Below are 64,519 nucleotides of genomic sequence, written 5' to 3'. Positions count from 1 at the left end.
CGGGAAATTCTTCGCGTCAGGGGTATTCTGGTCAGTTTGGGATATTTTTTTCAGGGTTGGGTTAGTAGTTCGCAACGCAGCTGCCCTTTTGATTTGTAGAATTGCTGGAAGAGTTTATGTTAGTGACGCGCACACTATATAGTTCGTATCATTAAAATGACAGAGCTACCCCTAATTAGTTAAACTTTGACAAATAAACCGCTCAAAAATGGCTTTGAAAGCTTGAGTTGCTTTCCTGAGAAACTTCTTCTTTTCTTTTTAAAATAGAAAACCAAGAAAGAAGTTTTCTAGTCTTAGAAAATAGAAAATGGAAATAAACAAATGTTTTCCCACCAATCAACAGAGACACGGGCGCATGCATTTCCAAACCAAGAATCACTCGAGAGTTGGAGAGGATGATTTACTCGATCACGTGGTTTGGATCCCAATGGATGAAAGAAACAAATGACCATATAATGGAATCCAGTCCAAAGTTTCTATTGATGGGTTTCCTCTTCAATCAAAGCTCTCCAATCTATCAAATTGGTTATCCCAAAAATCACGTGTATGGGATGATTTAAAACTAATTTAAGCTGATAACACAGTTTAATTTGTCTATATTGGTTTCATCAAGGATTCTATGACTTCTGGACTATGTTTCAGATCCATTCCGACCCTGTTAATTAGAGCTTGAATCCTCTTGTGCTCATCCTATGAATACCTGAGATTGAAAGTTAATCTAGTATGTTATTTTAAAATGCGTACTTATGTGAACAAATAGTTGTATAAGTGCCTGTTCTTCATTTCTTGGTGCTCCAAAATAACTAGTTTTGATCTTATGCGACACAAATACCCTATTTTTCAGAAGATTAAAGCTCGTGTATGAGACACTTGAAGAAAAGGTTATAATAGAAGAAGTACAATATCTATCTAAGATGTTTTTCGGTCTGCTGCCCTTATCTTTTTAACTGTCCAAACATCAAACAAAGGATCTTGAACATACGGTCAGAGCATGCAAATGTTGTGAGTTTCCGCCCCCGGCCCAAGTCATGGCACAACATTTAGATTGTCTGAGTTGATGACAAGTGACCATGGATGTGGCATCTACATCCCCCTTTCTTGCTATTTCTCCCAAAGTCATGCCATACCTACTCCTTATACCTCTTTGTATGATTAAGTTATATACCTTCAAAATGATACATTGCACACATAGCTAATTAGATTCTACATGCAGGGGTGTTGACTCACATGATCTCTTCTTCTTTGAACAAAGAAATTATTAACTACTCAATTTATTAAAAATGCTCGAACAAATTTGATGACCACATTCATGTTGCTAACATACTCCACCTTTGAGTGAATGAATTGGTTCTGTTACTTCTGTTAACCAATGGTATCTTCTTTCCTTTCCCTGCTGTGCCGTTTATGTTTGTGTTCTGTGTTGCTATTGTTATGTTTGTGTTAAGAGTGATGAAGGTGGTGTTCCTAACTTCAAAGCTAATATCAACATGAGTTGACTGATTTGATCAACTTGGTTTTTTTTTCCCTTCTACAGAACAACCTAGTTCCGACCTATTCAGTATTGGAATATGACCTGGGAGAAGGAGATCTGTTCAAAGCTCCAGAACCCATCATTGAAGAACCAACGATAGGCCTTGATCCAATGTCAGCTGCCTTTTCGATGATTTCTTGTGGAAAAGATGTTGTCTCCCCTCAAACATCAATTCAAAATGAGCACCTGTTGAGTGAGTTCCTTTACGAATGTGAGAAAGACCTCATCGCAGAATCTACCATAGGAGAACAATTTTCTGAGGTCTCGGCTGTTCACACTCCAGCCATGCTAATGGAGGATCCAATTACAGAAAATGATAGGTTGCTTTCACAAGGGGCAATCCAGAAAAGTATTAGTTCTGGGGGTCTAAGCTCGATGGATTGGATAAATGGGGGACCAATGAGACCAAACTTTCTTGATTTTCAAGGAGTGGACTTTGGTGCTGCTTATGGGATGCGGAGAGCATTCAGTGAAGGAGACATACAGGTCTGAATTAATTAATTGCTCACATTTTTACCACTAAGCATTCACGCAACAGAGAAGCATTTGGAGATAGGTCTTTGATCTTGAGTTTGTCTGGCAGGCTCTGAACAATTGCAATACAAGCCTCAATCATTGTCGCTCTGAGAAGACATTAACCATCGGCAACTACTCCATTGAAGAACGAAGGCAAAGGATTTCTAGATACAGGACGAAGAAGACAAAGAGGAACTTTGGCAGGTCAATCAAGGTATAAATATTTACTTGTTTTGATACCGTGGTGGCCAAAACGCCAAAAAAAAAAAAAAAAAAAAATTTTCCATTTCTAACTGGCCATCAAAAGAAGTTGATTCTTTTAGGATTAGAGTGAAAAAAATCTTTGCAAATTAGACGCTAATAATTGTTTCTTCATGTCTTGATAATTTGGTTATAAAAAAATCAAACGAACTAAAATGGTGGTTTTCTTTCAGTATGCCTGCAGGAAGGCATTGGCAGATAGCCAGCCCAGGGTTCGAGGAAGGTTTGCTAAGACAGAAGAATCTGATATTCCAAACAAGTAATACAAGAATATTAGGGAGTCAGAATCAGAAGGGTATGACCTTGGCGTGGACCGAGCAGAAGTTTAATCAGGTTTATTACTTGATCATTCTACCCCCCAAATTGGCCAAATTAAATGATCTATTCTTGGCTGTTAAAAGAATCAACTAATCTTGTGAAAAGGATTGTTAAATAAGGAGGAACTTAGAAAATCTTAGCTGTTCCTGTATTTATAATGTAATAACTTTCTTTTATTAGAACCACTTGATACTCGTATTGGGCTAAATATATTCAATTTAGATGGTTATGGATTGGGAATGTGTTTGACAATGATGAATCCCATCTAAGCAGTGATGATGATGGAAGTTTGAGTTAATGTGTCTTGCATCCACTAAATATAGAAAATAACTTGTTTAAAGAAATGAGAATTGAAATGTCCATATGGTTTTAAATCTTGTTTTGACATTTCGCCTCATAGAGATTGAGTCGTCCTAGACGAGTTTTTTGATATGTTTATGAGTCCTCTCGTCCAACAATGAGATGAATGAACCATGATCTTAAATCTCTTCCGATACGTTTGACTTAATCTCTAGGGTATCGTCCAATGAGATGTATGGGACAAGATTTAAAACCATGAATGTTCATCTCAAACACTCAAAAGTTACTATTAAGCTTCTGTCTTTCAGCATTGCAGCGGTTTGAGGCACTGCCCCATTTTTCTTATTTTATTTAGATATTTTCCTTCGTAAAAATTTTAAGCCTTACTAAGGATGCTCAAATGGATTGATTATCTCATTAGCAATCCAATGCTAGAGCCCTCAAAATTTCATTGAAAAATTCAAATCTAGAAAAAAAAAAAAAAAAAAAAATCATTAAACCATTTCTTAGAAATGAAATCAAGGTTTCAGAAATTGACGGCTACCAAACTTCCACATCACTCCAAAATTAAAATTAAAATTTGTACTTTTTTTTTTTGTTCTTTCAAAGATCATAGAATTTTGTACTTTACTACGAGCATTAGATCATGTTTTGTAATGTCACAAGGTGAGCCCAAGGGCCCTTAGTAAGGCTAAATTGGACTCTTTTATTTAATGTCTTTAGGGGATGTTGAACATCGTGGTTGGTATGTTTTAAATATCATTTTTGTCCTCACCCATTTATATTACCTAGTGATTTATAATTTAGAGACTGAGAAGAAGATATCAATTTGAAGCCCCTGGATGCATTTGCTCTAAAATTTATTCGATGTCATCTACTATTATAGGGCACAACATACACGTCTATGTACCAACCACCTAGCCAGATGAATACTTTTTGACAGAATTGACAATGCACACCACTTTTAAAACCAAATAACACATGTACATCTTTAGTTGAAGAAATAAAATTAAACGAATTAAGCGATTTTGTGAATGATGCTTCATGTTATATCATATAAAATATATTTTTCATCAAAAAATGATTGCAAGAAAAAAAAAAAAAAAAACTCAATCCAAACAAAACAATCATTTTTCTAGAACCTTGCATGACCATGAACCATGAATTTCATTTCATCTTCTCTATTTACACGTCAACCATACAGTACTTCCGTGCACCAGTGTCAGGACTTCCATTCCCCAACCAACTTCATCACATTAAGATCCAATTAAAGGAGAAACCCAAACATGGTATATACAAATTACACCTAAAACGTAAAAGAATTCCAAATTGAACAGACTTGCAATGTCTTTTGAATCCAGAAGAAACAAAAGAAACAAACGAGGGGGTTATAAAAAGAAAAAAAGACCACAGAATATTAACTCGAGTCCTGAAAGTCCATCAACAAGTACCATACAGCTCTGTAGACGAGGAAAGAATTTCCATCCATCTAGGGAGCAGACCATGCTGAGCTACTACCAGTTGAGATTAGTTTGCAAAGTTGCCAAATCGACCTCCTCTTCCCCACTGACGCTGCTGAGCACCAATTCCTCGGGCATTGTTCTGCTGCTGCTGAGACTGCACTCTCATCCTTTGCTCCTTCATATTTGCAAACATGGAATCTAAAGTCTGAGGCCTTTGTTTAGGCACCACAACCTTCACATGCTGCTGCTGCCGCTGCAACATAATTCTCATTTCAGAAATTGGAATTAATAGTTTCATCTCTCTCTGGTGTCGCCAGAAAAAAAGTCTATAAACAACAGATCAAGAAGACAAACATCCGCAATGAGACACACTCCCTGGCATTATGACAATACATGTTGCAAATAGCCAGGTTTCAGGAAAATGAGCTCAAAACTCTGTGGTGCCCTACAACCATTCAACTCATCAGCATACACAGATTGGTTGATTATAATCATTGGAAGGGCTGCAGATCGGTCAACTGTATTCATTGGCAAGGACTGCCTGCCTCTTTCTCCTGTTGCTTCTTCCTCAAGATCTCAATGCTCATGCTTGCTCTGTTTAAAAGTATCCAAGAGGCACTATCTGGCTTCACACCCGGGGTGGGAGAGGGGACTACACCGAGAGCTCAGTGTTTGGGTTGTCCAGAGTTGACCACGTAGAGTTTGATTTCTGTAGTTCAACACAGGTTTGTCCTATCACACTTGAGGGTAACCATTCCCTTGTGTTCATATGCAGATCACCGGTCAAGAGACTCAAAGACAAGCACCGGAGTCTTCACAACTCAGTGAACGTCAGCAGCACAGAGCAAAAGTGTGACAAGTTTCAGATAAATATAACCATGGACACCATATTGTTATAATAGATAGGCTTAGCATCCATGCCAGACAAGGATTACTAAAAGAATGGATGGCAACATGATCACCCAAGACATCTACTGACTTTCTAATTCAACAAAAGGGTGCAAGTCATACCTTCCCGGCAAAGCCTCCTTCAGACCTCCTCTGAACTGGTGGAGCTCCCACCCTGCAACCAGCAAACAAATTAAAACTAGAATATCCCATAAGTCATTACAAAAGGTATAGTGTGACCATTTCACACCAGAAGGTAAGATACCACATTCCAAAGCTCCAGCACAACTAGTGGAAATTTTTCTCACAAACTATTACCAGACCTAACTTCAACTGGGTTGAGGATAAACTTACTGTGAAGGCTCCGTAGCATTTTTAAACAAAATTGACAGACTACAAACCAATATAACTCCACAAAATGCATCGTCTGTGAAGCAGAACTCAAACGTGCAATTTTATGCATAGTGCCGTAAAAGAAAGAGATCATGCCACAGCTGCATCCAAGCAACGTTCATATTCACTTTCAGGATAGAAGTTCAAAAAAAGGCTTCATCAGGGATTGACATTTGGAAAATGATCACCAATTTGACCCAACCAACTCAAGAACTATGAAAGATTCACTCCAATTCAGAACAAGTTGCCACCTCAAATGCCTTGAGATAAGAGAGAATCAAATGCTCTGCAAGCTGCATTCTTCATCAGAACATCCAGTACTCATCCAAGGCATCCATTTCAAGGGTAAAATAATTTATGCAAGTATAGTATCAGCATGCAGGACTCAGTCAGACTCGAGTCTCTCATGTTTGTTTATCTTAGCAAGTCAATGCCCAATCAACATGTCAACTACTAACTCCCAATGGCAGCTTCAGTGAAGAATAGGATATTAATCTAAGTGCAGTAAATCAAACTGAAATAAAGCCATAAAAGGCCACTCCTTAAAAAATGTCATGAATTTGTCATCAAGAGACGGTAGAATGCATGGATCAAGTTCTCAAAGTTATCAGCTTCTGAAGAATTGACACGCTTATGCACACATCAAGGAAATCAGGGCTGGTATCTTGCTGCACTTTCCCAGACAACAAAAAAGTCAGGAACCTGACAACAGCGATATAAAACATGAAGTGCTGCAAGTGAAAGGGTTTAGAGACTGAATGGCCAAAAAGGAAAGAACCATTTTTAGGAGAAGTATAGATGGGCATCTAAAAAAGTAAGAAACAGCGATTCCACCGACTCAGGAGTTTAGTGTACGAGGAAATGTGTCACACATTAGAGTTGCATAAGCCTCCAAAAACAAATAACACAGCAGGGCTCTAGAGTGAAGCTACTTTGTCAGTTTATCCATAATGAACCAGCAGAGCATCTTTACCCCTTTGACATCGATAGAACATTTAAGTGATTCTAGCTACCGTAACAGGTAGTAGTGACCCTAGAGGCATAACGTTGATTTCCCCCATAGAGGTCACCTCACAATTGAATCAACCAACCCAAACTCATAATTGTGATGCAAAACCGGCCAAATCGACAACATTCTCCAGGTCACTGCACCTAATTCATTATCTCAACTGCCAGCACCGGCAATATCCCCCAGTTCTCAGGGAAATGAGATAAATCATAACAAGGTAAACATCGCACCACTCAATCTACCAGAGCTCACCTTCCATCCCACATAAATCAAATCAAAGCAATGCAAACAAGAATTCTATCTTAGTAGCAAGAAAAGAACGGAATCACAAATCCCAACACTTGGAACCAGGATTCCCCAGCTAACATTCTTAACTTGGCAGCTTGTGCAAAAATTAAACCACAGTAGCTCAGTAGCTCCTTAAGATGACTCCATATGTTAACTGGAAGCATGTGTGATATATTTCAAGATTCGTGGGAAGGGAACCACAAATTACCTGGCAAAAAAAAAAAGATGATAGTTTTTAGTAAGGTACATAATAATAGATATCCCTAAAATAGAGTAACATTGATCATGGGTTACCTTGGCTTATTCCAATTAACCACCCTGTTATGTTGATTAAGAGGCCTGTTGCGGATAGGAACTGATGCAGCCTTCCTTGCAACCTCAGTTGCCAATGGAAACTGATTCCCTTGAAAATTCGACCTTCTCTGAGCAAGTGCCCCCTACAGATACAATATAAATTGCACCACATAAACAAAAATTTCAAATGACAAACAATTAAAATCAGAAGCCATAGCATTGAAAATTAATGCACAAAGCCACAAACAATACCTGTCTAAGAGAGGACCTAGTATCGATTAACCGGCGCATCTTTAAAGAATTCCCCTGGGCAGCATTACCATTCAAGAATTTTTGGCTTTTATTCTGTCAATCAAAATTCCACAACATAAAATAGACATAATTTACCTATTTTCAAATAAAAAAATAAAAAAAACCCTACATTCAGTAAATGAAAAAAATGCATCCTTTGAAGGAAAAGATCACTTACTGAAGCCCTCGGTTTTTTAACTTTTGATGCAGATTTCTTAGACAGCTTGATGATATCATCTGCACCATCGAAAAATAGAAAAGAATTCAGACAATAACAAAAATAACACCAATACGAATAGTATTAAGAACCTCAGTTGCTAACTAAAATACCTAAGGTCATGTCCATTTTCTTCTCTGTAATAGCAATTGCTTCACTTGTAAGAGGTTTGGCCGCCATCTAGAAAACATATACAGTATGTTAGTCATGAAAGATTAATAACCAAAATAATCATGGAAAAATCCCTAATTATTCTAATTATTTATTAAGTGGTTTGGTGGCCATCTAGGAAACATATAAGAGTATATTGATCATGAAAGATTAATAACCAAAATAATCATGAAAAAACCCTAATTATTATAATTATTTATTAAGCGGTTTGGTTGCCATCTAGGAAACATATAGACTATATTAGTCAATCCACCAATTATTCTAATTAATAAATAACTAAACCTATCTTCAGAGATCACAAAAGCAATCAAAACAGCTACAATGCTAAAAAGAATCTACAAGCCTTCCGAAAACCCTTTGAGATTCCAAATAGTTGCTGTGTGGATCCAATAATCAGAATCCAAGATAGACACTCACCGATGCCCTATGTATCTAGGTAAACGATACTACACAGATATCTAATAGTCCCAAAAAAAAAAAAAAAAAAAAAAAAAAAACTACTTTGAGATGGAACCCTAAAAACTTGCAGTGTCTAGGGTTTCACCTAGAGAATTCAGTAAATACATGAAACGCTAAATAATAATAATAAATAAAAAAAGTGAATGCAACATATAAACAGATCTCACCACAAAAACCCCAAAGATACCAAACAAATCAAAGACAGATCTCAAATCATCAGTCAAAGCATGCCAAAGAATATGAAAGAAAAACCTATAATCAGAAATTCAAGAAAAAAGGGGAAAGAAAACTAGTAACCTTCAAATTCTTCAACGATGCACTATTTCCAAAACCAATTTCTTATGATATGGACAAACAGTACCAAAAATAAGAAATCAAAGAGGATAAAAGACCAGAAATCATTCTACATATATGAAATTAATTGAAAATTTCATATATAACCTAAAAGTGCAAAATATAAGATCGAAAAAGAGAACTTACAGAGATGCCGAACAGAATCTTCAAATTTCGAAAACTGAGACTAAAAAACCAAACAAATTCTTCTCTCAAATTAGGCCTTCAATCAGGGGCCAAAAGAGAAAAGAGAAAAGAGAAATTAGGGCAACAAACGATTGTTTCAGCTTTCGAACGCAATGATCTCCTCTCCTCTCTCTCTCTCTCTCTCTCTCTCGATCTTGACCGAATAACCGTACGCTAATCTAAAAACGCGACATTTATTTATAGATAGTCGGCGGATTTCAACTTCAAACTAACACAGATTTATTAATTGTTTTCAAGTCCGACCCTTAAAACTGGAGACGATAACTTTGGCGATTTCCATAGATAATAAGTTACAAAAAATTGGAGGGAGGCAACATTAATTTAAACCTGAGATAGGGACTTTTTTCTAAATACCCTGACTTTTGAGAGTAACTTTACGAACTTTTTGTTAAAGTTTTTCTTTCAAAAAACCCTTTGTCGTACGAAAAGAGAAGATGTTGGCTTCTTCACCGAGTTTCTATTTTTTTTTTAAAATTTTTTTTATCAAATTTTTATTTTTTTTAATAATAAAAAATAACGTAACTGCTGACTCATTGAGTGGATGACATGAATACTGAACCACGCAGAATTGTGAAAATCACTGTCACTCCAGCGTTACGCTTTGAGGAAAATGCTGAAGTACCATTAAACTTGACATCTTTTCACACGTTAAAGTGCAAAAAATACACTTTAGAAATTGGACTTTGTACCAAATATGCCTTTACAAAAATTATTTTTTAGCAAAATACCTTCTGATTCTAATTAACAAAACCCTATTATAATTATAAAGAGTCAAATAAACAACACAATATATCTTCTAAAGAATTTGACATATTAACTAACTAAATCTATTAAGAAACAAAAGTATTGGTTCAATATATGTATGTAACCCATGTTGAAATGGCTGTCCTGTATTCACATATTCAAAAAAAAAAAAAACATCACTTAAGATTATTAAATGGCTGATATTCTGCAAAATGTGGACATCTACATTAAAATAAATAAAATTACTCATTAAATACCGAAACCAAAACACGTTGGTACATATATCACCCATTTTCTATACAAATCCATGAGAATTGAACTGCAATGGAAGTTCAATGTACAAAACAGCAGTTGGGAGGTCAACATTTGGACATAGAGGTAACCTTGGAGATCTCCATTCCAAACACTTCTACTTCTTGCTCTTCTTCATTGGAACCAATGCGACCTGGCGTCTTCCTTCACTTTGGCGCTGGTTAAATCCAGTCCGCTGATGGAACGTTTCCTTTCGAGCATTCCATTCATCTGCTATTCTCTCCATTACATCTCCCATCAGTTTCTTATTTTCTGCTATGTGCTTTATGTTTTGAATATCCACCACTTTACCAGCATCTTTAAAGATTAACCCAATAAGAAGGAAAAGAAAAAAAAAAATGTATCAGAAACAAGAAAATTATGGGGCATATAACTTGTATAGGATACATGGTGAAAAATAACCAGTGCTAACTAATTTAGCCCCACCTCAGAGATCTCCCACAAAATGCCAGCTAATCAGATGGCCTAGCAATCTCAAAATTGTTTTTTTTTTTTTTTTTCATTTTCATTTTTGTGTGTGGCAGTGTTACAAAGAAAGTGATTTACACCAATCACTCTGGAAAAAAAATTGAAAACCTCAGTTCTCAAATCAATCCACGGCCCATGTACAATGAAAACATCCATTTTTCAGTTCTCATGAGTCATGACCACATTGATGTCCACAAAATCTCTCCCCAACATTATGGATGTATCATCGAACAAGAAGAAGAAAGAGAGTCGTCTTCCATTCCAATAAAAAAGGTTTAAAAAAAAAAGAAAGAGAGAGAGAGAGATGGAGAAAAGAATAATATTTGAAATAAATGCACTAAAACCAATATAGTTCTTCGTGAAGAACAATCCCAGTCCATGCTTGTTTCAAATAACTACTATTATTGAAGGAGATCTTCAAGGTGGGAACCAACCCAAAAAATCAAGCAATGTTTCAGATCATGAGGCAGCATGCAAGTTGAATTAGCAAGCATTGAATCAAGTAATTAGGTAAATTCCATGTGTACTGTTATATAGGCAATAAACCAAGTTAAAAATAAAAAGAGACAATAGAAGGTACCAATGATGGCAAGTTCCTTAGCAGTTGCATATTCTGTTGACATAGAAGATTAGTACCTTAGAGAACTCATTTATAGGCTCATCAATGTCCACCTTGAATGGAATGAGATCCATTGAATCAACACTTCTATTCAAGCCAACCAAAGAAAAGCATTGGTTTCATGAACACCTACATCATATATAAAAAACATGAAGGCTTGCTTATCAAAAAAAAAGAACATGAAGGCTTGACAATGGGTAACGAACATGAAGACCTGCAACATCATATATAAGAAAATAAATTTCATAAATTGCATAAACCATTGAATTCATCTAAACCATCCGTGAAGTATCATGTTTAGACTTGGCTAAACTATCATGTTCATACCAATAACAAGGCCTTATCAAACAATTTGGGCTTAGTTAAACGAATCATATTCCTCCATTCCACTTTGTCCAAACCCAAGTCTCAAAACTGTCATGTTCACACCATAATTAGCCGAACGAATAAGTTTTTGGAATAAGAATTTGCATTTTAAAGTCACCATAGCAGGGCAAAGCTTTTTCAAATCAACTATAAAATACCACAGAAGTGCTCTGAACCAGAACCATGACTTGGACTTGGATGCGATAAGTTTGACCCTACCTTAACTACAAAAAATAAGTTTGTGGACCCACATGTTTGTGAGTGAGAGAGAAAAAGAGAGCAACTTTAAGGAAGGATCAGTTCAAAGTTTTGATCAATGTAGGAAGCATGATGGCAGCAGACAGATGTTTCGGGATCTAAGGTAACTATCGGGAAAATAATAGGTCAGCATTCAAATCTAGAATGTGACCTTTGCATAATGCATTTTCTTCAACCACAATGCTATAACTTGAGCAAGGTAGGGTCCTCTCCCTTAGCCCACGACTTCATCTGTTGCTACCAACATTGTTTTCTTACTCAGACCTTTTACTTTTAATTCATCATGTCCTTCCATTACAAGACGAAAGCAAACTTCTAAAGTTCCAATTTGAGACTTGTCTTTTATGTGCATATTGCACTCAGAACAACACCTAGACACATAAATCAAAATCATGAAATGAAATGTTAAAAGGAATATGTATCATCGTTAAAAAGAGACGATTCCATCGGACAAGGTCTGCAGACAAGTGAGCAAAAAAAAAAAAAATTGTATAAAATTTTATCGGAAACTTGATTCCAACTTGACTAAAACAAAATGTCGGGAGAAATCATAGATCAGCATTCGAGTCTAGAATGCGATCTTTGCCGTTTCTTTCAACCCGTTGTATGTGTTATATAATTGTTGTGGGAGAGGTTGCGAAAGCCACAATGCTACAACTTGGACAAGGGCAGGGGCCCTCTCCCTTTCTCCCTAATCACTACTAGCATTATTTTTTCTAGTAAGCCATTAAGAAGATTCTGAGTATTGAAGAACTTACTTATTCAACAAAAAATAATTGGTTTTTGGTAGAATCCATTAAAGAGAACATTGAAAAGTGGCTAGTTATTAGATCCAAATCAAGAAAAAATGGGTTTTTTTACACAAAAATTAGTAAAGAGAGTAGTTCCGATCAACCAAACAAATTTTAGATAAATTTTTCGCAGATGGGACAATTTTTATCAAGAGTTTGGAGGAAAGAGTCAAATTTTCAGTAAAACAGGGAGAAAGACTTGGATCAAATGAGAGGGGGAAAAAAAAACTTTTTATTTACATCAAAATCAAGTGAAAAAAAAAAAAGGTGTTCAAAACAAACTCACCTGAAAAAACAGAAGAGAGATAGAAGAACAGAAATGAGTCCCCCACACTGTAGTTGAAGCAGATCTGGAGTTCATTTCTTTCGGAGCTCTACGTTTATAGTGTGTTCTTGAGAGTTGAGTAGAGACTAGAGACCACTATTCTACTTTATGAGTGAAATTTTAGGGTTTCTTCCTTCATCGCATCATGGTTTTGGATGTGGATTATGCTCATGGACGCCACGTGGCTTTCTTATAGAGTCTTATAAATCAACTCTCCATCCCAGAAAAAAGCAAATTATGTTTGTGGCAGGTAGGGTAGCTTAGAGTGAAAAATATTTTTTGTGCAAGTAAGAGTAAAGTAAATTTTTTGTCGAGTCAATGATAACGGATTTTTTTATCGATCACAAATTCACAATAGCTTATTAATGTATAGACTTTTAAAATTCTTGTGGGTGATTAGGTCCTCGTTGCCCCTAACATAAATCCGCCCCAGCAATGTCAACGAAAATTGATCGAATCAAATATTGTAATATCCAAATCCAAAAATTAATTACACTATTTGAAATCGAAATCCAACTGATGTTATTCATCAATATCTGGATTCAAATTTGATTGATTTTTTGCATATCGGATAATATCTGATTTTTTTAAGAAAAAAAAAAACCACCTTCACATCTTCAACTTATTTTAAAAACCAGTGAATTTTTTTTAAATGAATCTTTTTTTTAATCGTAGAAAATTAAGAATTTTTTGAATTGAAAAAAAAATCAAGGATTTCTCTAGGTTGAGTTTGAAGCAAGGGTTTCTTAATTATTGTTGAAGATGAGTGATTTGGGAAGAAACATCAAAAGTTTTTTTTTTTTATTCAGATTGAAAAAGAAGATTTGAGAAGAAAAATCAAGGGGTTTGGGTTGATGTTGAAGATGTAAGAGAGAGAGAGAGGGGACTCATAGTAATCGAAGAAGAGGATGTCTCGTTGAAGAATCGAGAATGTCGTTCATGACTCCAAATCCCACCCTTGCTAGTCGGTAGAGAGTGGAGAAGGCAGAATCGATTTTTATTGGATTGGATGAATCAATATTTGAATCCAAAACACATTCGAATGGCCGATCTCCAAAATTTCAAATATGAATTTGAATTTTCGACTATCCATTGATTGGCCTACATGTCTTCATGGCACTACATAAAATTTGGATGTTTTTTGTGAGCATCACAAAATTCGTCATACCTTTCTCACTTTGCTTGGTCCCGTCGAACAATGATCGCCACCATAAGAAAAGTAGACCATCTTTTAAATTATGAAAAATATAATATTTCAGTAATAATACATTTTCTACCCAACTAACCCGAGTGAAAAGAATGAAGTTAAAAAAAATATTGACACATCACCAAATTCTAAGGAGAGTTAAATTTTAGAAAGAAAAATATTAAAACTTCGTCTGTAAGGGCACTTCTTCACGTATGATGCCAATCATTCTTCAATCTCTCTTCTTCTTCTCTCTTTCACTGTATTTTTTTTTTCCTCCTCGGACGATCTCTTTTATCTTTTTTATTCCTCCCCTCGACTTCTTTTTCTTTTTCTATCCAAAAAATTAAATCACTTCATACTTTCTCAAAAAATTGTATCCCTCTTGAGATTTGAAGGTTGAAGACTTGAAATCATGATGAGAATTAAGATTTTATCCAAAAAGATTGAATACCACTGATTTTTAGAAGAAAAATCTGGGTTTTTTTTTTTTATATACTAGAGGTTGAGGATGAATTTGAATCAATTCCCCTTAGCCTATGAAGAAGACTAAGGTTAAGGCTAAGATTCTGCAAAACTTAGGAAGGCATGTCAAAAAATCAAACCCCAAAAAAAACACAGATTCGCTGATAGAACCCAGCCTACTGGTCAATTACCATGAAGTATGAACAGAAGTTGCTGGAGAAAACAGAAAATAAAATGCATCATTAGGACCTAAGGTCCCTTCTCCTGGACAGAAAGATCATCTTATTGCTCCTTTCCTCCATTTAAACAAAAGTAAAGTACATGATAAATTAAGACAGACGATGAGCAACAAAGACAGACAAGACAAGACGGATAGTCTCTCTCAGAGAATACATGATTTTAAAATGAGAATGGCAATTAAAAAAACAAATGAAATTAAAATTTGTCTCAATGTGTACTTTCAGGAGAAATATGTATCCGACTTAAATTTACCGAACTAAATTCAATTGACTCGGGCATCAAAGCCTCATATGCCTTGGAAGAACTGTCGGCAACATCTAGTACTGGACCACACAAGGTTTCATCATTAAATCCCTTTTGTTCCTCGGAACTACTGGCACTGGCAGAATAAATGCCTTTGGAATCTCTAGCCATGTTTATGTTCTCATCATTACTGGGTGAATTGCTAATAGATTGTGAGGCATGAAGAAGAAGAGGTGCTCGATCCCCGACTGCCTCCTCTAGTTTCTCCAGATTGGAAGTAGTCATGACGACTGCTTCCACTTCCTCTAGATGATTTGAAGATGAAACCAACTCCTCTCGTTTTACCTCACCAAGAGTTGGAACTGATTCATCAACCTTCTCCACCTCACAGAATATGGGAACTCCACACTCCCCAATCTCCTCATCACAAGTTGGGACTTCCTCATGGCAGGACGCTGGAACTGGTTCTTCTTCAGGTTTCCACTCAACTGAAGTTGGAACTGCCTTCAATTTTTTCTCCTCTCCTTCAGAAGTTTCAACTGGCTCTGGTTCCTCCCCATCGGTAGTTGCAACTCTCACGGGGTGGTCAGACCCAGGAAAAGATTTGGTGGGATGTTTGGCCTTCATCTCTTCACCCTGCTTCTTGTAAAGGGTCATGGCTCTCTGCAAAATTAGAATAACATCAGCAAACTAAAATGCAGTTTATGATCAACCAAGGGGATTTCAGAAACAGTACTTCAAATAATGTGTTCTTTGGCATTATTAATTTAGGGGGGAAAAAAGAAGAATATCCACTTTAGTCTCTTTAGAGGGAAAGAAAATCTGATGTCCATAATGAATCACAGTACCCAAAAGTCTATATCAACAATATTAAAATGATTTTTTGAGAGGTCACACTTCTAATTATCCAAATATAAAACATTTAGGAACCTAATACACCATTGAAACGATGATATGTATGGACTATGGCACATTGGAGAGGAGGATCATTGATTAGACAATTTGGAACAGTACAAGTGTGTATGGTAGGATAATTCCAGATCAGAATATATTAATTTTGTATGATTCGATGACAGAAGGACCATATACAGAATATACATGCACTCGAACAAGTATATCCTACTTCACAACTTTACAGAGTTAGTGACATACATGGAAAAATTAATCCTATAACATGTTTCTAAAGGGGGTGTGTACCTGCAAAGCAGAATCCATTATCGAGGGGAAAAGTGGAGCACTCAAAGTGGTCTTGGAGATGCTCTTTTTTGCTTCTTTACTTTCCTGTCACACAAAAATGGGGGGAAAGGATTAAGAAACAAACACATTAATCCAAATGAACTAATAGAATAAGAAAATCAACAAAATAAGAGAAATCACGCATTCCAGTCCATCATTTTTCTACCTCGAGATATACAAGCTTGTTAACATTGTCACCATCAGTTGAATTTCCTTCTGTATCCAATAAGTTCATGAACTGTTTATATAACTCCGGATGGGTAAGATCTACTGAGATATCAAGCATTGACAGATAAGCACGACAAAAACGAGCAGTGCTGTCATTTGATGCTTTAGAAGGCTCGGGTGTCTTCTCACGAATAATTTGCACAGGAGCTTCAGAAGGATCCTTTGCTGGAGGAATGATAGTGGATCGCTTTATCTCAATGCTTTCTGCCCGAGAACCAGGTCTGCTACGTTCATTCCGAGGCTGCTGACTTGGCTGCCTAGCCCAAACTTCATCTGCTGGGGCTAGCTGATCATCCTCTCTATGGGATGTGGCTGGGAACTCCGAATTTACACCACTATTTCGTCCCTTTGACATCTCTGTACCTCTCTCCCACCCTTGACCACCCATCAGATGCCCATTACGATCCCAATCTGGTCTCTTGTGCATATGAGATTCATCCTTGAATATGCCATTACTTCCATCCCATCCATGCAATTGGGGAGGGCATATCTCATCTCCAGGATTCCGCCACCCAAATGGACCCCCATGACCAGAATACCCATCACCATCAGAAATATGGTAGGGAACCCCACTGGGGTGTAATTCCATGGATGGTCTTACACCAAACAGAGGTGAAGCAGGAAAATGCTGCATCATTGCATGAAATCCTCCAGGAGGAGGTCCATGCTGGAAAGGAATGAAGCCATTTGTTATGGGTGAAAACCAGTTTGGTACACCCCTCCAAGCAGTTCCGTGTGTTCTCCCACCATTGGAATCACCAATCCTCTTGTAACGGTCACTGGATTTACCTTTACTGTCTTCTTCTGATGAGGCCAAAATTGAAGGGCTGTCAACTCCAGTCCTGGAAGGATGTGGGGTTCGAAGAAGATAAGTAGAGCTGCTTGGCAACTGACTGGGCCTATTGAAAGATGATGAAACAGATAGTGTATCTCCATCTGCTTGGGATAACTCATCCACATTTCTCTTCTCCATAGGGAACTCTCCACTTCCTCTGTCTTCATTAGTGGAATAGTCCATAGCATCCTTGGAACCACTGCTTCTGCGTCCCGTTTCTTCAACATCAAGACTCCGCCTCACAGTGGTGTTCAGATACCTATGGTCAATATTTGCGGATGAATGGGATCTCTCCATCAAATACATGGGTGAGGCCTGTGCATCTGATATCGGGGGCCTTTCAGCTGACAGCTCGGCTAAATTGTTTCCATCCTTTCGGGTAGGCTTTGCCATGAGCCTGACCTTCTCCATGGACTGAGGCTCAGCAGCTCTTTCGGGAATTCCAGGGACACCAGCGAGCTCTCTTGAAGAAGTAGGCTGCCCTCTTTCTTCAGACACATGGTCCTTGTACTTCAATTCGACCTGCTTTGAGTTATGCCTGGAAACAGGAAGTCAGAGGCACATTACAACAATTAGAGGGTTGAGGATTTTCTGGTTAACCAAGGTCGGAGAAAAAGTAAGTTGGATTCATTCAAATGTGATCCTTGCAATAAAATCTTGTCCAAGAAAGTTGATCTTGAGAGAACTTAGTATGTTTCAAGTATCGCAAGATCACAAAACTTTTTGGCCCATAATCATCCATCTCTAAAGGTTTTAAGAGAGGAAGTGGAAGACCAAAAAGGATATCTATTGAGATAGTGAAATTAGAAATAAAAAAACTAAACAAAAAAAAGAAGAAAAAAGAAATTAGAAATAAAGAAGCAGATAACAGAAGACATGGCCTTATACAGAATTGAATGGAGGAACAGGATCCATTAGGCCAACCCCAGATATGTGGGACAGGGCTTTGATAATAATGATGCATCCTAATGTGCCTCAACTTGGCCAAATCACAACAAAAAGAACATCATTGCCTTACCCAACTATTTGGGAAGGAACATGAATTCTACTTTGTCATTCAAATCCCAATACAAATAGAGACGGAAAACAGAAGAATCTTTAAAACCAGTAAAATTGAGTTTGGCATTAAAAAGGATCATTCCTCATATATGTGTAGTAGTAAGTTGTAATCATATACAATGGCATCACTACTCCTTTAAAAAAGACCAAGCATAGGCTGGAGGTAGAAAGGACTACACCACCCAGTATTTCCATCCATAATCAGGGTAGTTAGTGATTGATTGAAACCATGATATCCATAGAACATCTTTAAAATGATCATAGTGCACAATCACAGAAGTTCAGGTGAACCATCCAATATATATCACCTTCACTAGCACAGCCCATAAAATTATGTACAGCAGGACCAGGTCATCGAGATCACATATTACACGTACACAATTCTAAGGTTATGAGCCATTAAAGAGATTATCAATTCAGCAATCATGATCAAAGAGAATATAGATGGGGGCAACGCAACCACTTGTGTTGTGCCGCAACATACTTTATTCCCTAAACATCAAACTGCATGGAAAGAAACAACTCCAACAATGCTTTATGGATAAATAGAAGGCTAATAAAGCAGCAGAATAGAACTATAAGGGCTACCTGTATTGATCCTTCGTAAAACGGGCACGGGGGCTAGGAGAACTCTTCTGTGTACTACTGCTCACAATCGAATCCACATCGGCATGCCGTGAATGGGACCTCCCTCTATCAGCAAGCAACTCCAATTTCCCACTGTTCAATGACTTTTTCTCAACCTTGGAACTTTGCTCTATTGTGGATTGGGACTTAAGATCACTATGATCCTCATTATTGTTAGAGGATCTCTTCTTCCCCCTGTTTTCTTTGTAACTGGTATCTTGGTTTTCAAGATGTGGACTACCATCATGATCACTGGTTCGAGGCTTAGACTTCTTATGCTGGTTTTCTACATTATTACTTTCATCCCTGGAACGCTTAGTGTCAGACCTGTCACCAGTGTAATATTTTGACGAGCGGTCATCTCTGCGCCTATCATCTCCGTTCCTGTGGTCCCTGTCGAGATCTTCTCGGTATGAACCTTTATACTTATCATCCTTGTATCTACCATTCTTGGTCAGATCATCTCTGCTAGGTAATATTCTATCACTAGCATCTCTGACACCATCTCGATGCTTATCCTCATTAGTAGAGCTATCACCTCTCCTCCTGGTTCGTTTCTCAAGCTCTTTCTCTAACTCAGGATTTCGCAACTCATCTTGCATTTTCCGTTCTGTGAATAATGCAATAAATATATAAATATGTGAACTGGAACTCAAATAAGAAAAGCAAGCTGTAAAAGGCATCCTCTAGCATTACCATTAAAAAAGACTTTTTCTCTATATATGGAAAGTCATTCTTAAAATCCTATCGAAATTTCACAGTAGGGTGGAGAAGGGGAGTAGAATTAGATTCTGGGAGGACCGCTAGATTCTATATGGATTTAAGCTTCTTTTTTTTTTTTTTTTTTGTAAGGAACCCAATACAATAGTGCTTTGAGCTTCATTTGGGAGGGGAGGTCTTCTTGGTTTTTTATTTTTATTTTTTTCCTTTTCTTTCCCTAAGCAGGTCTTCTCTGCTGCTTGCTTTTTTGGTTCTAAAAATTTCATTTCTATCCGGAAAAAAAATGGTTATCATCTTACCAACCAAATAATAACTCTAAAAAATGGCCATCATTAATTATACTTGCAATGTGCAGATGAAATATCTTTTAAACTTTCCTATAGGTCCAACTAAAGCTCACAAGAACACATGACAAATGTAGTGTTCTTTTTAATTTGGAAGCAAAGAAAAGTAATTAATCATCATCATAGGTTGTACCCCAACTAAGGCAAGGAATGATATGTACACATGAGTTACAACCTTGAAGAAACTGAACGATGAATAACAAAAAAGGGACAAAGTTGAACTGGAGCAGCTGGTTCACTCTAAGATAGGTACAAAACCAAAAGACCTTCCTTTATTAGATTTTCATTTTTTTGCTTAGAGCGAGCACACACAAGGGGCAAGAGACTATCGTTGGCATAAGGGTTGAATGGCAAAACTGGATGTAACGACCATAAATAGCTAGGATAAGGATTAGATGAGGACAATGACAGCCCGTGTAAGGACGTGTCACCTTGCCAAACTGAAATTAAAAATCAATCAAGACTACTTCCTTGGGAAAGTTGTGCCGCAGTAATCAGATCCCAAAGGAGCTACATAAAACTAACAACTTCCCACAAAGATAAAATTATCTCTATACAAGTGAAAAATGTCAACAACAAACCCTATACCTATTCATTCTGAAAACTCCCTCAGTTTCATTGTTTCACTAAAAAATATCCTCAGGGAGAATCCTTCATCAAATTGGCATTGTCCATTCCTTCAAACAAGGGACTCATGACTACATCAAATCCCCCCCCCCCCCCGGCCACCCACCCACCCAAAAAAGAGAACGAAAGAAAAGAAAACCTGTCCTCTAGGGCAAAGCTTGTTACTCTGTGCGCACTCTACTTAAATGTCATCTCATGTGCAAAAGTTGTTTCTCATATCACTTAATTTTGTGAAGGGGAACGAGAATGTACCATTTTAATTCAATAAGTTGGGCCTATAATGCTTGCCATATGGCTACTTAGTGTTTGAGAATTACATTTGTCAGTATTATAGGACCTTTAGAAATTCTTTGTGTTTGCGATCTTGACGTGAGGTCTATTAACAGCACTTCCTCAGTTCCACATTGCAGTTCCCTCAAAATGACTTTTGCTTCATGCAAGTAAGCTAGTAAGCTAGTAAGCTAGCAAATCAACTAAAAACACTGAACCTTTTACCTCCCAATGCGACTTTGAGATACAACCAAGGTTTAAAATTTTATTTACCCAATTTTTTTCTAGAACAAAACATTCCACATCTCTCTGATAATTTATACCAGTTTTTACCTAAAGAATACAGAACAGTAAGCAAACATCTCATTCACTAATGTTTCGGATTGTTTCCATTTGTCTAAATTTTTCTTTTGATATAAACTGAAACAAATTCGAAACAATCAGAAAAACAAGAACAAAGATAACATTCCAAGATTTTTTTATCGGTTCAAGCCATGTGTGAAAAATTGTATGCCTCTTTTATGAAAGACAAACATTCTTTAATTTTTGTTACGCTTCGTAACTATCAATTACAATCATCGTATAAAAAAAATGGATAAATTATACACATTTTCCTTGGTAAGTAAATAAATAAATTATATTAAAAAAATTTAACACAATCAGTTACCTTACCAGTATTTTCTACTTCTCCCTTCATCGAAAGCTCATCATTTACATCGGCCCCCAATTTGGATCCTTGCTTTCTACTTTTTCCACTACTTGCAACCTCCATCACTGGCTTTACATTAATCGTTATCTCACGCCCGACATTGTGAACCTTTCTATCCCTCTCTGCTCCAAGTTCCTTGTCCTTCACATCCTCCTGTATTGGCTTTCGCTTCGACTCAACCTTCCTACTACTACTACTAATACTTCTCTTATTCTCGTCAATCTCCACTGCTAATCCTACATTCTCTTCTTTCCTCTCACTCAAACTCTCATTTCTTCTACTAGATTTACTCTTCAAATCAATCGAAACCTTAGACCTCGGCCTTTTCTCCGAATCAATCCGCGAACTCTCCCCCTTTTTAGTCTGCTTATCTCCAAACGAACTCCCACCATGCCGCCCATCGTCGGTAGCCCTCTCTTTACGCCTCTTCGAAACAGAATACTCTTCCAACAATTCGTTACCATCCGAAGAATGCGAAGCCAACTTCCGCTTATCCGAAGACGCCAGATCCCTAGAAACCCTAACTATGGCTTCTTCTTCCCTACTTTTCCTATCTTTCAACTTCCCATCTTCTTCAGAATCCGAATGTTGTCTCGTGCCCTTAGAATTGTCCTTCTTTTGTTTGTGAGATTTGTGTCGAGAACTCCTTGGCATGATGAGATGAAGCTTGAAACCCTAGGGTTCGAAACAGAGGGAAAATCCTAGCTTGATCAATTTAGATTCTATCTTTCGCTGATGAACCGTACATCAACACTCGAGAAACGATTTCCAGAATCTGAAGCCACCGGAACACTAAAGAAGACAGTCGCTAGAGAAAGGAAATCGAATATTCTCTGCGGATCTCTGATAGATTAGACCATTGGATTCCAATGAGATCGAGATCAGAAACAAAAGAGAGTTGACCGAAGAAGAAAGATAGAACGACAGAGAGAAAAAAAATTATAAAGAAGAGAGAGAGAGAGATTAATTTGGGCGTTGAAGGAGAAGAAACAAATTGGAATCGAGTCTATAAAAGATGCACTTTTCGAAGGAAGTGGCACACTGTGGCAGTGTCACCCTCAAACTCGGTGAACTGTCGTCCCAAATGTTAGATCGTAGAGATTTTCCATTAGATTAAGATCTGAGAACTATCCAATGGTCTAGACCAGGGGAGATGATATGACAGGGCTGACAGTATTCGCTTTTTTTCGAAAGCTAATTATGGCCCTGCCTTTTTTTTTTTTTAATAAACAAAATCCCATTAATCTTTTCAAATGAACAAAGTATCATGATTGGCAGAAAACTTCAAATAAAATAGTTTTAATAGTTATAAATTTAGAAAAAGGTCATAGATGTTAGCATTATCTAATTTATTTTTTTTTTTACATCTTTCCATTTTGTCTTTTAGTATTTATCTTTTACATAATAAATATATTTATTATATCATTAATAATATATATTTATTAAATTGATATTAATTAATAAATATATTTATTTATTAAAAAAATAAGATATTTAATTCAAAATATTGAAATATTCATAATATTTATTATGTAAATAAATATTTATTGTATAAATAATCAATACACCTAGGGGTGTCAATGGATAGTCGAAATCCGAATTCGAATTCGAAAAATCGGATATTATCCGAAATTTTCGGATATCGAATTCGGATTCGGATGTCATTTAAACATTCGAATGAGTTTCGGATACGAATTCAGATATTGCGATATCCGAATTCGATAATATCCGCTCCGATAACAATACACATATTATGTATTTATGTTTTACAACAAAACTTTATATATGTAAATATATGGTGTTACGTATTGCTGTCATACAACAAAACTTAATTTCATCACTTTATCTTCTCAAACCCGCCAGCACTAAAACACCAGACGGTAATGGAGGTTTCTGTTTCGATCGAAAATGAGGGCATTACTCCGGCCGGAAATGAGGGCATTACTCCGCCCGAAAACTCTCTCTCTCTCTCCGACCTGAACTCGTCGGAGTAATTTTTCAGATGTAATCTGATGGTTTCGACTGTGCGAACTCCGATCAGATCGGATATCCAATCTATTTTTCGGATTCGAATTCGAATGTTTATTAGGGATATCCGATCGGATTCGAATTCGAATTCGGATAGTAGTATTTTTTTTCGGATATAACAGTATCTGATCGGATACCTATCCGTTGACAGCCCTAAATACACCCTTATCTTTTCCACTAAAAAATAAAATAAAAAAGAATATTATTGGACAATACTAACGTTTACATGAATTATTAGATGTTAACATTCCCCATTAGACAATTTAAAAAAAGAGCCGTGCTCGAGTAATATTAAAATGTATAAACCTAACCATATATGCTCTTCACTTGTATCTCAATGAAATCATCTATGGTTATGCGTGCACCACCACATCAGAATGTATGGTCGATGAACATTTTAACGTTACTTCAGCATTATCGTTAAAAGAATTGATATAAAAGCATCATCACAATTTTTTTTGGTAAAATACAAATGTCATGAGGTGAGCCGTGAGAGGCTATTGGATATTATTAAGAATAATGCTAAAGTGACCTCTAGTTGGAATTTCATATCGCATTTCTTGACATGAAAATGTGTGGAAATCATAAATGCTTTTCATCGAAATATGAGTGAAAAAGCATTTATGTTCCTATTTACTATCATGTCAAAGAAGTGCGATACGAGGTTCCAACTTGAGGTCACTCAAGCACGACTCTATTTTAAAAAAGAAACAATTTCCTAACTCAAGGTTTTGAAAATAGACGGCTACTGAACTTCCACCTAACTCCAATGTTTCAAAATTAACAGTGAAAATTAACCTTTTTTTGTTGAAAGTTTATAAAATTTTGTCCTCCGCAACCCTAAAGCACCGAATTATCTTTTTAGATGTCAAAAGGCGGGCCTAAGGACCCTTAGTAAGGATAGTTAGACTCTTTAAAAAAAAAAAAAAAAAAAAAAAGGAAAAGTGACCCAAAAAGTAATTAGAAACCGTATGTTTGCATTATATGCAAGTAGGGAGGAAATCTATGGCCTTCGTGGAATTCTTAGCTGTATATCGAGGTTGAGAATTCTCATCATGCATATATCGTATTCATAAGTTACAACAAGTGGCCTCTTCGAAACTTTGTGGGGGTGATATTTTGCTCATGGTAGGAACATATTGGTACTCAACGATGGGGTCAACAATCTTATGTAATTGTCGGACCATTAATTGTCAAGAAATTGAAGTCATAACCTTTCGACAAACATTGGGATGCAAAGTTCAAAACAATAGAGACACACACTTCATGTACTAACCAAGGATGACATAATCAATTAACACATGGTTGGACAATTAGATAAAATGCTGACACCATGGCCAAGTACCATGAGCAAAAGATCCCCCCTCCCAAAAGTTTCGAAGAGGCCACCTTTTCTAACATGTGAATTCGATATATGCAGGATGTGAAGCAACTTGGGGATTTTCAAATGCTATTTGAACATACCTTTTTTTAAATAACGGTCTTTTTTTTTTTTTTAATAACGGGGGTATTCAGACTTACGTCCGCTAGGGGGACTGGATGAACCGGGACCGGAACCAAGGTATATGGAACCCTCCCCCAGGCATGTGCAATGCCCGCACATCACACGCACCAGGTAAATTAGGGAATGCCCTCGCGGGTGGCCCCAAGGAAATATTACTCGTATTGGGTATCGAACACACAACCTACAGATTTTCCCCACTTATTGGATTTGAAATTGCCATTGAGCCACCCCCCTCAAGTTTAGAAAGACAAAGGTACACAATTTCATTCTTAGCAAACATGAATGCATTTATGCTTGCTCATGCTAAGAAACTCATACACATTCCAGGCAACTTGGTAACTGATAATTTCATGCTTGTGCTTGTCCCGTATCTTTACTAATTCGATCAAAATGAGGATGCCAAGTCTTTTTCCCATGTCTAGGAGGGATTATCAAATACTCAGGCCAAACATACTAGTCATGAAAAGCGGATCAGACTCATCATAAAGCTTTATAACAAGGACATGTGTTCAAACTAGATACACATACATGATTGCTCCAGACGTGCACAGCATATACGAATTCCCTAAGATCTATACCAATACATGACACTAAACATGTCCATTGTAGTCCATTATCATAGATCAACTGGCACCATCCGATCTTTACTGGAGCAGAGCCTTAAGATCAATATATAATTATGACTAGACAATGATATCCCCCGAACCAAGTACCAAGAACAGTATGCATTGAGAATCCATTAATATCTAAATAGCTGCAACAGTGAAAGCATTGGGAGGCCACGGCCTGGGCAGTGCTACTCTGGAATTATATAGATGCCTTCACATGGCTATGCCCCCCTCTCTCTCTCTCTCTCTCTAAAGATGAAACAATTTTTAAAAGAACCATGGCAAGTTGGGGGTGGAGGTGGGGTGTCGTGGGGAAGAAAGAAAGAAAAGAAAGATCATCAGGATAGATATCATAAATCATCAATGATTAAACTCTCTTGATATAGGCATATGGAATCTCTCTAGTTGGGAGTCCTTTGGATTGTGGGTTTCGCCCTTTAACTTCTCTTCCCAATAATCTCATAAAGCATAATGCATCCTGAACAACCAAACCCAAACACAAAACTTGATCTTTCCATGCACAATGAACCACGTCCGATAAGTGGGAAAGGAAAGCAACCAGTTAACAGTACATTGCAAACGATGCACAACAAAATAGGACTAGCTACACAACAAGACTTCAAGATATATGAGCATTGCCAAGAAATTTATTGTTGATCTCAAAACCCAAATCAATTTTTTTGTGTGCACTTTTGTTTCTTGTTGAAGTTTTCAGGTTTTCCGCCTGTCAATTACATTACAACAGTGTAACAAAAACAACAGAAAGAAAATTGTCCAGCATACCATTCTTGGGTCTCATGGCTGTCAAACAAAAGATCAGAAGCAGCCACCCAACTGCGAACCAATTATCCAAACAAAACAAAAGTCATAATCAATTAAAAAAGAAATGAGGTTTTACACATAAAACTCGGTCAACCACTTGTGTCCTGTCAACATGGTGCACATGCAGAGATCGGATTGGATCACTTCATAAATAAAGCTCCTCTAATATCATATATAACCTCAACAGATGATTCTAACCATCCGGCAAGAATAAAAGTTAACTTACCAGATGATTGGGATCATCCATTGATATTAAACAGTCCACTCCGTGCTCTCCATGGGGACAGGATATGTGACTACGGAAATCAAACTTCAACAAAAGATAGATGGTGCAGTGGAAATGGTCAAGGAAGAGGAACTCCAATGTTTACTTGCGGTAAGAAGACATTCTTGGGTACACAAGATATAACCTTTAGTTCAATAAGTTCACACCTTAATGGTTCAAATAGCAGGATTAAGGTTGTACTTCAGGAAATTCCAGAAGGGGCCCAAGTAAAATGAAACCACAAGTAAACATTAGGTTTCCCCACAACAAAGTGGCACGGTTTACTTACCAAAATAGCGTCGATCTCTTTGTCCGAGACTGGAGTCCGTTTTGGCTGAAGAGAAGCCTTTCCTCCAACAGCAGTGTTGGCTGGTGAAGCAGGAACTTCTGAGCTTGAAAAGAAAGTTTTTTGACCATCGCCAGCAGTTGATGCTGCTGGACTTTGGGATGCAGAACCTAGACATTGATTACATAATATTTGATGAACAGTAATCATATGCATATAATGCAAACTAATACATGAAATGAAAACAATGTGAGCAAAACCCTACTTATAGTAGCAAATATCTCCTTTGACTTTCAGAAGAATAGGAAAATGACTTGCATCCACACACAAAAAAGAAGAAAAAGATGATGATATTAGCTGATGAACATGAGTTCATTTAAGTTGAGAAATATTCAACAATTAAACTGGATGTTTTATTCAGTTAATTATGTTGTTAGCTTATTTAACGAGGATGAGATCTAAAAACTTCAAAAAGTGATGAAAACAATCCCCAAAACCTCCAGACTGAGGACACAGAAGCCTAAGGTCTAAACCTTGTCTTAATCATTGATTTCTTTAAGGCACTAGAACACCAAAATATCAATTTGAAAAGTGGTCGGGAAAAAGTCCAGATTGAGTTAAGCAGGAGTGTTTCTAATTTGCGACTTCTAGTGCCTCTTAGAGTCATTGGCATTGTCGCAAAGCCTTCCTTCAACAACTATGGTAGAGCAGTGGCACGAAGTTGCTTCTCCGGGTAGGAACACGCTCAGTGTTAGAAGTAAGCTATTGAGAGATGGTTAGCCCCTTAAGATTAAACTGCTTGAGCTAAGACTAGCTCAACATATTTTTCAACGGGAATATTATGATAGATAAAGCATCAATACCAGTAATTTGAGAATGATGTGTATATTTAACTAAAGTATGTATCCATAATCTGTATACAATACGCATGTAACATAGACGAGGAATGTGCATTGGTGTCAGACATCACCCACAGATCCATTGCTGACTTGTATGTACAATTTTTCATTTGTTGAACAGCACAATTTAACAATATTAGTTCAAGATAAGTCTACTATGTAGAAAGAATGTATCTGAATAAGCTGATTTAAACAATACATATATTTTCTAAGAACAAAATTTTGAATAAACTAATATTTGTTTCAAATCGTGAGGCGGTTCTCTCACAACAAACTTTTAAGAAAAGTATGTCCTTGTCACATAGGCACATATGTATGTGAGTGCAAAAATGACCAAGAAAACTACCAATCTATGCCCAGAAATAGCTCGAAAAAATCAATTGGCATACCCACTAACATAAAAATTAAAAACTCAGTCAGTCCTGTTATGTGGGAATTTCACAAATTCTAGGGTATGGATATGAAGAAAATTATTAAAATTTCTGAAGGTAACAAAGCTATTTCTTTTGTTTCCTGGGCATGGGTGTCAATTATGACAAGGCAACTAGTACCAATTCTTGAAAACGTGTGTGAGGTGTGACTATGTTTGTCTATTTCTACAAAATTACTAGTATGTTCAAAAAAATATGCACAAGTAATCCACTAATGGAAAGTAATAAGAATAATCTCAAAATACAGAAGTTTTTAAGAATCAAGGATGAAGATTAATAATGCAATTGGTTAAAAACATGAACGAGTGCTATCTTTTGTGGTTTGGGTGCAAGGACATGGTACCCTAGAAGTACCTGCATTCAGTACGTGGCTGGCACGGGTAACTCATACAATATATGGTATACCCAATGTCAATCTCAGTATCTAAAAGTGCTAGAAACCCGGTAATCAGTATAACAGGTAAGGTCAATATATGGTTAAAATAGATACAAAAACAATATATAAATTGTGCAATACCGAGTATCAAAGTACTTAATTGCATTGAAACCTGCAAAGTAAGCATTTGAGCTAGTGCATGGATAAACTACAATATTTCTTAAGTCTACCATAATATCTCAGAGCACTTGCTTATCAATCTGAGGTTAGCTTCATCTCCTCAAATCCAATTAGATGTAAATGGAACAAATAATCCAAGAAGTGTTGCTCCTAGAAGATTTATTAATAGTACATTATATTTAACTTAAAATTTTAATTATTCACATACAATTACAGAACCATGATAGGAAATTATATAAGTTATATGTTATCTATATGATAAGTGAACCATCATCATCTATGTCGCTATTCTATTCAAAGCTATAACGTCTGTCAAAGAATATGTCTTAAGATTTCTTCATGCTGCCTCATTCCAGAATATTTCAATCTTCCTCTTGCCATTTTAGGCTTTCAACTTGCACAAGTGTTCTTTTTCATAGGTGTTGTAAATATAGTCTTCATTGTATACGCCCAAACGATCTCAATTGACTATCCTACACTTTATCTTCAATTAGGGCCGTTTAGATTCCCTCAAATGTAATAAGATGGCCGGTCATAGTTCCGTAACAAATGATTATGTGGGACCGCTTGGAGTATGCTATGTATGAATGATCTTTTTTATTTTTTTATTTCATAGGAGATCCTAGTCCTTTATTTATAATTCTTTCGTAAACCGGTCTGGAATTAGGTGTAGCTACTCTCTTATTTTTGTCATTCCTAGTCTTACTACTTATCCATTTCAGTGACCAGATATTCATTAAATGACAGCTCGGTTTCTTGTTTGTCAAATATTACGTTGGGTTAAGCATAACTAGTCTATTTGTTGTCTTGAAACCTTTTTCTTCTAGTTTTATTGGTTCATGTCAGTTGCGATATACTTCAAACACTCCATCTCCGATATCCACTTTAACAACTTAATACTAATTCTGTGAATCACATTCTCATTATTTTCCATCTTTAACGATAACTCGGCCTAAATAATGAAAGTGATCATTCTGAGATACTTGTTGCCCATCTATACTAGTGTCACTTCATAATAAATGTTCAAAATTTCTACACCGCAAATGTCAGTTCATACTTTCCATATAAAAACGTTACCTTTAAATGGGTAGAACTTAAATTTATTTTATGCACAATACCTAAGGAGAAAAACGAAACCCCAGATTGATTTTAAATCTTTTCAGACAAGGGATCTCACCAATTTGGAAGAAATTGTTCAATTTTTTGAGTTTTTTTGGATTAATTTCATATTGTTTCCATTTAGAAATATAAAAAATACAACCCAAAAAAAAAAAGCTTTATCTTTTATTCAACACAAACTATAAAACCCTAGGTTTTCTCAAACCAGATCACTATAAAAAAAATTGCAATATAAATAAAAGAAAATTGCAGAGATAGAGAGACATCAATCTGGTGCTTCATGTACAGAGAGATTTACGGAAAGTAGAGAATCAACCAAAATAAAGATAGAAAAGGAGATTGAAAAGGACATACCAGAGGGTTTTGGATGTCTTTGTGGGAATTTAATTCGAGGAATTCTCTTCATCGCATGCGTTCCACCCATCTCTCTCCTTCTGTTTCCCCCTTTCGTTTCTCTCTCTCTCGTTTTGATCTGAGGACCAAAATGATAGAGAGAACGTAATGTGTTTGTCACAAATATCTATTTCCCGCCTTAGTCATACCAGATGGTGTCACGTGGCATTTTAATAAACTCAGTAATCAGGATCGGTGTCCCCGTTTTCTACGTAACACGCATTAGCAATCTCCCGTTTCATTCTTGAAAATTCACAAATTCTTCGATTTTTTGGATGAAAGAATTATTCTCCGGATTATTAAACTATTCTGAATAATTCACAGATTTTTAATTTGAAAAGAATAAAATACAATTTTGACAAATTTTACCATTTTTACGGATATTTATAATATTCGATGAAAAAAAAAAATTTACTTCTCTAACTTGATGTATGTTGCAAAGCGTAAACTTCTAAGTTGTAACATATAACATAAGTCAACTTTGAAGTGATCATATTTCAAAATTTTGGAGAAATTCACATTTTTACATGATAAAGGTCATCTTTATCTTTAAACAAATAATGACACGACCTCTACATTTATTTGAGATTACACATTAATTTTTCAAATTGATGATTTGTCGCTTGGCTTTGATTTTCTTTTAAAAATCAATGGAACAATAACCTCAATGTCTTCATTATTACTCCCATCACCATCACTATCACATAGTCGAATTTTCGAAATGAAACAAATAATACACACATGAAGCATATGCCGTATATTTTCCATTTATCGAATTTTAGATCGGATTTTTTCAATCCAAAATAGTATAGAACTCTAATTTTTCACGAATTGAATTTTTGCCGTATTCCAAATTATTAATAAGGGTGTTGAGGTGTGCCACACCTTGGGTTCCTAATCAAGTCGTTAACGCAACCTGATGTGTTTGGACTCCAATAAAAAATGTGGCACGTAGTTATAAGAATGGGACACCAGATCGCGACTCTTTAATAGTTTGATATGGAGTGCAATTTTGAAGACCATCAAAAGATCACATATTTTCTAAAATATTGGCATCCAAAATGGCACTCCGTGGCATGAGCTTTTGGTCCGGTGTGATCTTAGAGACGATAGGATAGCACACATTTTCATTGCTCTACGTGTACAGAAAGGCATCCCATACTAATAAAAATACTCTCATTATGTCACGTTGGGATGGAGTTTCTAAGGAAAAAATGTATTCCTCAGAAAAATAATTATGAGAAATAAATTCTTAGAAATATAAATAATAGAGTTTAGTTGCACATAAGAAAATATCAAAAAGAGAGTTGAGTTTTAGTTGAGTCATGATAAGCTGACTCAAAATCACTCAACTAACATGACATGTGCATGGAGTCATCGATTTGTTTCCTTGAGATACACGAGGAAAATATATTTGATTTTATGTAGTTGAGCGAATTTCAAATGACCTTTTTCGAGTCAGTTTATCACGGTTCTTTTTAATTTTATGGATTGGAGTAATCGTAGGAGAATAACAATAGAAGATGAAATACAAAATTCTTAGAGGTTTGGATTTGAAAATATTTTCCATCGAGTGAGGAACATAATTTTAAGTGGGAACATGTTTAAGTCATCTAGAAAAGTATATATTTTTTTAGTCTCATTGTAGTTTATCAAGCAACTGAACTATGCATCCAAGCACACCAAGGATAATTGTCGTTAAAAATAATTCATCTCAAGATTTGGGTGAATTTTTATATCAACTGCAAACTTGATGTTACCCTCTTCCCTTATCCAGGTGTGTGATCATCAATATATTGTAATGGAAACCCTACATGGAGTTGCAACATGATTCATTAATTCGATCCCAATTTCTTAGGATAAGACTTTGATGATGATACAAGAAAAAACTAATGATCTAGACGACGACCTGATTTTAATAGTATCAGTCTCGATATTAATTGTAGAGGTAATTATGGGTTTACCTTTATCAACTTTGCTCTGTGACTCTAGTGAATGCTCTCACTGTTCTAGTTGTCTTGTGGCATCGATGTGGTACCTATCAAGAATCCTCCAATGCCCAAGTTAGGTCTGAAAAACAAGATAAGTAATTCTTAGGCTCGCCAGAAGGAAAAGATCCCATTTTCCTTCGATCTCTCTCCCTCTTAATCGAGATTTTCCTCTTGATCCCTTCAATCAAGAGATCCGATTATAGGAAATCTCTTATGCAAAAAAGGAAGCCTAACCTTATTAGGAGTCTAATCAACTACGTTAATTACTTCTAAATTCTTGGGATTTTCCCTTCGTATTAGGAAACTCTGGACATGTCAAGATCTACATGTACTTGTTAGATTTGCACTGGTCTAAGGTTAGAGTAGGCATCTTGCTCTACTCTGACTAGCAATTGAGCAAACTCGGATTGCTAACCTACCCTAGGTACTACTTATTCGGAGCAAACGTTATACTAATCCTTTTTCACCTTCAATAAGATTCTAACACGTGTATGGCTTAGATGCATACAACTCTTAACCTCTACATTAACAATAATGTTTTCTCTTAGTATAGGAATGAGAGAATCTACTCATCATCAAATCCTTAATTCCAAATATTTGGAACAACAAGAATAAAATAATTTTGTAACGGTAAAATGGTACAGTATGCGAGTCATCTAGGCAAAATTCAACTTGTTGTGACCAGGTTGCTTGGGTCAAGTTTTTACAACAAGATGAGTCTATCTAGTCAAGAACTTTGAAAGCTCGTAACCAAACTAGAACAATTGACCAAATACCCGATCAAAAACAAAACAAAAAATTTCTTCTCCCGCAAATCAAGGGGATTTTTTCCTAGTTTTTGGAGGTTAATGTGGAAAATGAGACTTGCTTTTTGTCTTAATTCCCATGTTATTATATTTCACGACTCTTTGGGTACCAATTTAGTAGCCTTTTGTGATAAAGATTTGAAATTCATCTACTCATGTAGTATTAGATGAACATGATGACTAGATCAATTGTGTTTTACTTTTATTATATGGGATCAACCGAGTCAGACTTCTCAACGGGACTTGTAATCCTTTGTCAACTTTGAGTTCCTTTGAACATTAACCTATGTTTTAAAACTCAACTAGATGCAGACGTGGATAAAGTTAACACAATGACTCATAGTAGTTTATAGTTGGGCTAGTCAAATAAAAATGAGCTAAATTTATTCCATATCTCAAAATTACTTTTAGAGTGCTGATAATTTGACTTAGGCACGTGGCAACTCAATCGACTTACCTGACATGAAAGGCTTGGGAATTGTAGATTTGCTCTCCTCGGGATATAAAACTATGGTTCCCCATAAAAAGGTGCAGTTTGGTATTCTTAGAAAAGCAGATCTACAGTTTTCGAATTTGTCACGTCAGGTAAATCGATTGAGTATGCCACATGCCTAACTCAGATTATCATAACTCTTACTTTTTAATATTTTAAAACTTAAAATTATAATTAAAGGGATATTTTAAAACAAATTCAATACCGGGTCCTCAAAATTCATTCGAGTTGAAGTCGCCAATATAAACTTTAACTTCCAATTATATTAGAGAATTCAAGTCAAAACTCTCCTATGACCACGCTTTTGTCTCTACCCATGAGAAATTTTGATTGAAAGGACTATACTAGTCGCTAGGGATCGAGCGACAATTCAATCCTCCTATGGTAGAGTAGAATTCTGATTTTTTTTTTCTTGAAATTAGTTTTCTTCTGATTATAGTCTTACCATGACTATTACCTTTCTTAAGGTTTATGTCATTCAAGGTCCTAGTTACTAACGTTAGGAATAAGTTATCTCTTTTTTTTTCAATATTTTGTGTGTGTTTATGTTGTCCAAGCTGGACCAGAACCCACGACATCAAAGTTTCCTTGCAATATGTCAACCAAATGTTATAGGCCTAATCCCAAGGAATAAGGACATTAGCTTAGTCACTATTATACCATAACGATGTTATGTATGAAAGATATTAAAAAAGAGTGAGACTCGAATGACATGATCAAGTAAACATGCATTACAATAAAATATCTTAAGTTTATATAAGTAACAATCGAATATTAAGGTACACAATCTTTACTATTTTAAGTTAAAATTATGTCAAATTCTCGATTAACTTAATCATTGGAGTATTTTTTTCGCAAGTATTATCACGTGATCAAGAATATCATCATCACCTTAAAAAAAGAATGCATAGATAAAAGACCCATGAGAAAAAATTAATTGCATTTTAAATTAAAATAATTAAACATGTGTGATCCAATTATACATTGTTCGTATTGGTATGAATATTGGATCCTTACTTGAGACCTATCAATATAGGTTTTCTTTTTATTTTTTATGTTGACAAGTATCTGGACCCTTAGGCCCCACTAGTAGAGTATCATATCTTGCACAAATCTATCGAGTATATGCAATACCCCACAAACAAATCACGCATACCATGCAAGATGGGAAAAATCTTAGGGTGACCAATAGGGGGCTTGAACCAAGAATGGAGGGAGGCCCTACCCACACCCAAGTATTAATATAGGCTATTAATTCACAGAAACTAGATGATGGAACTACAAACAAGCAATGAGTTTCAATATTTGGGCATTAACCTGCTTGGAGATATTCATGCTATGACATAAGGTTCAAAATGAGGTTTGGGCTTCATAGACTCAGGATCCAATACAGTGTCTTGTTTCTAGAAAATAGGTTAGGTCTTTACATGGCACTTTTATTTTTAAAGACTAATGATAATCTGACTTGAAAATTTTCACTCGATCTGTAATTGATCGACGTGGCAAGTGCATAGAACTGTAGACTTTTTTCCCTCTATATCCCAAAGAGAAAAGATCTATTGTTTTGTTCACTTGCAATGTCGACCGAGTATAGACCGAGTGACAATTTTCTAGTCAGAATATCACGACTCTTTTTTAAAACACCTTAGGCTCCTAATCGAGCTATTCACGCAGCCCAATGTGTTTATTTTCTAACAAAATTGTGCCACGTAGACATCGTTCGTATATCTAGAAACGAGACACCGTATGGGATATGGATTCTTCATTGAATCATAAAATTGTATAGGCCCAATACAATTTGTTCATTCACAGATATACATTCTAGTGCAAAGGAATGAAAATTTGTTTTAAAGATACCTTCTTCTTATGAGTATTGAAGGTCTAAGCACCTGAATCTTTTAATTTTTTTATCTGACCATATCTTCTTATATTGAAATTCTTTTCCAATGTCACCATTGTAACAATGGACTAATTTTTTTTGTAAATATTGCAAGAAAAAAAGAAAAACTAGGGGAAATTATAAAAAACAAAATCTTTTAAAAAAATTATTATAAAAAAAGTAATATATTTTTTATAATTATTGAAAGGAGCCCAAATCGGCACTTGAATGTCAAACGTTTGACATGTGGTGCAATGACATTAGCAATAGAGAAAGCTTCTCTTTTACCCGCTGCCCACAAATTTATTTTTTTATATTTCAAATCTTGAAAAGGGTCCCACATTGATTATCACATTGACAATCCAACAATATAACCTTTTAGATTTCATGAAAATATTCATATTCAAATATATATAATATATATATATATAGATATATATATATATATATATATATATATATATATATAATTTTTTGAGCTTGATCCAAGGTGTTGAAAATGGATGACCACCGAACACTCAAATTTAAAAATAAGATTCAAGGGTGAAAAATAACTATTATTAATTTTTTTTTTTTTTTTAAGTTCATAGAATTTTGTCTTCTACAACTCCATTGCATCTGATCATGTTTTTGAATGTCACAAAGTAATCAAATCAGAAAGTTTATTTTTTTTCACTATGGGTAGGAGAGAGGGGCATTGACAAAAATAGTGTCCATTTAGTATAATTAAAAAAAAGTAATTATAAAACAAACTAAGGGTGCAACTTGGTTTGGTTTGAGGTCAAATTGGAACCAAACTAACCTAGGTTAGTTCCATTAAATGAGAACCGGAATTGAAACCAAATTGTCATAGAACCAAGCTAACTCGAACAGAGCTAAGGTCGGTTTGGTTTGGTTCTACAAGTTGCCAATATCTAAAAACCCTAATTGAATCAACACATTTTTATTAAAAATTACTAAATATGAATGTGAAATTTCATATAACGAGTCATTAATCTATCCATCAATAATAATAAAAACCAGTAATGCATTCATTAAAAAAAAAGTCAATAGTTTTTCCATCAATTAAAGAAAGTCATTAATCCATCCATAAAAAAAATGTCATTAATCTATCCATAGGAACAATAATTAATTTATTCATAAAACACGCGTGTAGCTTATTAAAAAGATTAATAATATTTATTTATAATTATATTAATATAAGAATTTGGTTCTAGGTTTGGTTCGGTTTTATACTAGGCATGAACCAAGAACCGAACCAAATTGGTCAATTCTCTACTTTATTAACCCGAAACCGAACCGAAGTTCATTATAAACTAAACCAAACCAATCAAAAGCATTTGGTTTGGTTCAATTCTCGATTTGAACCAGACCAAGTTGCATTCCTAAAACAAACTTTCTTTCTCCTGTCGATTTGGGTGATGCTAAATGGATATTGTTTTTTGCCAACTCCCCTAATGCCCCTTTCTCTCTCCTGCTTATAATGAAAAAAAAAAAAACAAACTTTCTTATTTGATCACCTTGTGACATTCAAAAACATGATCTGATGCAATGGAGTTGTAGATGACAAAATTATATGAACTTAAAAAAAAATAGTTATTTTTCATCATTGAATTTTATTTTTAAATTTGGGTGTTCAGTGGCCATCCATTTTCAACACCTTGGATCCAACTCAAAAAATAATGTTTTTTTTTAAATATAAATGTTTTCATGAAATCTAAAAGACTGTGTTGTTGGATTGTCAATGTAATAATCAATATGGGCTCAACGATGTTTTTTAAGATTTGAAATTTTAAAAAATAAATATGTGGGCAACGGGCAAGAGAGAAAAGCTCTCTCTATTGATGGTGTCATTGCACCACATGTGAAACGTTTGTCGGATTGTGAGCCAAAGTGTGTGTGTGATTAAAAAAAAAAATTTCAGTACTTCAAGTGTCGATATAGATTCTTTTGATAATTATAAAAAATGTATAATTGTTTTATAACAAATTTAATTTTTTTGTTGGGTTGTGAGCCGAAGGGTGCGTGCCATTAAAAAAAAAAAAACCTATATGAAAGATAAAACCTTTCCAAGAAATCAGATTGGAAGTTTGGTATGATCTATGAACTTTGGAAATTAAATTTGATCGTCAACCACGTGGAATTTGACCATATGAAATTACAAGAAATTTCTACGTTCTCTACTTTGACTCCTCAACTCCTACTTAAAAGTCTATTAGATGGTGCGATAGTCATACTCCGCATCATTACATTGTCCTATGCACACAGCTCTTCCTCTCTATCTATATCTATCCCCCTCTATATATTTTCTTGTAATTTTCATACAAATTCTTCATCTCTCTTCTCTCTGTCTCTCTCTCTCTCTCTCATTCTCATGGGGAACTCCTTGGTTTCCAGTTGCTTTAATGGAGTAAAAGAAGAGGAAGCAATTGAAGTCAGGAAAACAAAGGACTCAAAAGTTTCAATGAGAAAGGATAGAGATCCTAAGATATTGCATTGCCCCTTTCAAAGAGAAGAAGAAGGTGGACATGATTGTTTGAAGAGAGGGGAAGAGGGAGTGTTGAGGATCAAGATCACACTTACGAAAGAAGAGTTTCGTAGATTGATGTCGAATCGTAAAGGTGAGAAAGGGGATGTTGAGAAAGCATTAACTAAGCTCAAAAGTTTCAAAGCTGATTGGGTTAGTTCTTGGAGTGGTGCATGGAGACCAGTACTTGAAACTATCCCTGAAGATTGCTAATGTTCAGACTTCAATCTGCATGTTAATTAATACGTATTTTTCATAATTACCCCTAAAAAGTATATCATATTTTACCTTCTAACATAAAATGCAAGCGTTACATGGTAATTGTTAAATGGTATTTTTGTAATTATTACAAAAATATTGATTTGCAGTTGTCATGATAATCCTTCTTTTTTTTTTTTTTTTTTTTAATAAAATAAAAAATAAACAATGATTTTTTGGGGGGTAAATGTGAAAAATACATATGAGTCCATTGAACTGTTTGTCTTTTTTGATGATGTCTGTTGGACTTTTGAGTCCCTTCTCATACTGTTATTGGTTGGGATTTTTTTGACTCTTCAAAGAGACATTTTGTTTATTTAATAAACTGTACAGGTCTAATGAAAGGATTTCTACACAATTACTAAAAAGGACCTGATGAATTTAGAATTCATCTTTCTTCCCCCATTTAGTTTTTTTTATTTTTTATTTTTATTTTTATTTTTATTTTTATTTTTTTTATGTATTTCAACAAATTGAAGTTGTAATCATGCTCTGGGGTTAATTTAAACATTCTTGTCTTGGAGTTAATTTGTTGTATCTTATGATCTTATTTGCTTGGCCCATTTGTGGATTTATGGTAATTATGAATAAAGACTTCGAAACTGTTTTCAACACTCCGTGGACTAGTTATTGTACTGAATTCTATTGTCACACCAACTTCTGCTAACACCACCCCAAGATCTATTTTTTTTGTGATTTACATATGAATTAGAGAGCCGTTACGCGAAGTTGGTGTGGCAATAGAATATCTAAAAATATATTACTAGACAGTACAAAAATCTTATTAGGTGTAGTTGGAAAATGATTTTATGTCTAGGGCGATCAATGAATCAGATCACACATGTATCATGAATCGATTTATAACCAATTTGATAAGAGTCAGATATGATCCATATCAAATTACGTGAATTTTCACACCGGGTTCTTATGGGTTGGATCCTTATCAGAATTCAATATTATTACCCAAATCAGGACAAGTTGGATCAAATCCCGATCCGATAGGTTATTAGATCAAACCCTTATCATAGCCCAAATCCTCAATCCATGTCGAAAGTCATTAGATTGGGACAAGCTTGATTTCAGGTTAGACTTAGGACCAACTCAATTATAGGATCCACACTACTACAAAATGAAGACATTACTAGCAATAAAAAAAATTTGAACTCAAAAAAATTGATTTCAAATTTCACAGAACCTGGATCGACCAATGGTACAAGTTTACATATATTATATTGAGGATATCTCAAATTAACAAAATACTCATATTAAGAAAATTCTCAATACATACAACATCTTACGATTGATTAATCCGAGATTTTGTGAATTCTCAGATTCATGACTTTTCTTCTTACAAAAAAAAGAGAATCAGGCATGAAATACATAGACCCATACACATAAGCCATAAATTACAAGATTGCTAACATACTCTCGAAGGAAAAAGATTCAGTTACACAAGAAAATAAAACAGAAGGAAATAAGAAAAGAATAGAGTTTAAGCAACTTATCTATCCATCTCATCATGTACTTCACAGATCTCCATGATACTCTCCAAAGATGGTCTCCATGCTTTCACATCTTCTACCTTATTCACTCTCCCTGTCTCTATGATCTCCCCCAAAACATCTTCAATTCTTTTCCCACCTTTATCTTTTAGCTTAAACATTAACCACCCCAACTCCTCCTTTTTCAACACTACCTTAACCCTAAACCCACCTTTACTAAAACCATTTTCTTCAACAAAACCTTCTGGTTTTTGTTCTTCTGTCTTCTCTTCTTGTTGTGCCTTCATGCAATTACCCATGACTTTCAATAATAGAAAACCCACTCTTTAACAGAGATTTGAAATACTAAAAACTGAGATTGGGAGTGATTAAAGTGTTCCAGAAAACAATTTTCATCATTGAGGGGAGTGGTTATATGATATCAAGGTAAATAGACTTGTTTTTTTTTTTTTCTACTTCAATTGATTTTTATTTTTTACTTCATATATTAATATATACATTTGTCCTTTTCGTCTCGAATTTTCTTATTATAATTTTTTGGGATGCTTTGTACAAAAAAACAATGCCCCTGTCATCATCACTATATCAAGGAAGATATCTTACTGTCCTTAGCTTTTATGAGATCTACAAAAATGCATCAACTCGAACCACAAATACCTAAATTTTTTATTGACAGATTAAACAAAGTTAATCCACGTAGAACAATAACACAGACAATTATTAAAATAATGGTGATAGAGACGTACCCCTTTTGGATTTGGTGAATATTTGAGATACTCCACCATGTTTCCAAATTGATGATATATCCCTTGACTCCAGTCTTTGACAAGAGATTAACAATAAATTACCTAAATGCCATCACCTTCAACATATTCTTCAACTTCCTCATATATATCTTTCTAAAACCTATAATGGTGCATTATAATTGCAATGGAGTAGAGTAATAATCTCATATTCTCATTTGAGTGTTAAAAAGGGCAAGCGGGTTGGGTGGGTCAGTTTCGAAATCAAACTAGATTAGACCATCAAACCAAGTACAATCCATCATACATAAATTAAGTTGGATTGAAAAAGAAAAAAAGATAGGGGATCCATATCTTAGCAACATGGACAGTAGTACCAAGACCATATAATGTAACCTTAAACTGTGAAAAAGAGAAATATTGAGAATTAGAATCTCATTCAAAATTGTGGATCATTTTAAATGGCACCCCTGAGATTTGAGGCAATCAAGAGGGCACAAAATGGGTTCTTTCTTGAACCATTTATTCGCCGACATGGTCACGGGTGAAGGAACAGGAGTGTGTGTTTGGGGCCCTACATAAAAGACTAGAAAATAAAAATAATAGGTTGGTGGAGCTGGACCTTGTGTTTCATGAATTATAAAACCAACAAAATTGATTACGTAGACCATATTTCACAAGATTTACCTACTCTAAATCTGTTCATCTAATTAACTGTTATAAAAATATTATTGAAAAACATAACAAAGAAACACTTATGAACGTGACTTATCTCTGTCGGGTTATATATATATTCAATTGTGTATGATCCTGGGCTGATGTCATACGGGCATAAGATGAAGTAGAATGAGAGAAGAGGATTCACACTGCCAGTCTTAATAATTGGGATAATAAAATATTACGATTGTGCTTTTATTAAAGGGTAAATTCTCAAATAATTATCGAAGTTTTTAAAAATATCGAAAGTGTTACATTTGTTGACATAATTATCACATAATGTTGATAAAATATTATCAAATGTCAACATTACTTGATAACTTTATCAATATTAACAACACTTCAGAATACCAAAACTTTTGTAATTATTTGGGAATTTACCTTTAATTCTATTGGTGGTATTATTTTGACAAAATGGATGTGTACATTAGGTATGTGTTTGGTAACACTTTTGAAGTCTGAATGGAGGTGGTTCACCTTTAAAATTCAGCCTCCAAAATTTTTATTTATGTTTGTTTTGTTTCAGGTTTCAGGCTTCAGAATAAAATTTCAGAAGTTTTGAACCAACGATGAAGGGATGGTTGGATGAAACTTCTAAAGTTTGATTTCTAATTTTCTGACTTTAAATATTTCTAAACTTCAGAAGTATTACCAAACATAACCTAAGAGTGAGTGATTTTATTTGTTCAACTTTATTCACAGTTTTATAATTTTTGTTCTAAGAGCAATTTTTTCTCTATACAAGATTTCTAAGAGAGAATTTCAATTATACTCAGAAAAAGAGAGTAGAAGAGACTGTAATTCTAATTTTCACAAAAATCGTAGAAGGATTTTATCAATAGTTGTGGACGTAAGCAATCTTCCTATGTTGTGCTTTCTTTATCTTTGATTTGCATTTCATTTTTATTTTATAGTATTGTTTATTTTGCTTCTAAAATAACTCTCTCTATTAAACATCTATCTCAATATAAATATTAATTAGTGATGTACCTAAGTTTAGCTGATAAAGAATTTGCACTTGAACTTAAATGGCATAACTGACAAGAGAAGAAAATGTCTATTTGGAAAAGCGAGCAGCGATAAGTGTGGTAAGACGGTTGTTTCATGGATCTATAGAGGTTGCAGGTCTACTTCGCAAAGTAGATTTTTTTTCCAATAGGTAAGCTTGAGTTGAATCCATGACCTCGAAATTGCTTTGCAATGTGTCAAACCAACTGAGTTATGAGTCTAAACCCTCTGCAAAGTGGAGTTGAGTCACAAAAATTTGCATCAACGTTGCAATGGAGCCAAATTTTCCTTGAGAGACCCACCCAACCAAGGGCGAAGCTACATGGGGCGAGTGGTGGCTATAAAACCCATTGAAGTCTTGAAAAAAGAAAATAAATTGAACTAGGTCTATAGCAGTGGATATAACAATTGCTATAGAACATGAAATCCGCCCTAAATATTTTTTAAAGTTTGTTGATGTCATTATTCTCACACTTCTCAGTAAATGGCAATCCATCAAAACATCCCCTTAAAATACAAGATACATAGAGATAAGATTTCACCTTTCAAACATCTTTTAATAAATAAAATTTATTATGTTTAATCATATTTTATTACAAAATATTATAATAAATAATACTTCTGTCAATATTTTCACGACTTACCATATACAAGTGTATTATATGAAAGACTTACAATTTATCTCTTTTTTTTTTCAAACTTCTCGAGTCTTTCTTATAATAATATAGTTTTGAAGCTTTACTTTTTTACTATATTATTATAAGAAAGACTCGAGAAGTTTGAAAAAAAAAAGAGATAAATTGTATGAGTTTCTTCTATCATTTTGTACCTTACACACTTGACACTACTTTTATGATAAAACTATATTCATGAAAAAGATATATATGTAGATTGCTCACGTATTGTCTGACTTATATAATTGTCATCTCACATTACATGATAATCACTGCCCTTATGCACATTGTGGTTTATTAGATATAACTACAATCAATTTAAAATAATAAAAAAGGATAAATAAAATAGACATTGTATATAATAAGTCCCTATATTGTGTACTCTTATATAGACTTGAGAAATATCAATAGCAAAAAAAACTTTGCGAAGAGTTCAATTATTTAAAAGAAAAAAAATAAAAGATTTTATAAATGTCTCCATCTTATATATAATCAAGACAAAGAGTATAATATCTACTTATGTATGAAGGGTTATGAATTTAATGTGTTCGGGGTGCGAAACATTAATCGAGGTTTCTATTTATATTAAAAAGTGGGTAATCTCGATTTAAAATTTATAACAAAACTAAAGTATTTTGAACGGATCTAACACACCACCAATTCCAGGAATGTGCTTCTCGACGAATTTGAAAATTGAAAGGACGACAATTGATAGATACTTTGACCAATTATATTATTGTACATTGTCTTGGAAAAAAAAAATTCGTTGCATTTTTTAGGGGAGGGCGTGGACTTTTTTAATTTAAATTAAGGTGGAAGCAAACCAGACTGAGACTATGAAAGACAATCTAACTTAAAATAATAATGCAATATAACTCTCGTCGAGTTCAAATTCAGTATCAGTATCTTATATAAGAATTTCCACAAACTAATTTGAATGTGCATTAAATAGGTTAAATCTAAAATGTGAATCACCCCAATCATGAATGTCTTCTTCAATTTTGCCCTACAATTTTAGTGAAGGGTCTATCAAATTTGAGCAGAAGTTCCAATAATAAGTTATTTATGATAACTAATCAAACTCATCTAAGAAGAATAAATCATTCTATTTGAAAATATATCTTTATGATTATGTAGAGCATTCATGCAATTATAAGTCATCGAGCTCAAATTTAGCCTCCATCGATATAAAATCCTGGCTTCGCCCCTGCACCAAATCACAACCACGTATTGAACTCCCTATCGAAGGACTAAGAACTGAAATGCAGATAAAAATATTCATAGCTATTGTCGGTAGCATTAGCCATTAAGAAAGGTTTTGCAATCTTTTCTGTTTTATAAATATTGTCATTTTCATGGTATGAACGGAAAATCCTGTTTGACTAAACTGAATTGAAATTGGAATAACCACACACCTTGAATTTTAAAATATATGTGGAGTTCCTGAAGTCGTCTTGTCTATGGAAGACAACTGTGCGTGAAATCAAATAGGTAATTCATGATGGGGAATATTAAAAAAAAAATGGAAAGAAGGGACACAAACCATATAGAACAGGGTTTTTCATAATTCATGATGGAAAATATTTCACAAACTGGAAAGAAACAAAATTCCACACCTTCCCCATCGCGACTTCTCACATTAAACAAGCACCAAGGGAGAAGCAAACCAAGTCATTAATATTTTCAACAGAGAAATGCAAACTAAATATTCAGCAAAAATGATGCCCATTTAATATGTAAACTATAAAGAAGTACATATCAAGCAACAGATAATAGAAGACCTGATTGACGTAAGCTTCAACTAATAGAATGGATCCATTCATGACTCCACCACCAAAGCTGGTAGCAGGATGCCTTTGCATTTCTCCCCACAATCACCGGCATACTGCCCTCAGCATCAGTACCACTATAAGAAGCAATGGAAACTATACACCATCACAAACCCTCTAAGATTGTCTGACCATGAACCATTGGAGAAAAAACACACCACCCAGATAGAAACTACCAAAACAGTTAAATAATCACTGGGTACAAATTCAATCAGCAACTTCTGCATGGGATATGAGACACAAACTGTAATTCCAAAGTATAAGGTATCTCAAAAAATTTAGATATTCCGCACCAAGTAGATGAAAATTAGTAGGAGCCCGCGAGCAAGATACAAAGTACCCAGAGTTCAAACTCTATAGATCGGGCCGAAAACTATAAAGGGTATCTAACTATCCAGTGAAAGGAACACTACCCCAGTAACTGAAAATGAATCATAATCGCTCCCTGTTGTTGTCAACACTCTTGGACCCAAAATGCAAATGCTCTCACAATTGAGATGTAACATTTCTTGACACAACAGAAACTTTTCTTTTTGAAAGATAAAGCAGATTTTATATGGAAAAAACATAAAAAAAAACTGCTCCCCATGCAAACCAACTCCCAAGTCCCACCTAAAGAGAATATCTTCAAAATCTATGCCTGGTGAGACTGATTTCTTAAATTGATCAATGACAAATGTTTAGAAAACTCAGCAAGGGATATTTCAAAAATTATTTTTTTCCGTAAAGATCAAGTCAGCCAAGTAGCTAAAGTCATTTTATCCACCAATTCATACCCCCAATCCAGCTCAAATACAGGGAAACATCCAAACAAAAGGTTGCAACAAATCTTTACATATAGTGTCAAGTGCAAAATTACTTTTTTGATGGATAAGTGTAAAATTCTTCACAACTAGTAATAACTACCAAAAATAGGTAGTTTACATATAGTGTCAATTTGATGAGTCCAAGCAGATCATTGCACAAGAAGAATTTCACTAAATATATCATTAACTTGTAAGAAAGCAAAATTTTGTGCCATTGGCAGTAAAGATATAATTGCTAATGCAGAATTTTTTTTTGATAATTCGAAGATCTTTATTAATAACATGATTGAGGAGACCATGAAGTAAAGTAGAAACAAGGGAAAAATGATAGCAAAAAAAAAGAGAAACCGAGCACAAATTACAAATCGATGCTATACACCCAATCCCACTTGGCTATGACGTCTTCAAAGACGATCCCCTTAAATTCAACAAAAATCTTGCTTGACAAAAATATAGACCTCAAGATAGAAAAAATAATGTTTTGAACTAAGGATTCCTTTCCTTGAAATGTCCCAAGATTTTTTTTCTTTCAATTTTGCCAGCAAATTGTGAAGGGAGAAATGCTACATAGTTCTCATTTAATGCATCTAAAGGATTGTTAGATATAAATTGAAGAATAATTACGAGAATTCTTTTCACATCAGTAACCAATTATAAGATGTCTCTTCTCATTCTCGCATGATTACCAATATGATATACGCCACTGTCATTAGAAAACCACACGGCAAGATCATTGGGAAACCCCAAAATGAAAACTATGTATCGCAAAGTAATAGAAAGGCGTAATAGATGCCGACAAAGGACCTTGAAAACAGATTGAAGAATGAAGATTATAATCTGAACACTATAATCAACAACCATGGAATCACATATATAACATTGAACATAAAATATATTATGGAAATTAATCACATGTCTTCGAGTCTCCAATGACAAGCAACCCAATGTTTTTATTCTCTAATAAAAAGGTGCCAAGAAACACCGTAATTTGCTATTAGAATAGGACACAAGAAATTTATAAATAGAACATCAAATGAAGTAAAATGCATGTAATTTTCAATAGTATTTAACTTCCAATAAAATTCATCACTGACTTGAGCATAGGAAGATTTTTAAAGATCCCTAACTAAAGTATCAAGGAGATTACCGTGGGCAGATTTACATTGGGGGTACTAGCCCCACAAGAATTTTCATAGTCTATAGAATAATGAATTATTATGAGTTATCACAGATATCAACAACGGATAAAAAATTCCTCTATTATTACCCAAAAAAAAAAATTTTCACTTTTTATTATTTCAGTTTTTTTTTTTGAAATTTCCTCTCTCAGTTGCCCTCACATGGGTAAAATCCTGGCTCCTCCCCTTAAGACTACAAGGCTGGCATGTTACCCCGCACGTTTCAAGTTCATTACATTCATAGTGTGTCACGTATTTCTTCAACAAAGACAGGGAGTCGCATTACAACCTAACTCCATGGAATACAAGATGTATACCATTCTAGGTATTTAGCAAGGGCGGTGCAACTTAATTCGGTTCAAACCGAGAATCGAACCAATCCGTGAATTTTGGATTGGGTTGATTCGGTTTTAATTAAATAATGGTTCGGTTCGGATTAAAAAAAATTAAGAACCGATAGGTTCGATTCGATTTTCGATTCAGGGTTGTAAATAACAGAACCAAAGCGAGAACCGAACCAAATAGAATTTTAAAATAAAAATAAATTTTTTTTAAAAACCCTTATCATGTTTACTCTCTCTCCTCTATCTCGTCTCTGCGATTGGTTCTTCCCTGCGAGACCTGCGATCGGTCTCTCTTTCTCTCTCTCTCTCTCTTTGCGACCTGGGCCTGCGACTGCCGGTGCCTCTCTCTCTGCGAGTTGGGCCTGCGGCTGCCGGTGCCTCTCGCTATCTCTTTCTACGGCGGCGATTCATCTCTCTCTCTCGTCTCTGTGGCTGAAACCTGCGACTGCAAGTTGGCTCTAACTGCGTCGGCGGCAGCGGTTCATCCTCCCCATCTCTCTCTCTCTCTCTCTTAAGCTGTAAAACAACTTTACATTGGGAGAGATGACGGAAGTTCTCCTCTTCGATCAGAAACGAGGGAATTTCTTGGCAACCCATGAAACCGAACCGAACCAAACCGAATTAAGGTCGGTTTGGTTTTAGACTAATTCGGTTCGGGTGTGGTTCTCAAATAATGGAACCGATCTTGGTCGCTTCGGTTCTGATTTTACTCTAAACCGAACCAACCCGAACCATGTTGCACCCTTAGTATCTACAGCAAATTTATTTGCATCTATAAAGCGTTAAAACTCGTAAAACCCCCCATCTAGCTTTCGCTCCCAAACCTAAGCCAAGAACAGAAGAATCTACATCGCCAATCACACTTTACGGTTCGCACCCCTCAAACGGCTGTCATAAATCGTCAGGTTTGGATTGATTTCACATGTTTAGTTTCATACATCTTTAATCATCTACACTTTTGTGAACCTAGTTTCTTTTTTTTTTTTTAATTTTTAATTTTCTTTTCTTTTCTTGTCTTTGTTTCTGGTACACGTTAGCTTCATTAATTTTATTAAGTAAGTTTTTTTTTTTTTCCTTTGTGAATTAGCATTTGTTGATGAAATTCTTAGGGTATGTTTGGTAACACTTTTGAAGTCTGAAGTCTGTTTTCTGAAATCTGGAGTCTGAAATCTTATTATGGAAAAGTTGTTTGTTTATTATTTTTAAAAGCTTCTGGTTACAAATAGAATTTTAAAACATAATGGCCATTTTGCAATATTACCTTTCGTAATCTAATAAATTGTTAATCGAAAAACATAACATGTTATGCATAATGAAACCATCTATACATTTAATTTCGATTTCTATCACGTCAAACACCCCAAAAGTATTTTTTATAATTTGAATTCATATTTGAGAAATTATATTCCAACAAGATAATAATCAAACAATAAAAAATCATTCATTTTCTAATTGAAAAATATAGGATTTTAGGGTTCGTATAAAAATATAGGGTTTTCGAACACAAAACGAGAGAAAGGGAAGAGACTTTGGCAACGCAGTTGTAGAGGAAGGAGAGGTAGAAAAGTTAAAAATAAGGGTTTTAGGATTTGTATAAAGAAAGGATAAATGATAGAAATCAGGGTTTTGAGGAAGGTATTTTAGGAATATAAAAAAAAAATAGATTTCAGAAGTTTCCTCTAGCATCTCTCCATTACTGGTTCAGAACTTCTGAATTTTGGTTCTGAAGTCTGAAATCTGAACCAAAACAAACAGAAATAAAACTTCTAAAGTCTGAATTTTAAAGGTGGACCACTTCCATTCAGACTTCAGAAGTGTTACCAAACACACACTTAGATTATTCGGTTTAGCTTAAGATGATTTCAGTTTTTATTTATTTTGTAGGGTTCGTAATTTTTCTTTGACGCATGTGTATGTATATATGTATAAATTAGCTCATTTAATATTTCTATATATAATTTTTTTTAAAATGATATAGTGATTGTTCTTTTGTTTTCCTTTAGGAACAAATAAGAGAGTTTCTTGGTTCCATGTTGTTAATCAATACGAACATGATATAAATCCAATTGGGTTATTGGACTGAAACAATTTGATTATGAAACTTCTCCTTGTCAATTTATGTGTGTCAAAATTAGGTGAATGGGGAGAAGAGTTGAAAAAAAAAAAAATGTAGATATTAGTTCTTCCCTATTTCATCTAAATTGTCATGATCTTCACTTTCCAATATGAGTCCATTAAACTGAATGTGAATTGCAACATAAATCACCACATTGAGAGGTAGGCCTTTTCAACCTCATGTTTAGCTATCATTTGTGTATTCTTTTCATTTCTCTTTAATGAAATCCCGTGTCTATACAAACATACTTTTGCTCGAAATTGCTAATTCCACGTAGGTTGGGATTTTTAGGAGAACCAATTTGTATTGCAATACCCCTGTCTCATTCTTTGTAATATTCTTGTTTTAACCACCATATAATTTAAGCTTGTGGGTTTACTAGGCTATTTGTATTATTTATTTTTTTTCAGGTGTTTAAATTTATTATTGAAACTTCATAGTTATTGACAACAAAGTGAAGGAATATGCTAACTCCACTAAAATCATCTAAAGAATAAGTATTGCAAATCCTTCTTCCATCACATTCTCAGTTGATAAAACAGAGAGCACAATGAGAAGAAAAAAGTACACGAGCAATATAAGCTCTTTTCCAAAAGCAAAAGCATCATTTTCAGTTGAAAAAGCTTAAACACTTGAGGTGAAGAAAAACCACATAACACCTACCCAAAGATCAAGGGATCCATACATTGCCCCCTCATACATTCTACCCAAAGATTTGAGTGTAACGAAGATCTATATCATCGTCATCAATAAAAAATCATTTATCACCTATTTTACGTATTCAAGATAAGGACATGAAAATTATTATTTATGACATATATGAAATAATTTGATTTCTTATTTTATCAATTTCATTATGCCAACTGAATGCTTGATGCTAGAAAGTTAAAATAGCATGTTAGTCTCGTAAAACAGAGAATCCCAACTCCTTATATGAATGAACAACTACAAGCGGCCTTACGAAAGCTGTATTAACTCAGATTTTTCTTCTCTCACTTTTAAGGAGTAATAGAATGACGAGTAAGCTCAACCGTCTATTCTTTTCATTGATTGAGATTCCCAAATCAAAATATGGGTTGGGGTTTGCTCAATCCAATCCATCTATCATCTCCACTTCAACAAGGAGAGAATTCGTATGTTCTACAGGGCAGCAACAACAGCAAGAGAAGCCTAAAAACTCAGCAGAAGAAGACATATCAGCTCCTCTTTCAGAAACAAATGAGAAAATTGAAAACCTAAGTGAAAACGAGATCGAGGATGAAGATGAAGATGATGGCGAGCTTGTAAATAGTGACGGCGAGCGCGTAAATAGAGAGACTGGAGAGATTGGAGGACCCAAAGGACCTGAACCAACCCGGTATGGTGATTGGGAGCGTGGTGGACGATGCTCAGATTTTTGATGGCAACAGCTATATCTACCATGGATTGGGATCAACATTCGAGATTTTCAAGATCATTTAGCTTTGGTAGCTTGTGAGTTACACACTCATATCAAATGTTTAATTTCTTTTTTTCATGACAATTGTTGCTGTTCAACTCTAGGCTGTTTGTGGTATTGAATTGCACAAATTCCAAGACCATCCAACAATGTGAGACATTCGAGGGGTTCTCTGAATAACAAATACTTTATTTCCTTAATATTCATTTTGTTTTTCGTGTAAGTTGTGCCTAAAACCTTGAATTGGAGCCGAAACAATGGGGTATTTCAGGGAATAATTTTCTGTTTCATCTGTAGGGATGTTTTGGCACTCAGGATGGTTGGTTTGGCTGGATTGGGAATAGGCAGTTTGGTCTTGATGAACATTTGTATTGCAATATCCGTCTCATTCTTTGTAATATTGGGGGGATAACTGTAGACTGCGGACCGGGCCTGTATCTGGGCTTTGCCTAGTCCATAGACCATTGTCTTGTCCAAGGACTGGTCCCGGGGCACATGCAACATGCACCAGGAAAGTGAGGGTGTGCCCTAACACTAAGAGGCTGAGAGATGAGTGCATTGTGGACCACAACCTCGTCTCCGTGCCGTGGGAAATTCATAAGAGAAAATCAAGTTGATACAACAACAAAGAAAAGAGTTTTGCTTAAGAGTGTAGAATCTTATTGTGAACTTAATAATTGTTGTTCTGTCTTGGGTTCGAGTTGTCTTTGCACCCACTGAAATTAGCCACTTTTGAGAAACTTTTAAGTGCGTAAAAGTAAGTTATTTTGCACCGAAGAAGCTTACTTCTTTCAAAATTGTTGCTAAATGTATATAATTATTTATGTATCCAAAAGAAAAACCATGCTAGTACTTAAGCAGCAACACTGTTTGAAGAATTAACATGATGTCAAAATGCAGAGGCTAAAATTCTTGAATGAATCAGTGTCATGCCATGGCGCTGTATTTTGCGCAGCGGTATTAAAAATATTTTTATTCATGGAAGGATGAATGTGTGAATTTATGATTGATTAATTCCAAGTTGAATAATTGTCCTTCAATCGATTTTTTTTTTTGGTAAGGTGATGCTCATGCCCCTCTCAAACATCTCAAATGTTACTCTAGCTGCCCATATGAATAGAATAATGCTGAAGTGACCTCAACATTCCAAAGCTATAAACATCAGCCTTGCTTGAGAGACATTTCATGTTTTTTCATCCATTAGGCCATTATATATCTACTTTAGATGATTAAACAATCAGACTTACAGCTTTCTTTTGATGATTGATGCACTTATGCAATAGAGTCGTGTTGGAGTGACCTCGAGATTGTACCTCATATCACACATCCTGACGTGAAGAGGAATCATAGATGCTTTTAATCGAGGTCACTCCAAAACAACTCTATTGCTTAATTGTATCAATCATCAAAAGAAAGCTGTAAGTATGATTGTTTAATCATCTAAAGTAGATATATAATGGCCTAATGGATGACAAAACATGGAACATCTCTCAAGCAAGACCGATGTTTATAGCTTTGGAATGTTGCTGATGGAAATGGTAGGGAGCTGGAAGAATTATTTGCATAGAATTCAATTGAATGTGTAGAGGTCCAATGGGTTTTTTGTTGAACAATCGATCATCATCATCTTTACGTTTTATTTTCATTGGAACATGACTCAATCATTGCCAACACAAGAATTGTGTGAGTATAAAGGATTTTGACAATAACACGACAACTACTTTCCACACGGAACATCAATTCATGGATCATGAATGTCACATGGAACAATATAAAATAATCAAATTGTAACAGAACATATATATATATATATATATATAACATTGAATTAAATAACTTGTTACATATTAAGAGTGATCGATTGATCATGAGTTCTCTTTATTGGTTTCTTATGGTTCTCCTGATAGTTTATTCTGGGTCAGCCAGGGGTGCACCTACATGTGATACTGTGATTACAAACTTGAAACCATGCATGCCATACCTAAAGGATACTGATAATAGCCCATCAAGCGAATGTTGTAAAGGCATTAATACCCTTAATAATGCCTCACAAACAAAGGAAGATCTGATGGGGGTCTGTCAATGTATCAAGAGTGCGATATCCTCATTGACTTTCGATCATAATCGAGCTGCATCACTTCCAGGAAAATGTGGAGTGAAAAGTAGACTCCCACCAATTTCCAAAGACATGGTTTGCTCAAAGTAAACCTCTCTCTCTTTCTGTATCTCTTTATAATGCGTAGAAGCAAATAGAGACTAACTATTTTCTAACTATGTTTTGGATGCAAGGTTGGAAAAGAAGGAAGTTTGATTGGAACAACTTGCTTTACCTTATCATCGAGCAATAAAATGTGATATGGTCTAATCTTTAGTTATATTGGAGTCTACTGTGTTGCAACCTCATGTTTGTGGGTATTGTAACTCCAACAAATAACAATGTTGGTTTTATACTATATAATAAAAAATACCTTAATTGAATAAAAAACCTAAAAAAAAAAAAAATCCTCCTCAAAATTAATCATCAAATTACTTCCACAAAAAATATATATAAAAAAAATGCAATCAAGATTATCGTTAAGTAGCACGGATTGTCCAATACATTAAAATACCACATCATCATTCTGCCATGTGTCAAACAATTGAGATGAATGATCATTACGTTTCAAATCAATAAATGGCTGTGGGTATGATGGGATCCTATCACGTAAAGTTGCGTATATTTAAAATTGCTTTACAATCTTATCGGTCACAAACTAACTTGATTGTTAGAATGATTTTGCCAAACACCAAACCGATGCCAGAGTTATAACAAGAAAGAACACAATTCGAAGAATATAAGATCTCAAGAATCTCACTAGAATAATTCCACAAAATTGATATAAACACCCAAATGTATTCTGTTAAATGTTCCAAAAAGGCAAATTAAACCATACAATGCATCAGGAAAATTTCTAAAAATAAACGTGGGGAACGAACCAAGAACAACAGTTCCTCTGTCAGATATTTTTTTTAACTTTCCAAGAAATCCAGGAATTGCAGTATTGCTCAGTACCAATCACTACAGAACTTGCATGATTACTATCAAGAAAGAATCTTTGTGATTCCATCTCTCCTTTTAGGCCGTCTGATTCATTAAAATTAACCTGATTAGTAATTTATAACCAATGGATCTGAGCATTTGTTTCTTATGGATTATGGATTTGGAGTCTACCCACTTGTGTGTCCAACAATTGGACTTTATCACTGAGACCAATTTCTTTTGGAACTTGTACTGCAAAACAAAAAATTTGCAAAACCCTCCTTGTAACATGATACCTAGTTTTTTTTTTGTATTGATTTCATGTCCCTAATTTATCATTAATATTTGGGATACCTTTTATGAGACACCACAAGTAAGCCAAAAGGAGAGGGTGCTACCGAAATTTTGAAGCGTGGTGGCTGCTTCAAAGTTTTTCCCTTCAAATTTCGATTTTGTTAATATGTGCCCTAAGACACGCGTTAGGATGTGGGGAGATCATTTTTGTCCCCACTTGAGATCGAGACACGAGTCCTAGAAATTAGTTATCCCTTAAGAAAAGTATCGAGTATGATGAATATAAACCATATGGAATCATTGTAGATTTTGACAGATTCTTGGGTATATCAAGCACGAAGGCAAGAAATGACACCTTGCCTCATCTCCACCAACATGGAATCCTTTGGTTCAGAGGGACCGACTCAATCGGCAAGGTATGAACCACGCACCCAAGCCAATCTGTCCAGTGTCACACTTTTGATAAAACGAACAATTAAGAATGCTTGATCAAAATTGAATCAAATATTTTTAATCAAAACATTAAATGTAATATCTAAAAGTACTTATCATATTTAAGGAAGATATGACATTCTGTAACTCCCCCATTCAAATAGTGAAATCATAACAACTCAATATTTATTACACTGAGGCACTACTAATCAAATTCAATTATTAGCATTAACGACACGTGGACACAATACTACTAAATTGGCAATACACCTGGACCCAAATTATCTCAAGTATTCATCTCTTTAATATTCTCACTCTCTATAACACACTATTCATCATCTTCTCATACTATTTTCACCTTCACTTCTCTATTCTTATCATCAATTTTTTATATAATTTTCGAAGGATTGGTAGGCATCACACAGAGGTTTATCTTAATCTCATTTTCATCTTATGCCGTCCAAATTCTCGAGAAAGAAAATAGACTAGCGAAACCAACATAATTAAAGTAAGAAGACTGTTAGATCAAGCCTATCAATAGAAGATCGTTCAATCTCGAGGATTGAAGGCCTGGAAAAACCTCCACATATGCATTAAATACACCTTGAAAATAAATATTTAGTAGGGAAAAAAATAAAGCATTTTTTATAAAAAAAAATAAAGTTTAGTGGTGTATTTAATACATCTCAGGACACACATTAAATATACCTTGAAAATAAGCATTTGAGCGTATTTTGGTAAAAAAATCTTTTAAAGGGTATTTTGGTAGAAAATTCTATTTCGTCTAAGCCTAATAGGAAATTAATGCACGGCTTGAGGCACATGAAACTAATTAAAAATTTTGGCAGAAAATTCAAGACTTGTATTTAATACACGTCCGTGAGGCCCATTGCATCCAACCTTAATAAGGAAAAAACTTTGAAGCGGATAGGGTGCTTCAAAATTTTGAAGAAACCCTCTCCACTGTATTACACGTGACATTTCCAAGTTGGTATTTCAAAGTTTTGCTGAAATGTACGGGCGTGAAGCAAATTCAAAACGCCATGTATCTTCTAACGAGGACAGTTCGTTTCAAAATTTTGACTCAAACCTAATGTCAGAACCCAAATTGTACATATTATAAGACTATGGCCACGTGTTACATACAGAAAAGAGTTTCTCCAAAATTTTAAATAGGGCACGTCTCTTCAAGGTTGGACTACCGTTCAAAGATATTGAAATCGCAGTGTTTTATGAATTTTAGCGACTACGTGGCTTGTCCATCGCAAAGTAGATAGTACGTGGGCCCCAATGTCTGTCACTTAACTGATATTTTGGAGAAATTTTATTGCCACACCTACTTTTGCTAACGCCACTTTAAGCATAATAGTTTATCACACCTATCGGAGTGGCATTAGCAAAAGTTAGTATGGCATTAGCAACTCACTATTTTTAATTTCTCCACCTATTAAATATATTTATGATTAATGATTACGCACCCCTCCGCCTCTATCACAGAATCATAGATCATTTAGTTAAAGATAAAGTCAAATCAGAAATTTTTTTTATGTATCTCGAGGTGAATAAATTTTTATTCTCTGTTTGAATTGTGAAGAGAGGAGAGAAAATATTAAATAGAAGAGAAGAGAAAAAAAATTGAGATTTGATGAGAAATGGAGAAGAATACTTTTAAAATATTTTACAATTTCAAACTCTATCCCTAATCTCTTTCCAGACATTTAAAATTTCTCCTCTTCTTCTCTTGAATTGAATGGATTTCTTTCTTTCTCTCCACTTCTCTGAATCCAAACAAAATTTAAGTTTGATAGCGAGAGGTGAGATATCACAAGATTTCCTTACAATGTAATTAAATATCTCATTAATTTGAGAATATCAGGAGATGATTTGAAATATGTCCTACTTTGTAAAGCTAACCCCGGTAGAGACGACACGTGTTATACAGGTCACCTCAGAATCCGTAGAGTGGACATTCTATGTGAAGAAAAAGCGGTTAAAAGATAGATCCCTTCCCCACGCCACTACGGACTTAACGCCACGTTATTACTTTCTAGACATCATTCGGTGATGGGTCCCACGGCCCCAGAGAGTCTTCAAGAAAGAAAAAAAAAAAAAAATGAATGTAGATCATGTATCTCATGATACAGGTGCCCAACTAACCCCATATCTCTTAATATTTGCCACGTTCCCTGCTCTTGTGGTGCAATCACTATTTTTTGGAACCATTCAGCTAGATTTATAAATTGACAAGGACCTTGTTCCATGGTTCATGTGAGCTCTTTTCATAGTTTCATACTTTCTTTATTTTTCTATCTTTCATAAATAATATTCAAAGAAAAAAAGAAGTTAAAAACACTTATATAATAAAATTAGTAATACTTTTTGTACAATTTAATTTTTGAGAATCTTCTCTTTCTTCATGGGCTTTTGTGACTCTACCACTTAGGTTAATAAACAATTTAACATGTTAATAGATTTTTTTTTTTTTTAAATCTTTTAGCCTTGTGTTCAAGGTCTTTTATAGATTTCATCTAGGATTTTTTCTATCTCAAACTCTCATGAAAGTTATAGTTTTCTTATTGGCACCACTTTTCTTATTTGTTGAGATTTGGTGTCTTAACTCTTTGACATTTGTATTTTAATCATTTTAGTATGTTTTTATTTGTTAGAGTTCTTTTGAGATTTTATGGTGCCTTTGACATGACTTTCTAAAAAGGTAAGTGTGCATTCGAAATTTTGATTATTTGCTAAGGTTTATCACCATTTTCAATCTGATTTTTCTTTTGCTGTCGTGAAGAAAAATGGGTTGACATTTGTTCGACTCTTGATGAGATTTATATCTTGTCAATACAATTTTAATTTTTAATATATAAAAAAATTATTATTATTTTTATTTTCCATCATTACTTATTTATAAACTTAAAGATATCTTATTGTAACACATGTAAAGTTGTAGATTTGGTTGTATAAACGAATCATGTAGAAAGAATCGTGATAATCTAACTATCAACATGGCAAACTCAATTGTCTATCCTAACGTGACAAATTCTGAAATTGTAGATCTTCGTTCCTCCGAATACATGACTGCACTTTCCTATAAAAATGTATCTCGAGGGAGCCATGTATCCTAAGGAGCGCAAGTCTACCATTTTCGAACTTGTCACGTGTCAGGTAGTCCATTGAGTTTGTCACGTGGGGTAGTCAAATTGTCACAACTCGAAAACTTTTTTGTTAAATAAAAAATAAAAATAAAAATAAAAAGTGAGCTAAGTGGCACATGAAAGAGAGATGAAGTTGAATAGCTTAGCAAACGAGAGAGCACATAATCTTATCTTGAGAGGAAAATATCTCGTGAGTCGTGATAGTGGGAAACACTTTCAAGTTTCAACCAACATAAGCGGCAACCCGCGTGTTATTCGATAAATTATAAACCGTCCACGTAGTCTCTCAAGATCCACCTCGTGGAGCGGTAACCATATCACTTGCCTTATATAAACAACAGGTGGCGAAGATCAGACCTCTAACACTCCCTCCAACTGTTGGGATCCCATTCTTTTCGAATGAAGCCAAAGTGTCTGTTTCGTTTAAGAGAGAGAGAGCTAAAGCTTTCATTCTTGAGGAAATAATACTGAAAGATGGTGCTGAATGATCATCTTGATTTCGATCGGATGGAAGTAATTCGTGTGAAGAAAGCGAGGCATGATCATCGTAGAAAAAGATTAGAAATCCAACGGTTGAAATCGTTCAGTACGAGCAACAATCTTACATCAGAATCAAATGGTGAGCATCTCTCAATCAAAAATTTAGATCAGGATAAGATTTCTGTGTGTGTAGAAGGAGGTGAAGTCTGCAATGAAGGAGAAGGAGAGGAACTAAAGAGATTTCCGTGTGTGTCACACGGATCTGTGTCAGTGTGCGGTCGAAGAAGAGCGATGGAAGATGCAGTCACGGTGTTTCCAGGGTTATTATCTTCAGATGCGTATGAGTATGATTTCTTTGGTGTGTATGATGGGCACGGTGGGTCCGGAGTAGCTTATTTATGTAGAGACCGGATGCACCAAATACTGGCTAGAGAGATTAAGGATAGGAGGAGAGATGATGAAGTGGATTGGGAGAAGGTTATGTGGGATTGTTTCACGATGATGGATGAAGAAGTTAATAATAATAATAATAATAATAATGGTGAAGATATGAAGTCCGTTGGATCGACAGCAGTGGTGGCGCTTGTTGGGATGGATAAACTTATTGTAGCCAATTGCGGCGATTCTCGAGCTGTGCTTTCGCGCCGCGGCGTCGCGATTCCTCTTTCCCGTGATCATAAGGTAACCATTTTATTTTTATTTTTTTTCTTATGTGTGTATTTATTATAGCTGTATATGTTAATATGTCATCACATGATTCAGACCTTTAGATCTTCCTAGAGATATGTGTTACTGTGAGAAGATGATGATGTTTTTCTTTAATTGTACTGGATTACTGAAAGTTGAAGGAACTTAAAGTTAGGTCCTTCTTACATACAAAAAAAAAAGTTTGGTCTAATAAGCTTTTATTCACATAAAATGAACAACAACCTACTGTGCATATTCTTGGGAATAATTTTGAAAATTTGTAGAAATAGTTAAGAGTTTCAACTTTCATGTGTATCCAAATAACTATTGGATTTATGCCACTTGTAACAATCACAACCATTCATGTGCTATTGATTTATTCATTAATTTTTTAGATATGAATACATTTTTAAAGTATTTCATAGTGTTATTGGATCTTTTCTTCAAAATTTTGGGGACTAGTTGACATTCTTTTTTTCTTTCTTTCTTTCTTTCTTTTTGATAAAATCATATCTTCATTAATTCATTTGTGTTCTTATTACTGCTCACTATTTCAATACATGTCCATAGAGATCTCTCTCATCGTCTTCATGTCTTAGATGCACGTTATTGAATCATTTCAATGGACTTTTCTCTAGTTTATCACCTATCACATTCTTATATATATATATATATATTTTATGCTTAATTTATGAACAAGTTATTTCTTGATTGCTTAGCGTTCATTTCCAAAAGTCTTATTGTCATCCTATAAAAAATTTATTTTAGTTTAAGATGCGCTACAACTTAGCACTACTGAAACACACCTCCTCTTTAACCATCCAATTCTAATTCTATGGACAATACATGTACCCTATTAAGTCCTTATAAGAGCAACACCAACCGAGAGCATTAAAAATTGCCTTCAAATTGGCATCTTCGTCAAAATAAATGCTCCAAGCCACTTTTCTATTCCAACGGGTTCCACCTTCAACTCGCTATTCATCACTTTAAATCACTATTCAAAGACATTAAAAAATTAAAATAAAAAGATAGTTTCTATTGGCACTCCAACTTTTACTTATCATACTCCAATTAAAAGAAAAAAGAGAATTGCTATTGGCACCCCAACTTTAACTTATTGCACCCCAATTTCTTAAATTATATCACACCCCAGTTAAAGATTAACATACTCTCTGAACATTGCAAAGGTATATATATACATTAATTACCTTAATTTATTTTCATAAGCAAGAAAATCTTGCAAAATTGGTGGTTCACAATTGAACATAATTTGTGACAAATTTCCATCGAGCTTGATCAATTAATGGATTTGGATTGATTTTTAAAGTATTAATTAATGAAAAGACTTTAAAACTTGTAAGGGACAAAAGTGGTCCATGCTTGAGAATATATTAATAAAATGGTTTATGCTATTCATTAGCATACTTGACAATATGTGTGTGAAATGGCTTGTGATCGATATTCAATAATGAAGAATCCATTCGACCATGTTTTAGCTTGACAGGCTAAATCATTAAATTTATTTCACTGAAACAATATTATCCTCCAACAAAAAACTTGTTTCGAGGAATTTTTTAGAGTACCAATGCAATGACATTTCATATTGAATCTACGTAGTTAGGGTCTGTTTGTTTCAGCTATTTGGGCTTTGAGCTGAAAAAGCACATTTGTTGGTAACAACTTCTGCTTCAACAACTTTTGCGGGAAGTCCAAAATTGTGTTTTTGAGAAGCCTGGTTGGGGCTGCTTTCGCACAAGAGCCACTTATAGAAGCCAACACTGAAAAACGCCTGTGGGTGAAATGAAGCTTCCGAGACTTTGAGCTTCTGCTTCTCCTAGACACAGAATCCTAAAGCAGAAGCTAGAATCTGTATAGACCCTTATTAAATTGAAATGCTATATTAATGATCTAATAGTATTTCTGGTCATTTTATTCATCATTATATCAAAAGGATCATGTAGGCATGCTTGGATTGTTATACGGTTTCTCAGAAATTACACAACAACCATCAAATGCAACATCTAACTTATCAATAGTGAACCATCATTTTGAAATGTCTTGCATTCTTGTTCTTAGGAAATTTATTTAATTAATATGAAAAATAGAGTCCTCACTAATGAAAAAATAAATAAAGGGTAATGATAGATCCAAAGTGTTATTCTAGTGGGTACAAAGGGGGATTTAAATGGTGCAATATTGATATGCGAAGAAATTCTCTGCTTCAAATGCTTCAATATTTAATAGAATTACAATTTCTTGAACAGCCTGACAGGCCAGATGAAATGGAGAGAGTAGAAGCCGCTGGTGGAAGGGTTATAAACTGGAATGGTTATCGGGTACTAGGAGTACTTGCTACTTCTCGATCGATTGGTACGTAAAGTTTTCTAACAATGCCCTTTTGGGGAAACAAGATTTTTTATGTCTGTGTAAATCAAGAACACACTACAAGTAATTTATAACAAAAAAAAAAAAAAACCAATCATACAAAATGATCACAAATTATGTATGGAAAATCCTTCAGTGTGAAGGAAAACACAAAATGCCAGACTTGAAATCTCTAGTAAAGCTCCCAAAAGGAACCATTTCTTATATATGTTTGTTGAAGAAAGACACCTTTCTAAGTTTGCTAATGGTTTCAACTCAGATGAATAGCATAGCTTTGGAGGAGTAACACTCCATGCGGTTTCAATGGATGGAATTTAGACCCAGTCTGGTGAGTGAAGTAAGCTTTTATTGGCTAGGAGATGGGACCCAACATTATGCCCATTTTAATCTAAAACATAAACAATAAATTTTCAACATATATTTTCTCTTCCATAGATAATAAGTGCTCATCTTTTGTGATAGTTAGAGCTGTCTATAGCAGATTCGGGCGGAGCTTGTCTGAGCCCTAACCCAACCCTTAAGAGGCAGGCTGTGCCTTAGACCAGTCCCAAGCCTTATTGGGCCTAAGTCAGTGCATTATCCATCCTGATTGGAAGGATTCACTTACTTTACAATTTTTAGAGTGTCCCCGATTTTCTTTGAAAAAGTAATGAAGAAGTGCCATGGTCCCTAATGAGTCCACCTTTAAAACTTCATTGTTAATTGGCTCCCTCTTTGCCTCATTTTAGTTATTCCCCTTGAAGGGGACCATGTAGACTTTAAAGATAAAAGAACAATGCATGTCATCACATGTTTATCTTTTCTTTCTTTACCGATTACCAATCAAAGTTTAGATATGTTTAGGCAAGCCAATCTACTCTATTTTTTTTTTTTTTTCCTAATATAAAATCTTACATCTAACATTATATAATACACATATATACAATATAGTGGCCCAGTCGGGTTGGGTGCTTTTTGGAAAGTTTTGACCCTGCCCTACCTTTGTGGGCTCAAGATAAGAGCCCTAAACCTTGTTTTCCAAGCTGGCCAGGTTAGTGGGCTAGCAGGCTCAATTAACAATTGTAATGATCATGCCTCTTTTCGCGACGCTTTTTTTTTTTTTTCTTCGAAAAAAGCCTTGTGAACTCAACTTAAAAGTTGCGTCATAAAAGGTGCTGGTAAGCATGTCAGGTGAAGCTAACATGTATTATATAAATTGGTAACCTAGGGAATTTAGCCTCACTAGGAATAAAAATGCCCCCAACATTTTGATATGTGTAGTGTCAGATACAAGGTACTTTCAATTTTCTTCTCTGATCAGTCTCTTCAATTCAACAGGGTGCTTACATAATACACTCCAACGTCCAAATTAGTTTTCTATTTTTATATAATAAGCCTTAGAGGCGGATGAAATATTTGATCGTCATTTTGCTCTTTGCTCTTTTTGCCCGTATGTCTTTAACCACTCAATATCATACCCTTCCTGACCATGATTGCACCTTGCTTGATTTTTATTAACCCCGCATTTATTGGGATCTATCAGGATCTTTTTTTGTGTGCATATCTGACTGTAATCATCTTGAGTGTCCTCGGACTTCCTAGGAAAAAATTTTGCTCACAGAAAAGTCAATATGGGATCCCGGATCATCCAATCACACAAACCCACGTGTATTGAGGGCATCCCCAAATTTCAAAATTATCCTCCTTAAGCTTTGTGTGATTGGTCGTTCGGGATTCTGAGAAATCCCAAATTGACTTTTTTGTGAGCAAAAAATCTCTCCACTCGACTTCCCCAGTTCCTCTCTCTCTCTCTCTCTAACTAGTGCGCTCCCAAGTTCCTCTTCTTTAGTAGGGACATACACCTACATACTCCCATTCTTGACCCCCTATTAGCTTTGTCCGTCTTCGGTGAGACAGGGAATCTCGATTATGCCATGTGTATGCTGGAGATTTGTGCACTTTTTTGCACCATGTGACAGTCATAGACACACTGAGATTTTGGTACCCCTTGGTTGACTATCACACAAAAATCACCCTATGTTTTATTAATGAAATTCTACTTCTAAAGCATCACTATGTGTGGCACATTTCTTCCAACTAGTCTTCATGATATCATATTTGGAATCTATACTGTATCGAGTCATTATCAGATTGGATTATTGCCAAATCTAAAATGGATCAGATGGTTTATTTGATCATGATATCTGGTTCCATATCCAAACCTGTTGACCCAATACTTGATCCGATGTTATCCAATCTTAGGATAATGTTAGACCGCGAATATATGTTCATTTTGTTTGCATTTTTTTCTAACAAATTTTCTTGCTTTGGGTGCTGCAGGGGATGACTACCTTAAACCTTACGTAATTTCTGTACCGGAGGTCACTGTGACCAAGCAAACAGAGGAAGACGAGTTCCTGATATTAGCAAGTGATGGTTTATGGGATGTGATGTCGAATGAGGTGGCATGCGAGGTTGTAAGGAGATGCCTTGGCGGCCGATTGGGGAGTAGGTTCTCTAATGGATGCAGTGCGATCGAGGCTGCAGCGGTGCTAGCTGAGTTGGCGATGGCTCGAGGGAGTAAAGACAACATTAGTGCAGTAGTAGTTGTGTTAAATAAACCAAGCTAGTTTATTATTAGTTTTCTTTATAAGTGTTTCTTTCTTCTTTTTAATTTCCTTGACTTTTGAGGTTGTCTTAATGGTAAGGATGATACATATAACAGCCAAAATTTCAATTTTGGTGGGCGTTCTAACAAATGATTTAGAAGTATTAAGGTTCTTTCTATGTAATTCCCACACTTCAAAATGGATTGGGGCTGGAAAAATGAGTACTTAATTTCTTAAATAACTTAATTTTGTTTGCCATAATTGGAAGAAACTGGAAAAAAAAAAAAAAACTGAAATTTTAAATTAAATTATTAATTTAAACTAGTTTTTGTATGATTATCAAAGCTGCAATGAGTTGATTTTGGTAAAAAAATTGTGAAAACAAAATGCCACCTACAGGATCGTGAACACGGTTGTTGGGAGGACCTTTAGTTCAGATACATGTAACCTCGTTTTAGGCGGTTATGCACTGCCACCTCTTAGGTGACTATGCACCACCACCTCTCCGATGATCAAGTTTGAATCTTGAATTAAAAAAAAAAAAAAAAAAATTCATCCTAAAAAATCTTTTTTTTTCCTAGTTCAAGATTCTGATGAGGCGGCTATGCACCACACGTCTCCGATGATCAAGTTTGAATCTTG

General features: G+C 35.0%; 5 protein-coding genes and 1 long non-coding RNA gene across 9 annotated transcripts in view; 2 read left to right on the top strand and 4 right to left on the bottom strand.

Annotated features, from left to right (window-relative positions):
• Positions 1 to 2,834, top strand: part of LOC147389929 (zinc finger protein CONSTANS-LIKE 12-like) — a 3,754-nt gene extending 920 nt beyond the window's left edge. The window contains exons 2-4 of the mRNA XM_086419855.1: positions 1,535 to 2,017; positions 2,115 to 2,261; positions 2,482 to 2,834. Coding sequence (XP_086275981.1) covers positions 1,535 to 2,017; positions 2,115 to 2,261; positions 2,482 to 2,571 — 720 coding nt within the window. The 3' untranslated portion in view covers positions 2,572 to 2,834. The remainder of the gene's footprint in view (positions 1 to 1,534; positions 2,018 to 2,114; positions 2,262 to 2,481) is intronic.
• A 1,399-nt stretch (positions 2,835 to 4,233) lies between these two features.
• On the bottom strand, positions 4,234 to 9,092 carry LOC147389928 (uncharacterized). Of its 2 annotated transcripts, none has more exons than XM_086418852.1 (7): positions 8,880 to 9,089; positions 7,883 to 7,949; positions 7,731 to 7,789; positions 7,514 to 7,606; positions 7,262 to 7,404; positions 5,401 to 5,452; positions 4,234 to 4,642 (listed from the first exon to the last, which is right to left on the bottom strand). In XM_086418852.1, exons 2-7 carry the CDS (start codon positions 7,947 to 7,949, stop codon positions 4,454 to 4,456), a joined length of 603 nt encoding a protein of 200 aa, XP_086274978.1. In that variant the 5' UTR covers positions 8,880 to 9,089; the 3' UTR covers positions 4,234 to 4,453. The 2 variants fall into 2 exon arrangements, with proteins under 2 accessions (XP_086274978.1, XP_086274979.1); XM_086418853.1 differs by lacking the exon at positions 4,234 to 4,642 and adding an exon at positions 4,737 to 5,098 and having other exon boundaries at positions 8,880 to 9,092.
• An 814-nt stretch (positions 9,093 to 9,906) lies between these two features.
• On the bottom strand, positions 9,907 to 12,953 carry LOC147389927 (uncharacterized). The gene is made up of 3 exons (XR_015170945.1): positions 12,784 to 12,953; positions 11,100 to 11,211; positions 9,907 to 10,292 (listed from the first exon to the last, which is right to left on the bottom strand). It is a non-coding gene; the product is annotated as an uncharacterized LOC147389927 (long non-coding RNA).
• Positions 12,954 to 14,750: 1,797 nt separating this feature from the next.
• LOC147389926 (uncharacterized) lies at positions 14,751 to 22,800 on the bottom strand. Of its 2 annotated transcripts, none has more exons than XM_086418087.1 (5): positions 21,575 to 22,800; positions 18,903 to 19,551; positions 16,359 to 17,793; positions 16,154 to 16,237; positions 14,751 to 15,619 (listed from the first exon to the last, which is right to left on the bottom strand). In XM_086418087.1, exons 1-5 carry the CDS (start codon positions 22,263 to 22,265, stop codon positions 14,921 to 14,923), a joined length of 3,558 nt encoding a protein of 1,185 aa, XP_086274213.1. In that variant the 5' UTR covers positions 22,266 to 22,800; the 3' UTR covers positions 14,751 to 14,920. The 2 variants fall into 2 exon arrangements, with proteins under 2 accessions (XP_086274213.1, XP_086274214.1); XM_086418088.1 differs by having other exon boundaries at positions 21,570 to 21,710.
• A 3,569-nt stretch (positions 22,801 to 26,369) lies between these two features.
• LOC147389925 (uncharacterized) lies at positions 26,370 to 30,641 on the bottom strand. Of its 2 annotated transcripts, none has more exons than XM_086418885.1 (3): positions 30,484 to 30,641; positions 27,128 to 27,294; positions 26,370 to 26,585 (listed from the first exon to the last, which is right to left on the bottom strand). In XM_086418885.1, exons 1-3 carry the CDS (start codon positions 30,551 to 30,553, stop codon positions 26,568 to 26,570), a joined length of 255 nt encoding a protein of 84 aa, XP_086275011.1. In that variant the 5' UTR covers positions 30,554 to 30,641; the 3' UTR covers positions 26,370 to 26,567. The 2 variants fall into 2 exon arrangements, with proteins under 2 accessions (XP_086275011.1, XP_086275009.1); XM_086418883.1 differs by lacking the exon at positions 26,370 to 26,585 and adding an exon at positions 26,798 to 26,869.
• Positions 30,642 to 58,091: 27,450 nt separating this feature from the next.
• On the top strand, positions 58,092 to 64,027 carry LOC147389924 (putative protein phosphatase 2C 8). Its single transcript, XM_086418851.1, has 3 exons — positions 58,092 to 58,895; positions 61,169 to 61,274; positions 63,609 to 64,027. The coding sequence occupies exons 1-3, from the start codon at positions 58,209 to 58,211 to the stop codon at positions 63,896 to 63,898; spliced, it is 1,083 nt and encodes a 360-aa protein (XP_086274977.1). The 5' UTR covers positions 58,092 to 58,208; the 3' UTR covers positions 63,899 to 64,027.
• The last annotated feature ends 492 nt before the right edge of the window (positions 64,028 to 64,519 follow it).

Source organism: Akebia trifoliata, chromosome 12, assembly GCF_017979445.1.
Source record: "Akebia trifoliata isolate Shusen 1 chromosome 12, ASM1797944v1, whole genome shotgun sequence".
Classification (NCBI taxonomy): Eukaryota; Viridiplantae; Streptophyta; class Magnoliopsida; order Ranunculales; family Lardizabalaceae; genus Akebia; species Akebia trifoliata.
Note: the sequence above shows the minus strand (reverse complement) of the source record. Positions and strands in the feature narration are given on the sequence as shown.

Excerpts from the sequence above, each read along its gene's own strand:
- LOC147389928 (XM_086418852.1), bottom strand. The coding sequence starts at position 7,949 with ATGGCGGCCAAACCTCTTACAAGTGAAGCAATTGCTATTACAGAGAAG. Across the intron at positions 7,790-7,882 it reads GAAAATGGACATGACCTTAG|ATGATATCATCAAGCTGTCT; the intron begins GTATTTTAGTTA and ends TCGATGGTGCAG. Across the intron at positions 7,607-7,730 it reads TTAAAAAACCGAGGGCTTCA|AATAAAAGCCAAAAATTCTT; the intron begins GTAAGTGATCTT and ends TTTGATTGACAG.
- LOC147389926 (XM_086418087.1), bottom strand. The coding sequence starts at position 22,265 with ATGCCAAGGAGTTCTCGACACAAATCTCACAAACAAAAGAAGGACAAT. Across the intron at positions 17,794-18,902 it reads TTTACGAAGGATCAATACAG|GCATAACTCAAAGCAGGTCG; the intron begins GTAGCCCTTATA and ends TCCTGTTTCCAG. Across the intron at positions 15,620-16,153 it reads TAATGGATTCTGCTTTGCAG|AGAGCCATGACCCTTTACAA; the intron begins GTACACACCCCC and ends CTAATTTTGCAG.
- LOC147389925 (XM_086418883.1), bottom strand. The coding sequence starts at position 30,553 with ATGGGTGGAACGCATGCGATGAAGAGAATTCCTCGAATTAAATTCCCA. Across the intron at positions 27,295-30,483 it reads AAGACATCCAAAACCCTCTG|GTTCTGCATCCCAAAGTCCA; the intron begins GTATGTCCTTTT and ends ATCAATGTCTAG. Across the intron at positions 26,870-27,127 it reads AAGAGATCGACGCTATTTTG|TCACATATCCTGTCCCCATG; the intron begins GTAAGTAAACCG and ends TGATTTCCGTAG.
- LOC147389924 (XM_086418851.1), top strand. The coding sequence starts at position 58,209 with ATGGTGCTGAATGATCATCTTGATTTCGATCGGATGGAAGTAATTCGT. Across the intron at positions 58,896-61,168 it reads CTCTTTCCCGTGATCATAAG|CCTGACAGGCCAGATGAAAT; the intron begins GTAACCATTTTA and ends TTTCTTGAACAG. Across the intron at positions 61,275-63,608 it reads TGCTACTTCTCGATCGATTG|GGGATGACTACCTTAAACCT; the intron begins GTACGTAAAGTT and ends TGGGTGCTGCAG.